Source organism: Lygodium microphyllum, chromosome 4, assembly GCF_053477565.2.
Source record: "Lygodium microphyllum isolate KBCC chromosome 4, Lygodium_microphyllum_v1.1.10, whole genome shotgun sequence".
Classification (NCBI taxonomy): domain Eukaryota; kingdom Viridiplantae; phylum Streptophyta; class Polypodiopsida; order Schizaeales; family Lygodiaceae; genus Lygodium; species Lygodium microphyllum.
Genome location: NC_141138.1, coordinates 34,512,070 through 34,584,158, shown reverse-complemented (window position 1 = coordinate 34,584,158; position 72,089 = coordinate 34,512,070). Strand labels below are relative to the sequence as shown.

General features: G+C 40.8%; 1 protein-coding gene across 1 annotated transcript; it reads left to right on the top strand.

The window, feature by feature from the left end:
* The first annotated feature begins 44,807 nt into the window (after positions 1–44,807).
* LOC148036936 (ABC transporter G family member 35-like) lies at positions 44,808–68,360 on the top strand. The gene is made up of 24 exons (XM_087675862.1): positions 44,808–46,299; positions 47,317–47,437; positions 48,320–48,408; positions 49,776–49,860; positions 50,184–50,343; positions 50,429–50,505; positions 50,661–50,714; positions 50,821–50,911; positions 62,239–62,540; positions 62,627–62,905; positions 63,000–63,316; positions 64,080–64,240; positions 64,333–64,436; positions 64,545–64,698; positions 64,787–64,930; positions 65,032–65,192; positions 65,309–65,641; positions 65,732–66,022; positions 66,126–66,209; positions 66,333–66,466; positions 66,582–66,809; positions 66,901–67,072; positions 67,213–67,467; positions 68,091–68,360. Exons 1-24 carry the CDS (start codon positions 45,938–45,940, stop codon positions 68,358–68,360), a joined length of 4,428 nt encoding a protein of 1,475 aa, XP_087531988.1. The 5' UTR covers positions 44,808–45,937.
* The last annotated feature ends 3,729 nt before the right edge of the window (positions 68,361–72,089 follow it).

The window sequence follows — 72,089 nt, the reverse complement described above, 5'->3', positions numbered from 1 at the left end:
ACTGCACCAATCTTACGAGCCCCAGACTGGAACATAACGTTTCATGTACACATAGACGCCTCTAAGTTCACTATTGGAGCCGTGCTACCTGGTGAACATAACTTAGATTACCCGGTGAGTTTTGCCAGCAGGCAGCTCACAGAGACCGAGATGAACTATTCCACGACAGAAAGGGAGGGGTTGGCCATGGTATTTGCAGTAAAGAAATTTAGGCATTACCTGTTGGCCACTCCCTTTGTCTGCTTTTTTGACCATCAAGCCTTGCTATATCTTGTGAACAAGCCTTGTGCTACGGGACGCATAGCTAGATGGTTACTCCTTCTACTGGAGTTTGACTTCTCTGTGGTTGTATGCAAAGGAAAGCAGCATTACATGGCTGACCACATGTCCCGCATACCCATAGGAGAAGCCGTTGGACAAGGCATACCTAACGATTTACCGGATGCTCATCTCTTTAACCTGTCTAGCAAGAGAGAATTGTTTAAAGCTTATATGATGCCTTACTAGACCGATGACATAGTGCAAGTGCTAGAGAGCGGGCTACCTAAGAGACCCATTGAGAAGGCCAGGCTGAGAAGACTTATCCTGAAAATTCAGCCATACCAACTGATAGCCGGCCAACTCTACAGGTTGGGACAAGACGGTTTATTGTGCAGATGCATATGTGAGCACAAGATGCACGATGCATTGAAAGAAGCACATGGTGGAATCATTGGAGGACACTTTAGCGGGGACACAACAACTCGAAAGGTGCTACAATCCCAACTATGGTGGCCCACCCTTTTTCACGATGCAACTAAATTCGTGAAGCACTGCAATGAGTGCCAAAGGACCAAAGTACCTGTGCGAAAAGACAAGATGGAGTTGACCCCTGTCATAGCCCGACAACCCTTTGAAAAATGGATCATCGATTTTATTGGACCTATCAGTCCTACGGCACAATATTCCCAAGCTGGCTACATCATAGTGGCAACCGATTATTTAATGAAGTGGGCAGAGGCACGAGCTACGAGGAAGAATGATGCTGGAACCATTGCAAAGTTCTTGTGGGAGAAGGTCATTTCACGGTTTGGCTGTCCAATCGAACTTGTAAGCGACCAAGGCATGCACTTCATTAATGAGGTGACTTCCCACTTGCTCTCTACCTTCCTAATAATTCATCGGAAGTCCTCTCCCTATTACCTCAGGCTAATGGCCAAGCCGAATCCACGAATAAAATCTTAGTCAATGTGCTTACAAAGGTAGTGTCTACTTCAAGAAGTGACTGGGACAACAAGCTAATGGCGGCCTTGTGGGCCTATCGCACAATTTATAAAACGGCTGTAGGACAGATGCCTTTTAGGCTGACGTACGGAACTGAAGACATTTTACCCTTAGAATTCTTCATCCCTAGCTTAAGGATAGCAGTCCAGGAGCGTTGGGAGGGAAGAGAGTCTTGGACCAATCGCTTAGTGGAGTTAGAGCGCCTAACGGAGACCCGACTCCTCGCCACTCACTCTCTGATTTGTGAGAAGGCTGACGAAAGATGTGGTTTGACAAGCATGTCAAACAGTGAGAATTTGAACAAGGGGACCTTGTTCTGCTATACTCTGTAAAAGGACATAAACAGAAGATGAAGTTTCGGGGGCTAGGGCCTTTCAGAGTATGCATGATTGATAGAATAGGGAATGTTGAGTTAGAGACACTTGAAGGCAAAGGAATAGGCTTTTTTAATGGCAGCCACATAAAGAAGTACTATCCTCATTCCCATCCATTACATGAGCCACCCATGCTAGAACCCCCAATGAACATCTGCATGGCTACTATAACCGACCTTACAGATTAGGACGAAGAAGCAGTGGCACCGGTGTATCTACGAATCACAGTCACGGCAGGAGTGACGTATTCTTTCGATGCCTTGATTGATGAAGGTGCCGACTACAACATCTTGACGCATGACCATTGGACACGCATTGGTCAACCGAAACTACAACCCACTAATGCCAAACTCACCCCGTTTGGGGGTAATGCTTATTCACTCCTAGGGAAGTGCAAGGTAGTCGTTTCTATCGAGTCTAAAAGTTTACCAGCTTTCTTCCATGTGTTTCCTGACACTAAAGGAGCCGGTAATATGTCACTATTAGGTCGTACTTTCAAGAAGCAAACGAACTGTAATGTGGATTACAACCTAAACCGCATTCACCTTACTATAGGCAATGTGCATATAGTAACGACTTTCAGCAAGGGCTGTCCAGACTCCTCCACCATTACGAAGCCACCGGTAGAAACCCCTACGACCATGCTTCAGCCCAAGTCTAAACAGAAGAAAACTAAGGCCTCATGCCAGGCTCTCGACCCTAGGCCCAAACCCACCAAGAGTGCTCACAAGGCCAAGGAGTCCAAGCTTATATGGGTGCCAAAACGACAAAGACCACATCTGGGTAGACCACCCAAACGTGATTCTAAATGCCAAAATAATTAGCCATCACGTCCTAAGAGGCAGTCTAGACGCTATCGACATAGACACACAACCACGCCATGATGGATCCCCAAAGATCTCTTGCGAGCACAAGGATACTACGAGGGCAACCCCTGGATTTGGGTGCCTAAAAATGGCAAGTTTAAAAGCTCATCTACAAGCAATATCACCCCAGTGAGGGAGGCTTACACACATGGTGCCTAGGGCATAGTCAGCAAACCATTGCCCGCTGTGGCTAGTAAGCCCCAGCTCATCTATCGACCAAAGCAAACGCCATAAGCCTTAGACTTACCTTATCCAAAGAGCTTAAATATCCCCATGACTGCTCACTCAGAACCCAGCACAACTCCCATGCCCCCAGAGCTTCCTAGAGCACCTCAAAGTGCTTCGGAGTGCAAAGCCACACCTGTGACACCAATGATGGAGTCACCACTATCCAGTCCACTTGCACCATTCCCATCAGCAAGTCTTAAACCTTACTACGCGGTACGACCTTTCCTTTCCTTGGCTAAAGACCTCGCCGCAACTTCTGGGGATGACTTAGTAACCTGCATCAAGATGTTGGACAAAACTTTCACTACATTCGCTAGAAGTTATGAGAGGCTAGACCTAGGTCTTCTTGACAAAACACTTGCTTCGGATGTTCGTGCATTACCATGCACTTGTGAAGAATACGAACTTATGACCGGTAAATTCCCCCAAATTGCTGCTGAACTAATAGCAAACGACGAAATCTCAAAGGAGCAAGCTACTCTCAGAAGACTAATCACTTCATATCGTAAGCCTCCTCGTTCTATTCCTGAGCACGAGTAGCAAGAGCTCACGTAGATGGCAAGCTCACCTCCCACGTTCTTGCAATAGTGGTTTGCTCTAAGAATCCAATGGGAGAAAAAAGGTTGCCAGATAATGACCAATGCTGAGCAACGCAGGGCAGTTAAAACTATCGAATATGACCCTACTTATGTGGCACCTATCTCGTTTAGGGTTTTGGCCATCACCCGCAACCAGCATTTAGACGACCATGTGCTCGCTCACCCTTACATTGACCAATTCCTTATGGAAGAGGAATTACATGTTGCAAGCCGCCTTAATACTGGAGATCTCTTTCAAGATGTCTTGACCTACATCTCCCAAGTCTCCATCCAACCATCTGCTCTTGATTGTCATGCCCAACTCGAATACAATCCAAGCTTCTATGATTGGTTATTGGCTAAGAAAGTCAATCTACGAAAAACAGCATTTGCCTCGTACTTCCTGTGCTAATCCTAGAAAGGATTCCTTGAAAGATCCAAGACGGGGGGGAAGAAATGTGAGCAAGAGCAGAGCAAAATGAGAGTCATGCTATCTAGCAGAATGTTATGATTAATTGAGTTTCAATGGAAGATACTGCAAAGGGAAAACAATAGCAATTGCTGTTGTGAGCCTATCTCTAAAATTCAAGCCTCTAAGCAAGTATACCAATTTTTGACACATACATTTTTCTCTCAAAATTGAGTTTTGTTAGAAATAAGCCGATTTTTAAGCATTAATGTTGGCATGGTGTGTTGACAGGTAACCACCATGCCAGGACAAGACAAAGGGGGCAAACTCCCATTCTCTGAAAAAGAGATGACCAAGTTCGGCATCAGCGTCGAGACAAGAGGATTCAGTCAATTCACCTTCAAGCACACACTGAACCTGGATGAGGCCATCTTGGAGGAACCTGCAATCAAAGAATTGGCGGACAGATGCCACCTCCACAAGTATGTGGAAAAGGTGGGGTAGGCCGTGGATTACGGCATGTGTGCTAAATTTCTGAGGAACTTTGACAAGGGCAGGAATTGTGGCACTGTCACAGTGAGGACATGGGAGGAGGAAAGAAGAGTTGAAGTGCCCCTCAATGCGGCAATCGTAGAGAAGGCCTTGGGGCTCGTACCCAAGAAAGAGAGGCGGCCGAGAAGGGATGTTTACACCATGCTGGGGGTAAAGAAAGAAGAGGTGCACACAGTGGATGGAATCAGCTTGGCTGACATCCCGGATCTAGCAGTGAAGGTGCAAGCGAAGATGATCCACACACTCTTCTCGGACCAAAGGTACAATGCATTGATGAGCAGGATCGGGGTCCCATTGTTAGAAAGCATCGTAGCAGGAGTCCCTGAGGAGGTAGACTGGAATGGGTTCGTGCAAAAAACCATTCAAAGCTAAGCTGCCCTTCTCACTCCAGTGGAAGCACCAGCAGGAGGAGAATCCCCTGCCTTGACAGCACGCTCCACAAGGAAGAAACCTGCCTCAAAGGCGACCACAATTAGATATTGTGGTGTTTTGATAGACATCATAAATGAAGCAATGAAGGATGCTGGAGTCATGGAAGAGTAAGCTGCACATCAAAGCCCACCTCACCACGAAGGAGAAGAATCAAGTGAAAGAATGATAAGTGACAAGGGAGAATAGGAGGTGCCGCCTACACAAGCAAGAAAACTAGAAGGACAAAAGAAAGGGGACAGGAGAAAAAGGAAAGGAAAGGAAAGAGGAATCAAGCAAAGAAGAATGAGTTGAAATCAAGAGGGTTTAAAGAGAGTCTAGGAGTGATGGGCTACTCTCCTTCCTTCCTTCTATCTAGAGCTCTTAGAAAATATGAGTGACACCTGCTTCACAAGGTGTAATCACCCTTTCTTGTCAACCACTCCTCTGAGAGCTAAGGCCGATATTAAAGAATACCTACAAAGTCGCGCATTCTTATCTCAATGCCTGCGACCGCCCCGTGATTAAATGGGTGTGATATGCCTTGACGATTGTACTCCCTCTCTCATTCTCAAAAAAAAAAAAAGCAAAGAGAGAAAAAGCCACAAGGAAACAAAGACAAGGTGACTGGAGAGAAAGACAAGAGCAAAAAATAGCAAAGCTGAAAGATGAATCTACTACTAAGCAAGTTAACAAGGAAAACACTTCACATGTGCTTGCAGTCTCCCTTCATTGTTATTGTGTACCACACTCACTGCATCTAGGGTTCTCCCTAGCCCCTTCCCCACTTCACACTTAGGGCACATCAAGGGCAGAACTTTCAGACCTATCACTCTAAGTGTTGCACCGCACCTCCAACGATGCACGAAATGGGTCCTCAAGTGTGGGACATTACCAAGGGCTTGCCCAAGGTTCGACCCATCTCCCAGTTCCACTGGCACGGGCACCATGCACTACACAGTGAGACAGACACACCCCCTAGGAAGTGCACAACTTTTCTTGCAGGTTATGTTCGTGTTTCAAGAACTGGCTGCCTAGCTGAAGAAGATCATCCACTACATCCTCCAATGACAAGGAATTTTTCCATGAGTCGGACATGACTCCATTACTGCAACTTCAGGAGCTTCGCTACAAAGGTTTAAATGTCTCAACAGATTTCATGTTGCCAATCATCCGCCTACTGATGGCTGCCATGACTGAACCAAATCAAGTAGAAGGAAAACCCAGTGATGGATCTGCCATTGGCTTAGATTTTGGAACCTCATCTTCCAAATATGCATGCCTACCGCCTCAAGATCTACGGATCACTTATTGATTCCACAAGCCTGAGCATTTTCAATGCAAGGTTCAAGATCTTCAGCTCAGCACTAAAGATCTTGAAATCAAACCTGAAGATCTTGAAATCAAACCTGAAGATCTTGAAATCAAACTTGAAGATCTTGAAATCAAAGCTGAAGATCTTCAAATTGAAGACACGGATCCTCAGGATAACAAGATCTTCAAAACAAAGACAAAGATCTTCCATGCGAAGACAAAGCAAACCTTTGTCAAGACAGAGTTCAGGGGCGTTTCTCCAAGATAAATCCCTCCAACACCATTCTCCTAAGGGATTGCTTATTGATCAAGCATTTCTGTTGACCAAAGGATAACCGGCTACCTATTTTCCACCAGCCAATTGGAACCTCTATCAGCCACCATCGCAGAACGGGAGCCACAACTGTGTGTGAAATCCCAAGCATTTTCATGAAGTCTAAAGCATCCCGGAATCTCTCTTGGTCATCGTCATCAAACTCCATCACCTCTCATTCACAAGCATCAGTGTCATCTACCCACCAGTTCCACCTAGCAACAGCATCATCTATCCCACTACTTCCCACCACAGTGCCATGGGACTGGCACTTGGTAGGAGGGGGGTAATGTTTACCTAATGTTACCGTAGCACAGAGGAGCAGGAAATGGAAAAAAGGAAATAGCAAAAGGCGCAAGACAAAAGGAAGAAAAAGACGCCTTAATCAGTAACCAGACCCTCAAAAAATTAAAAGCACGGGCACGACCCTCAGGAAGTCTTAGAGTCGCCCAAGGAAAGTAAAAGAGTAAAAAGCGCACCATTAAGTGTGAAAGCGCTCCCGAATCCTTGTAAAAGAGTGCCAGGCTCACTCCTGTGCAAATTGTATGCATTAGTTGGGAATAGGATAGATTAGAGCGGTGGGAAATGAGAAATGGGCCTAGGCTAATGGTCGGCCATGTAAAAAAGGGGATGACCGCCCATGAAAAGTAGGGCATGTATATAAAGTTCAAAAAGTGAATGAGAAGATCATTCTTGTGTGTGGCCAAAGCTTCTTATTCTTCTTCTCTTGTTTCTTTCCTTCTTGCTTGTGCTTGAGAGAGGGATTGAGAGAGTGTGAGGGAGTGAGGGAGTGATTGTGTGAGAGTGAGGGATCTTGGAGAAGAAGCTCTCCATCTTCTCTCTTCATCTTCCCCTCCTCTCTTCTCTTCTCTTATCTCGCGTGTGGCTATGGAGGATGAAGCTCATGGGAGAGAGATTGAGGTTGCTTGAGCTTGCCTCAAGGATTGTGGAGCTACCGGTGTGCAAGAAAGAGGAGGGTACTCGATCGAGCATCAAGGTAAGCTCACTACACCCGTAAGGTAGGCATTGAGCGTCGGCTATGTGAGAGGTAGCCATGGCCGCTCGGTTCGAAACACTTGAGCAATAAGTGGTCCGTAGGTCTCGGGATAGAGCTTATAGCTCCCCTTCACCTGGCACCCAAGCGTCCCCCCGCTCCAAGCAGCACCTAGGGAGAGACCTCTCGCAGCGGGTTTGATCCATGTACCCAGTGCGGCTAACAACCCCCTTGGATAGGGCCAAGCAGGCATTCTGAGGTAACTGAACCTGCCTCTTCCTCCAGGCTTTTAACCTGAAGCATTAAGTGTTTTGCCTTGAATTAGTTCCTTGAGCAAAGAAGTTCAAACAATGTACCTAAGTGTACAATCACGATCATTTCAGTGGTCGTTCATACGACCAACTACTAAGGTGTGATTCCTTTTTCCCAAATGCTCCCAGCATTCGATCTTGGATCGTTTGCAACTTGGCGAGATTCCAAGGGCTTGGCAAGCTAGGTGGCTTGTTTTCCCTTTTTCTTTGGGTTAGGGTTTGTACCCTACCAACCCTAATTATCCTTACCTTAGGTCTCCTTGTACTATAGTCAATTAGATCTTGGACAACCCCGTCGTCCTTGGCTAGTTAATTTGCTTTTTGACAATTCACAATTTTCCTAAGTTTGACAAATCGGTCCCCAAGAGAGAGAGTTGTAGTAGGGTGACTACTCGACTTCTTAACGAATCTAACTTGTAAAAAGATCTCGCCTCTCTTGGCCTAAGATGTAGTAGTAGCATCTTATGATTTAGTTGCAATAGCATCTGACCTTGCAGACTAGTTGCACGAGATAGGTAGCAGTGCCTATCTTGAGGAATTACATCCCTTTGTCGATATTACTAGTATTCGTGTCCTAAGGCCTGGCACCCTCTCTTACTCGCAACATAGAACTATCTAAGTACGAGAATGCTAGATTAACTCTGCAAGCGCAATACTAAGCAACATTTTAACCTTAACTTAACCTATCTTTCATATTGAATGTAACTGTCATTTCATGCGTATTATATGCTTTTCATCAAATGAAATATAACCCTTTTTTTTTTCATACATTTACTTATGTGTGCAAGTTTCTTATGCATGCAGGTTATGCCATGTACAGTTACAAAGATATTGAAATAAAAACATAATCTTTTGCCTTCCCATGCAAGTCATGCGAAATAGAATGTAGTTGCTTATGCAAAAATATAACCCTTTTATTCTTCTCCATAGCAATTACCTATTCATCCTTCCACGAATCAACCTATTTATGGTCGTCACGAGGGATTTTTTTTATTGCACAAATGCATTGTGTACAACATAACTCATTCTTGCCAATGTAAGTTACCCAGTGCAAACCTTCCAATGCACATGAGCATTGCAATATATATTTAACCTATGTATGCGATGCAACTAGGACATTATTGCATAAGTCCATCTTTTAACACCTGAACTGTATACTCAAAAACACAACAACCTTTCATCATGATGGTGCGAGGATTATACGTACCTTGTCATTCAATTTAAGACCTTTCTGAACCTCCCTATGATCCTTTTAAAAGAAAAGCATTCTAATAATGTAATTAACTTAATGCACCCATATCATGCGGAAATGAAAAAAGGGTGAATTGATGGAACCTGAACATCTACAGGAGGGGTATTATCGATTCTTGCACTTCGTGTGGGGACTCCTTCATGTGCTCCTCTTACTCTTACATGTGCTCCTCTTGTGTGGTGCTTGGGGGCCATCGCAATCGGGACTTGGGAATAAGTTAGGTAGGTGGGGGTGTGTTGAAATTCTTGGCAAACTGGTAGTCCTTCCTTCTCGCAAGAGAACTCCCTTTGCAAGCGAGTTGTGCCCTTCCGCGGTCTGTGGGTGAAACACCCCCTATGAAGCTTTTTGTGGAAGATTTTTTTTTTCCTTTTATTTCCTATCTTCTAACAGGGGGACTCTGACAGCGTCAAACTGAGAATGGGGAGGAAGACGAAGATGATGATGATGATGAGGGAGGCGGCGATTTCAAGTGGGGCAGGGGGGTTGCTGTCAGGCGGAGGGGGGTGGTGCTGCTATCAGGCGGAGGGGGTGGCATTGCTCTAGACCACGGGGAGGGGGGGCTCCCCTTTTAAAGTGGGGAGGGGGTGGTTTATGGGGGGAGGGGGGGGGGGGGGGGGAGATGGCCATTTAACGGCTACCACCCCTCCACCTGGGGGGGTACATGCCTCCCTTTCCCTCTCTTTACTCCCTCTCTCTCTCTCTCTCTCCCCGCCATGTTGTCGACAGGGGAAGAGAGAGAGAGGTAAAAAAAAAAATATTTTTTTTAAAAAAAAGGGGGGGTTCTCATGGGGGGAGGTACGGGAGGGATATTACATGCATACAGAACTGAGAAGATGAATGAGTTCTTTTAGTTGAAATAGTTGGGCCTATCTTTGGAGGCGTACTACTTGAAATTTGCCTCCTCTGAAATACGCCTTGATAATGAGTATCCCCCAACAAGTCTCAAAGTTTTGTGATGGGCTGAACCCACAAATGAACACTCAGTTGGAATCAATGCATCCTTCGGATTTGCAAGATGCATTGATGAGAGCAGTACTTATTTCCCAAGAAGTCCAACCAGCAGAAGTCCCCAGACCTTCGTCTTACAAAGACCAAAATCCAGGGATGTTGAAAGCCCAAATTAAAAGGGTGCAAGGACAGAGTCAAGGCCAATTGAAGAAGCCGAGAACAAATGCAATCAGTGACTTTGTCCCCACTTAAAGAAGTGATCAAAGCCTACGTTGTTTTCATTGCAATGAACCTGCCACTTCAAAAGGGAATGTCCCAAAATTAGTGGAGATTGCCATCAAGGAAAATTTAGTGGCCAAGCCAAGGCTACCCGTGGCCGCAGTTGTGTAGCATTGGAAAGGGCAAAAATTTCCAATATTACCACTAAAGGAATCAACGAATAAGAAGATTTGTCCATGGAAGTTGAGATTGAGAGAGCAACCATTCATGCTGCTCTCCATAAAAAGGGCCCGAACTGCCAATTCTCGGTGATTCAAATACCATCGGACTACCAGGATTCTCAGCCCTCTAGTTGTACTTTCATGAATCCTTGAAGATTAGGCCAATTTATTTTCAGTCCATGCAGAGTACTCTACCCCTTTCTACCATTTGGAAATTTGTAATAAGTCCCTTCTTTTTTTTTTAAGGACCAAAACATTCGAGTGGAATTAGGGGCATATAAAAGGGCAAAGGACACATGTACATGATATCAATTTTTTAACACAAGAATACAACTTTTTCCTTCTTCTCTCTCTAGCTCCTCCTATCCTTTCATGGCTTCCAGCCATCTCTCTTCTTCTTTCCTATCTTTATCTCTTTGTTTCTAGTATTTCTCTCTCCTCATCTAGAATTTCTCTCTCCCCTGCACTCTTCTTCTCTCTTTCCTATAGTCTTCTCTCTCCTCTTTCTTTCTTCTTTTAGGTCCCTTCATGATAGTGCTATATAACAAATAGACGCTTATTTTAATGTTCATTTTGTCGTGAAGATGATCAATTGTTACCTTATTGTAATTTACCATTGCGAATATCATCCTTCTTAACATTACCCTAGGTTGCAATATGACCTATTTTGCCACAATAATGATAAACGATACTAGAATTGCTAGAACCTCTATTCTGATATCCACCTCTTCCTCTAGAGCTCCCCCTACCTTTAAAGTTGCCATGGACTACTAAAACTTGCATATCACTGAACTGTTGATTTAACCTATTCTACAGGTTATCACCAATACATCCCATGCCACAACCTCTTTAAGAGAACCTACCACATCCCCTTTCCTGAATTGGAGTAGAATGCTTAGGCCTATTCACTACTTTTTTAAATGATTCATTGTACATGTTAATCTCTTCAATGATCATGAGAGAGACCAACTCATCAAAGTCTAGAAATTGTTTCTACATATACATAGAAGTAACAAAGAATTTTCAAGTATTTTCATTATTAAGACCACCAAAGTAGAGTATATGAAATGGCTTATTCTTGTTGGTAGGATGTTGGAAGCAAACACGAAGTAGTACAATAAGTAATGAAGTTAAATGAATTGTTTACACATTTTGGGAGACTGGGTCTTGTGTTTCTCCTAATAAAAGGAATGTATATAGAAAAAGATTAAGAAAAAAAACTTACCTCAGACATCCATTCCATCTACTCAATGAACCTCGAGTGTATTAATTATGATTGGCTCTCCTAGCTTCAAGCTATATTTTAGTATATACTTAGCATTGTTTGCATGTTACTCTGATACCTTGCATGCTACTTGCTCAACATCTGTAAGTATTCCTAATGATAATTCATGGTAATGTTGACTAGCATGTTCAAGTATTAACTAGATAGCATATAGGTTAATGTTGACTAGCTTTACAAGTTTGAACTAAAAGGCATACATTTGATTCTTAATTATCATATATGTGCTATTTAGCATACAAATTAGTGCATTGTGTCAGTGTTTACTACTAGCATATATATGACTCTACTAGCATATAGATGACTCGTAACTAGCATGTATTTTTATGATAGCTAGCATATCGATTGTTGTTAAGTGGCATGCATTGCTAACTAGCATATAGATTAGCATTAAGAAGCATACATGGATTAACTAGCATATAAATGATTGTGCTAAATGGTAATGTGCACATAATTGATTATGGTGACTACAAATTAGCATGCAAATGATTTTGGTCACTGCAAACTAGCATGTAGGACTGTTAACTAGTAGACTACTAACTAGCATATAGGTTTGAAATAGTCTCCTAGTTACAATCATGTATGCTAGTTAGCAAAATCATAACTAATCTACTAGATAATAGTCCTTTATGCTAGTTAGCAATCGCCATAATCAATTGTATGGATGTTACCAATCACCACAATCATCTATATGCTAATTAACATGGATTCATGTGATGACTACCATAAATGTGTTTGCAAGCACATTATCTACTAAATAAGAATCCCACATGCAAGTCAATTGTCACAAGTCTCCCATATGCTATCTAGCAATCACCATAATCAATTGTATACTAGTTTGTAGTCACCATAATCATTTGTATGCTAGTTAACATGCATCAATAGAAGTGCTCACTAGTGTACATGTGTTTCTAGCATAGTGTCTACTATGTTACAATATTGTATGCTATTTAGCAGTTGCCATAATCAATTGTATGCTATATTAGTAGTCACATAATCAATTGCAAGCTTGTTAGCATTTACCATAGTCATCTATATGCTAGTTAGTAGGATTTTATGTAAGTATTGACTATTGACACATCTATAAAATGTGTTGTATAGTAGCATATAGTGCCCTCTTAAGTAGCATACATGCAAGTTGTTTGGCATTGATTGGCTAGCACTAGTATGACTATTAGCTAGCATACATGTATGACTATTAGCTTTCATGTACAAGGGCATATTACCTTGCAATCACCATACTTATGTGGTGTTTCTTTTGCAAATTGAATTGTTTTGCAAATTCAAAAACACTCTATCCCCAAAATGCAAAATTCAATTGTGTTTTTTTGAGTTAGTGAAGCCTTTCTTTGTTCATCAATTGAAGGATAGATGTACATGTTGCTATGATTATCATGTTTAGATGGCTTTCGAAAGGATGCACTAAATCACATGCACTCTCAAAGATTTGGTCTCCATGTATCTAGATATCCATGCAATTGCAAGGTATGTGGGGAAGATGGTGCCCATCGAACATGCTCATCTCTAAGGCATACTTTTAATGGCATTACACAACCATGAGAGTCAGTAGTCTGTCCAAAGCATAGCATGTGACTCTAATGTAGCCTAAGTGGCCACTAATTCCTATCTTCCTCATATGGGGTGAGTTTAAGGCCTCTTATTTCTTTTCCTCTTCTCATACTAACCACTTCTTAACATATCATGACACTATTCATAGGTCTAGAATTTCCATTATTTCTACCACATTGACTAAAGGCATTGAAGCCTTATCCTTCTCATTTCAAGGTTGTTTCTTTTTTTGAGCATCATATAACTGTGCCTCTAAATATTCATTTCACTAATGTCTGTCATGCATGCAAAAGAAATAGGTCATGTTATGTATCCAATGAGGTCCTTAATTATCTCATCCTTGACCACAATCTTCATGCACCATGCTACGTGAAGCTAGGTCTAGTTGAGTATAGGAAACCTGTTGAGCACTTGTTGAGATATCAAGTTCAACAACCACGAGCTGACACTCATGTAGCTGGATGATCAATTTTTTCATTCATATCACTAACGTGGTTGGTACCTACATCGACATATCATTCCAATTATATTTTATAGCTAGACATTGGTTAGAGTCCACCTATTTGAGTTACAAGATATCTATCTAGTCATCTTTCTACTTAGTGCATTTACACCATTGATTCCATGTAGGCTATGTAATGCTCTCTCTTATTTGATGTAGACTCATATAGTGAAGAAGAAGGAGAAGAAAAAAGACTAGGGTTTTAGCTTCCTACCTTGGATGCGTTCTCTTTGTGTGTTTTTTATCTTGCTAGAGCTCAATCTCTCTTTTTCCCCCCATCTTTTCATGGTATGAGAGTGGTGTTCAAGCAAGGAGATGTGTTGCAAGCAAAAGAGTCTACAAGGAAACCCTATTATGGAGTATTTGTGTGCATATCGGATGTTGTACGCTTGCTAGTGAATGCTGGAAGGTCCCCAAGAACAAAAGAACTCTACTTTTTGCACAAAACTCAAGGTAAAAAGTATGCACAACATGAACAAGAGACCAATTGGGTACAATCTCCCCCCATGCCCTGTGTAAGCGCTCCACAAAGCATGTATTTTATGTATTAATCATCTTCAAGCTCAAATAATAGCCCAAATTACAAAATAGCAAGCTTTTAGCTTTTGAGTTTGCTTTCGCACAAAATAGAAATAAAGCTAATGGGCGGTGCCCAAAGAGTCTGGCGTACCCAATATAATGTCCAAGTACAAATAACATAATCGTGCATCCATGCGCATACAAAATAATAAATAAATATCCAATGCCTCAATAAATAGGCGCGACAAAATATAGGCGCCATGTCTAAGGTATGCACCCATCAAAATATAAATGATAAATCGAATACTCGCTATCCTCCAATGCTTTCCTCCACCACTGCTGCTATCTCTACACATCAACTGAAGCATTCACAATCGTTAGTAAAATAATACCGACAAAAGTGAATACCTAGCAGTCTTCAGCTACATAAATAAACCAACTGGTTAGAAATCAATCCTAACCTTAATTTATTACGAGTGTGCACTCTAAACTCATAAACGTTTATTAATTTAATATGCATTTTGCGGAATCACCCATGTACACACTAAATTAATGAAACACCCGAAAAGGATAGGCGTCCCCATCAACTTCTCGCACAAAGAATCCACTTTGTGTATGAGCCCCGGTCATCAAAGTTTACGGAATCCACCATGAAATATGCCTCCTCGCACAAAGAATCCACTTTATGTATGAGCCCTGGTCATCAAAGTTTACGGAATCTACCGTAAAACCTCATAGAATCCACCGTAAAATATGCCTCCTGGCATCATATCTGATACCACTGGTGCGTAGATCGGATGTTGTACGCTCGCGTAGTGAATGCCGGAAGGTCCCCAAGAACAAAAGAACCCTACTTTTTGCACAAAACTCAAGGTAAAAAGCATGCACGACATGAATAAGAGACCAATTGGGTACAATCTCCCCCCATGCCCTATGTGAGCACGCCACAAAGCATGTATTTTATGTATTAATCATCTTCAAGCTCAAATAATAGCCCAAATTACAAAATAGCAAGCTTTTAGCTTTTGAGTTTGCTTTAGCACAAAATAGAAATAAAGCTAATGGGCGGTGCCCAAAGAGTCTGGCGTACCCAATACAATGTCCAAGTACAAACAACATAATCATGCGCCCATGAGCATACAAAATAATAAATAAATATCCAACACCTCAATAAATAGGCGCGACAAAATATAGGCGCCATGCCTAAGGTATGCGCCCATCAAAATATAAATGATAAATCGAATACTCGCTATCCTCCAATGCTTTCCTCCACCACTACTGCTATCTCTACACATCAACTGAAGCATTCACAATCGTTAGTAAAATAATACAATTAAACTGACAAAAGTGAATATCTAGCAGTCTTCAGCTATATAAATAAATCAACTAGTTAGAAATCAATCCTAACCTTAATTTATTACGAGTGCGCACTCTAAACTCATAAACGTTTATTAATTTAATATGCATTTTGCGGAATCACCCATGTACACACTAAATTAATGAAACGCCCGAAAAGGATAGGCGTCCCCATCAACTTCTCGCATAAAGAATCCACTTTGTGTATGAGCCCCGATCATCAAAGTTTACGGAATCCATCGTAAAACCTCAAGGAATCCACCTGGCATGGAATCCACCGTGAAATATACCTCCTCGCACAAAGAATCCACTTTGTGTATGAGCCCCGATCATCAAAGTTTACGGAATCCATCGTAAAACCTCACGAAATCCACCGTAAAATATGCCTCCTAGCATCAAGTATACCTATGGAGATCTCTCCCATATGATATCTGATTGATGAGCCATTTTTGTGAGCTTGAAGTGGTTGAGTGATATGATATTTGGTCTACACGTATGTGCTTGAATTTATATTTTGGGTATGTTTTGGGTCTCGCTTGGGAGTTTAAGGCTATTCGTATGCAAATCTAGTAAGATTCCTAAATTCTGCAAACCTTGGCATTTTGCAAACAAGTTGCATGTATTAGGTCTGGGAGATAGTATTCGGATACTATCAAACATTATAAGTGTTGCTCATGGTACGCTTATGTACTGAGATTAGTACGAGTAAGAGTTTACCTAAATTAGCAAGTTGTTGCATATTTGTGGATTTTGATGCATAATGTTCAAGGGATTTAATTCGATTGTTAGTGACAAGCTTGGCAAGCACAACTTCCATGCTTGGAAGTCCAGATTGACCAATTTCCTTATGGGTAAAGATTATTGGGAGTACATTGAAGAAGATGATGCTAAGGCTCCAGAGTTACCAAAGAAAAATGCCTCACCTGAGTAGGCCAAGGCATTCAAGGAATGGAAGTAGGGTGCTCAAAAAGTTATGTACTAGCTTTCCATCAATATTTTAAAAAATATGATTGGGCATATACAAGATGCAGATAGTCTTGCAGAAGCACGTAATAATCTGGTTATACTCTTTAGTACAAATACCAAAGCTAGAAAGTTGTAGTTGATGTCTGAGTTAAACAATGTCAAGCATGGCAATTTGTCTATTAATGATTATGCATTGAAGATTAAGAGCATTGTTGAAGCTCTTAGATCTATTAAAGTATAGGTTGATGATAATGATATAGTGGCTGTATGTTTAGATGGCTTGGGCAAGGAGTACAAGCAAATTTGAACCTCTATTAACACAAGAGACACTATCGTTGATCTTGCATATCTAATATCTATGTTTATATCATAATAGAAAATTTTGGACCTTGCAACATCTTCATCATAAAGCAAGAACAGTTCAAAATAGGTGCTCTATTCTAACACAAGTAGAGGTAGAGGTCACAGTGGTAACCATTATGGGAAAAATCAAGGGCTCTCTCTTGACTCACAAGAGCAGTCACATACAAGTGGTAGAGGCAAGTCTCAAGGCAGGGGGAGCCATAGAGGATGTGGCAAATAGAATACAAGTTATGATTATAGAGAATGCTATAATTGTGGTCAGAAAGATCATATTTCATATGATTGTCCAAAAAAGAGAAGAGCTGGAAAAAATAGAAATGGGAGAAGACAATCAATAACTAACTTCATAATGAGAAGTTGTTTGTTATACAATACATGATAAAGGTAGTACATGAAGATTTATCAACAAGAATGATTGATGATGTATAGTATGTGGATTCAGGTGCCTCTAACCATATGATGTCTCATGGAGAATGGTTTAGAGAAATGAAAAATCTTGCAATTCTTGGTTTTGTAGAAATAGATGACAACACAACACATCCTATTGCTCATGTTGGGAGTGTTCCATTGTCTATGCAGGATGAAAAGGTCAAGTGTTTTGTTGATGTATTGTATGTGCCTAACATTACAAAGAGCTTGGCTACTTTTGGGCAAAGGTTTTTGAGCATGGATTGAAAGTAAAGTTCAACCAGAATGTTTGCTTTGTAAAAGATTTTAAAAATACATGGAAATTTCTTATAAAAGGCAAGTGTGTGGGAAGGATGGTTACCTTGGGTGTAAATATACTCGAGCTAGAGATTGCTATGTTTGCACAAGGTGAAGAAAGTTGTGGTTGATATTGACATTTGGCATAAATGTATTGGCCATGTAAATATGTAGCGCTTGAAAAATATATAGTCACATGAAATTGTAACGGGCTTGTCTAAGTTCAAAGTGAATAATATTCAAAAAGTATGTGAAGCATTCCAATTTGGAAAACAAGCAAGACATACATTTTCTCATGATAAACATGCAAGGATACATTTACCTAGTGTTGTACATTTAGATGTGTGGGGGTTCTATAAACACTGCATCAATGGTTGGATGTAAGTATTATTTAACCTTTATTGATGATCATACAAGGAAGATATGAAAAGAGAAAAGTGAGGTGTTCTTTCACTTTCAAGATTTTAAAATTTTCATTGAGAAACAAAAAATTGTGCAAACTAAGTGCTTGAGGTTAGGTGGAGAGAGAGAGTATCTCTCCAATGAATTCCATAATTTTCTCAAATATCATGGAATTTGGAGGCAATTTACATGCAAGTACACTCCACAATAGATGAAAGGAAGAACAAGCACGTTGTAGAAATTGCAGAGCCTTGATGCTCAAAAAGAACATGTTGCATTATTATTGGGCCAAAGCTATCTTAACAATTGTGTATATTGTGAACACAACTCCCATTGCTGCAGTACATGATGTGACAATAGAGGAGAAGTTTGTTGGCAAGAGACCAGATTTATCACATATTAAGGTATTTGGATGCATTACATATGTACATGTTCCTAATGAGCTAAGAAAGAAGTTGGATCCAAAAGCTAAAAAAGTGTGTGTTCGTGAGCTATTCCCTTAAGCAAAAGGGTTATAATGTTATAATTCAATAACACGCAAGTTATAGGTGAGCAAAGATGTTGTGTAGGTGAGCAATTGGTATATTGTTAAAAAACATGTTGCTATAGATTATGCAAAAGAAAATCTAATTATAAAAAATGTGAGTCCACAGCCACAGACATTGAGTGGGCCAAAAGAGTCCTCTTCTAATAGGTCCATTGGCATAATGAAGTGGCATATTACATGTGAATAGCACTCCCTCAAGTGTAGAACATGTATCACACAAAGGAAAATAAAAGATGGTTGAGTCACTTGATGTGTTTGATGTTTTTACAAGCTATTCACATATAGATGGTGAGTCTGATGGCTCAGATTAGAGTATGGATGAGGAGTTTGGTATTCTAGTTGTTCGTACACTTGATTTAAGGAAAATCAAGACTAATGCAAAAGGATCACAAAGTGCTTCACAAGTGCAAAAATCAACAAGAGTAAAGTATCTTGTAACAAGTTAACATATGATGGTTATGTTGCTTGCCATTATCTGTATATAACAAAGTTTATAAAAGTAGTTGAGCCCAGTTGTTTTGAGGAAGTTATTGATCATTGCATTGGGAGAATGCCATGGATGAAGAAATGGCTACATTGGATGTAAATCAGACTTGGGATTTGATACCACTACCTGAGGGGAAGAAAGCTACATGTTGCAAGTGGGTTTACAGAGTAAAACATTATGAAAATGGTAGTGTGAGTAGGTATAAGCCAAGAGTGGTTGCCAAGGTTATGCACATACTTATGGGATTGATTATGAGGAGTCATTTGCTCTAGTTGCAAATATGGAAATAGTAAGAGTTGTTATTGCAATGATTGTAGCAAACGGTTGGGTTTTCCATCGAATGGATGTAAAGAATGCCTTATTGCATGGTGAGTTGCAAGAGGAAGTGTACATCAAGTAGCCACAAGGTTATGAAAGCATGGTTCACCCTAGTTATGTATGTAGGCTACACAAAGCCTTGTGTGGGCTAAAACAAACACCAAGACCATAGCATGACAAGATAGCAAAATATCTTGTCTCTATTGGTTTCCATGTTGAACATGCAAATCACTCACTTTATGGATGTCATAGTAATAGGGCATACCTTGTATATGAATGATTTGATTGTTGGGGGTGATAATGTGTAAGAGATGGAGTATGTGAAAGAATCTTCTTAAGAAAAGATTTGACATGAAAGATTTGGGAGAGTTGAAGTACATCCTTAGCATTGAGTTGATATGAACATCTAATGGGATATGGCTCTCATAAAGACAATACATATTGGATACGTTGGCAAAGTATCACAATCTCAAAGCCATTGGATAAGAATGAGAAACTAAGTGCTGATGTGGGTGAGATATTGGAGGATCCCACAATGTAGAAGAAAATGGTGGGAAGTTTGATCTTCACTATATTACCAGGCCAGATTGTAACTACATAGTTGGCTTAGAGAGTTAGTTTATGCAAGTACCTTTTACACCTCATTTGAACAGTGTGAGACATACTTTGTGGTACCTTAAGGCCACATTGGACTATAGTATCTTTTATGAGCTTGACTTGGTGGTGTAGTTATTTGGTTATATTAATGCAAATAGGGCAAGCAACATGTTTGATATGACGTCCATCAATGGCTATGTATTTTTCTTTAGGAGTGGGACAATGACTTGGAGCATTAAGAAACAACCCATCGTTGTATTATTGAGTACAAAGGCAGAGTATAGGGTGTTGTTGAGTGTTGAAATGACTTGTTTTTTTGCTGTTTTTTGATGTTTTTGAGAGTTGAATGGTTGATTTTATGAGATGATTGATTAGTTTGGAAGTGATTTGAGAATGTTTTGGATGATATTTATTGTGTTTTGGAAGTTCATGATGTTTATTGGTGGTTCTGTGATGTTCTGATAGGTTCTGATTGGTTCTGTATACCTTCTGTTTTGTTCTGTTTTGTTCTGTTTTGTTCTGATTGTCTTCTGTAAGGAGGGATGGAGTATTGATTGATGAAGATTGAGATATTATGAAATCTTATTGAATGGTTTGTGAGAGTATGGAATGGTTTGAGAATGAGTTATGTGGTTTTGATGACCTTCTGTAGGTCTTCTGTAGAGCTTCGGTTCTGTTCTGTACTGTAGCTGTTCTGGTACTGTTCTGTGACTGTTCTGTATGCTTCTGTATGTGTTCTGATGGATGAGAGTGTAGCTTGGGAAAGTTTTCTAGCCTTGGAAAGAGGTGAATACAAGTGCAAAAGAGCTGAAAGAAGTGAAAGAAGTAGCTGTTGAAGACTCAAGTGAAGACTAGAGTGAAATGACAGTAGTGAGCTATGAAAGGACGCTGTAGTGGCTCTGGTGACTCTTCATATCAGACATACCTCTTGGGAGGGGTATCCACGACCTAAGAAGGATTATTAAGAGTGATTTTGAGAGATTTTAGTGAGGAGATGATGTATTATTGATGGAGAGAGAGAGAGAGAGTCGGAGATAGCTAATTCTACAAAAACAGAGTGATTGTATATGAGAGATTGGGAGAGAAGACTATGAAGATATTGAAGATGAATACTATGTGATTTATTTCCATTCAAAGATGGTGTATTCCTTTGTTTTCTTTGTTCTATTGATGAATTTTGTGAAGATGTTGAAGAATATGGTTGATTCTATCAAATCCGTGGGAGGTCTACATGATGCTACATGAAGATTTGTTGTGCCTGGTGTTCTTTTCTTCATTGTGGTCATATGAAACATGATAAAAAAGCTTGTTGATGTTACAAGATAGATTTTCTTGCAAGAGAATTCCCTTTTTCTTGGTGTTCCTCTCGGGGCTCCATGTTTTTGGTGCGCAGCTGGGGAAACTTGCCATCAACAAGCACCAGAAGAGGCTGAAAATGAAGGAAATGGCATTGCCAAGAAGAGAAGAATTCAATGGATGTTTGTAAAGTTCCTTCTTCCACTGAAGAGTTAGAATTTCTCATAATCAAAGCCACTTTTCACAAGAAGTTCATCCCACAATGGCGGAAACACATCACCATCATGATGCATGCTCTATGTAGTGGACAATTTCCTCTTCCTGTTGAAGCAGCAGAAACTTGCATCTTGGTGGCAAACTGTTTGGGAATAAACTGAAGAGCAGAAATAGAGAGAATGACCATCAATGGAAGATTTGGCATTCATTGAGAAGTTTCCATACAACATCAAGTGGGAGATTGTGAAGAAGCTTCAGGAGTCTTGGTCTGTAGAGGTTCACAAAGACAAGAAGGAAAAGAGTTGGAATTTATTCGTGAACGCTCAACAGCAAGATACATGGGATGCTTGGTGTACTGATAATCTTCTGTTTGTTCATTTAGCAACCCACTGGAAGTTGGTAGACAGAGTGTTTTTCACAACATACATTGTTGAAACCATCAAAGCTGGCATTACTATGATGATGGCACCACCACAATGCTCAGACGTATGCATTTTGACACCTTCAAAACCGAATACCTTCCTCTGTCCAGTGGAATGAAAGTAGAATTCAGGGACATTGAAAAGAAAGAAGTAGAAGAAATGTTGGCAAGAGAGTCCTCCAGAGACTGAAGCCTTATGTTAACCCTCCGTGGAGCATTAACAACATAGTGGAGCCAACCCCCTAATGAATGACGCAATAAAGAGGCAAGCATTAGAATGAGTCCAGAGGTACGTGAGAAGAGAGAAAGCAAAAATCAGAGCCGAGAACAAGCTCGCAGCAAAAGCCGCCTTTGCGGAAATCTTTACAGAAGTCCCAATGGCACATCAAGCCCTTCCTCCTCCTGCTGGAGGTCCAGTTCCAAGCCAGATCCGTCCTGGAAATATTGATGACAGGCCAGCGAATGTAGTCCCATTGCCAGTTTTTAAGGGAGAGTACAATGAAGACCCCGATCTTCATGTAGCAGAGTTTATGGTAGCATGTGTGACTAACAATGCTAGAACCCCTTGGTTGGCAATATTTCCCGCCACTTTCAAGGGCGCAGCGTTTCAGTGGTATGAGAGACAAGCAGCAGGAACTTTTGGCACATGGGACGACCTGAAGTTGGCATTCCTCACTAAATTCAGGCATGAAGGTTTTGAAGAGCGGATGCGAGAGGAATTTATGAACCTAAGTCAGTCCTCTGGAGAAAGAGTAGAAGCTTATGTCTCACGAATGGAATCCATCCTGAAGAGATGGACTAACCATAATCTAGATGATGGCATTTAGAAGGGAGTGTTTCTGAGAGGATTACAACCAGAAGTCCGTAAGTTTGTGGAGTTGCAAAGACCAGCCACCTTGCAAGCTACTAGAAGGTGCAAGACTGTACGATGAAGTGGAAGCTAGATTAGCGATGAATACAGGAAGAGGAGTCCTACCTCCTCTGATGCCAGGAATGATGTATCCCCCCAATGCAGTCCCAGGGACAATTCCCTACCCTTACCAACAGATGCCCCCAGTATCATAGTACAGTGCACCAAATCCACAGTGGCCACAATCCATGCCTCAAATGGTGGTTCAACCACAACAACAATGGTCCCAACCAATTTCCTTAATGCCAAATCAGCAGCAACAGTGGAACCCTACCAACTGGAGCCAACAGCTAACAATTCAAACAGGAGCTCTGAATCAGAACCAGAACAGAGATCCCTCTGTACCATCCCAACCCGTTTATGCAGTGATTACAGAGACTCCTCAAAACCCTCCTGCCAGTGCCTCAGGAGGAGAAAGTTTGAAGGATTACTTATCCAACTCAGTTGCAAACATAAAAAAGGAGTTGATGGATGTGATTACAAAGCAGCTACAGACGCTGAAAGTGAATACCGCTAGCATATCCAACGTTGCAGGAGCAGGAAGAGATGTGATGCGGTCAAATACTTGGTGTGGTAAGTGTCATCAAGCAAGCCATTTAGCCACTGAATGTACACGAAAACCAACCATTCCTGGAGCTTTGTATTCCTACTGTTTGCGGAAGAACCATACAGAGGACATTTGCTCTCTGAAAGAGATGCATGATAGGAGAAGGAAGGAAGAAGACGCAAGATTCAACTTGTTGGAATCCAAAATGACAATGTAGGATATTGGACCCAAGCCTAGAGAGTTTGGTCCTAATTTTGGACCTAGAAGATTTCCCTCCCAAAGTTACAGAGGAAGACAGTCTGGCGGTGGTTAGAGATCAGAAGTGGAGTGTTACAGATGCTGAGAAAAGGGACACATCTCACCAAATTGTCCAAATCCTAGAAGGTCAGTGGATTACAAGCCCTTATGCAGTCGATGCAAAGGAGAAGCCCACACTGCAAAAGACTGTCCAAGCCCAGCCCCAGTGAAAAATAGTGCTACTGATAGTCTGGCCAAGGCTCAAGAGCCTATCTCCAATTTAGTGGAATTGGAAGTTGCTGCCATCACTTGTGCAAAGCAGAAGGAACCACCTGTCTAGAAAGAAAATAACCCTCCTCCCAGAACAGTGAAGTTCAATCTTCCACCAGAAGAACAGAACAGAGCCTAACAGTGCCGTACAAAGCCCTACAGTGCCACAGAGAGTTACAGAGACAGTTACAGAGATAGGACCAGAGGTCCAGGATACAGAAGAGGAGGACGTGCCACAAGTGGCAGAAGAAGTTCCTGTAATTCCTCTGTTGGAAGAAAGAGGGAAAATGAAAATGGGTGTTGCCCCATTCCCTAACCGGTTAGAGAAGCCACTGGATCCTATTAAGGAATACGATCTGGTCAGAGATCTAGATACCTTTAAACCAAACCTCACATTTCGACAATTATTGATGTTGTCTCCTAGTTGTCAAAAAAGGTTCAAAAGTATAATGACAAGAAGACGTGGTTTAAGGATTGCTTCCTCAACAGCAACAAAGTCCAACAAGGCTCCAGAGCCTGTAAAAGAAGTGGATGTGGCTAATGCTTTTCTAGATCCGGGTACCCCAGAGACTGGCGTGTGGATAGAAGGCTGCTTTATTGCAAATGCACTGATTGATGGTGGTTCATCAGTGAACATTATGACGGATGTGACAATGAAGGATCTAGGCCTACAAGGTGTGCAACCCACCCAATGGCTCATCAGACTGGCGGATCAGAGCAGAATTAAGCCTTTGGGCATTCTTCCATATGTGAAGACTACAGTGGCTGGAAAGGATTATTGGCTAACCTATCTGGTGGTGAAGCCAAACTCTTATGGTACATCTTATCCTCTGTTACTGGGTAGACCATGGCTTTTTGAAGCCCGAGCAAGGACGGATTGGTTCAAAGGAACCTTGACCTTGGGTAGAGGACCCAACAAAGTGGTGCTGAAACTGTATGGTTCTCAAAAAGGACATGGATCCACCTCCTTGGAATTATCTTCTAACTCCCCTAATGCGGCTACAGATGGAACATCAACAGACGAAGATGCTTTCAAACAGATTCTTCCCAAGAAAACAGTGGCACGTTCCTTAACAGTGGATACTGTAAGCCGACTTCCAAAAGATGCAAAGCCATTATCAATGGGTGAATACTTCCTGCCTGAACTAGGAATGACTTCTGAAATCACTTCTGACAGTGAGATAGAAGCATGGATGTACTACTCTCCCTGTTACATGGCCATAGCAGAGACAGAGACAGAGGGAGGAGAGGAAACATAGAATCTGTTCTTCTATTAGAGCGCCTACAGAGACAGAAGCAGAAGCAGAAGCAGAGATAGAAACAGAAGCAGAAGCAGAGACAGAGACAGAAGAGGATGAATATGATATGGACGAAGAAGGTTATGAAAGTGAGCCAGAAGAATCTATCCCACTTGAAGAGGATATATATGAAGAAGAAGTTCTAGAAGCTTCAGAAGCAGACGAGCTCATGCTATGGGACACAATGGTGATTGTACCATTTGGTCTGGTAAATGGATCTTCTCATATGCAAAATCTTTATAAGACATGGGTTAAGAAGAACAAGCCGTCTTTCAGCAATGTCTCATGCCGTCCTCACCCATCCTTGCCAAAGAAAGATGATGATGACGCACAGTGCCAACAAGCACCAGTCCCACAAACCCAACAGGCATCAGAAGGTCCCTATTATGTGACGTTCCTAGATGTGTCATCTTTAGAAGGGGAGTCTTCAAGCCAAGAGGTAATTAATCTTGAAACCACACCCGAAACGGCTCTAATCCCATTTCAACATCTTAAGGAGCAACCTAAGTCTCCACCAAAAGAAGAAGTTGGTTCTAGTGGAACATCCGAAGAGAACACCACTCCCTTGAAGGAGTCGGATCTGTATCCAGAAGCAGTCCGTGGGACCTTCATCCGTGAAGTAGAAGGTGAAAGGCAGTTAACCTTTGTGGATGCAGATGGCACTGAGCGCCACTTGAAGGTGGGTAGTAGCCTCCCAGAGGAGGAGTTGTCAACCTTGTACAACTTGTTGAAAGAAAATTTGGACGTGTTTGCGTGGTCCTACAAAGACCTAAAAGGGATTGATCCCACAATATGTCAACATCATATTGACTTGGAGCCTGATGCCAAGCCAGTACGGCAACGACAGAGGCGAATGAACCCGAATTATTCCACATTGGTGAAAGCGGAGCTGCTGAAGCTTCTGGAAGCCGAGTTCATCTATCCAGTGGCAAATAGTGAATGGGTTTCATCCATTGTGGTTGTACCCAAGAAGAATGGCAAATTGCGAATATGTGTGGATTTCCGAAAGCTTAATTCCAAGATAAAGAAGGATCACTTTCCTATCCCTTTCACAAACCAACTGTTGGACACAGTGGCAAGATATGAGCTTTATTCCCTTTTGGATGGATTCAGAGGATACAACCAAGTGCAGATCGCAGAAGAAGACCAGTCCAAAACAACCTTCACCACAGAATGGGGGACCTATGCTTACCGAGTGATGCTATTTGGACTCTGCAATGCCCCTGCTACTTTCCAGCGAGTCATGATGGCCGCATTTCAAAATCATGTGCACGACTTTATTGAGGTATATTTGGATGACTTCTGTGTCTATAGTTTGATCCGTGAACACTGGGAACACTTGGAACAATGCTTTGACCAATGCCGGGAGTATGGGATTTCCCTCAACCCCGAAAAATGCATCTTTGGGGTCTCTTCTGGAGTTATGTTGGGCCACATTGTCTCTGCACAAGGGATATCAACAGACCCTGCAAAGATTGAAAAGATCACAGCTCTGACCGCACCCACCAACCTCAAACAGTTGAGGGGATTCTTAGGCCATGTGGGTTACTACAGAAGGTTCATAGCTCATTTTGCAACAAAGGCAACCTCCTTGCACAAGCTTCTGAGGAAAGATGCAAAGTTTACTTGGACAGAAGAATGTGACAAAGCCTTCTACACTCTGAAGCAGTGTCTGATTGAGGCACCCATTCTGCAACCTCCTGATTGGACGAAAGAGTTCCATGTACACACGGATGCATCTATTGAAGGCTTAGGTGCTGTCCTTTGCCAGAAGGGCTCCTCGAAGCTGGATCAACCGATCTATTATGCAAGCCGAAAAGTCACTGATAGAGAACGGAACTATACAGTGACAGAGCTTGAGTGCTTGGCAATGGTATTTGCCCTAGAGAAGTTCCGCCACTACCTCCTATCCACCCACTTTAAATTTTATGTGGATCATGAGGCCCTGTCCTTCCTGATGAACAAAGCATATGTGAAAGGACGAATGATGAGATGGCTCCTTTTATTCCAGGAGTTCGACTTTGAGGTGATTACTAAGCCTGGTTGTTCCCATGTTTTGGCTGATCATCTGTCGCGTATCCCACAAACTGCAGACGAGGAGCAGGATGACCCATACCTCCCTGATGCTTCCCTATTCTTGGTAGAAACTGTAACTCCCTGGTATGCAGACATTGCCAATCTGCTGGCAATCCAACAGTACCCTCCTGGCATTTCTAGTTGGGAGAGGAAGAAGCTTATGCTAGAATCATCCCCCTACACCCTGTTAGGCGGTGCACTGTACAAGAAAGGCAAAGATGAAGTGCTCAGAAGGTGTGTTGCAGGAGATGAGATTGGGATTGTCTGAAGGCTTGCCATGACGAGTCATGTGGAGGTCACTTTGTAGGAGAAGCTACAGCCAGGAAGGCTCTGCTAGCAGGATATTGGTGGCCTACAATTCACAAAGATGCCTATGATTACTGTAAAAGATGTGATGCTTGTCAGAGAATGGGAAAACCCACGAAGACAAGTGCTATGCCACTGCAACCTATCCTTCCCCTAAAGCCGTTTGAGAAGTGGGGCATTGACTTCTAGGTCCAATCGATCCTCCCACCAGAAGGAAACAAAACCGATACATCCTCGTATGTAGGAATTATGTTACAAAGTGGTGTGAAGCTAAAGCTCTAAAGCGGGACGATGGTAACAGCATGGCCCTGTTCATGTATGAGAATATCATCATCTGTTTTGGCAGTCCCTTAGAGCTGGTAAGTGACAGAGGCAATCATTTCCTTAATAAAGTCATGGGAGAATTGACAGAGTTGTATAAGATCCGCCATCGCAAGTCCACTCCTTATTACCCCAGAGCCAACGGCCAAGTCGAAGTCACCAATCGCATCCTCTGCTCGATTCTGACAAGAACGATCGCCGCACATCGTCGTGATTGGGATGATCGACTTACAAAGGCCCTCTGGGCATACAAAACCTCCCATAAAGCAGCAACAGGACAGACACCTTTCCAGTTGGTGTATGGTACCGAAGCTATTTTTCATGTTGAACTGGAATTACCCTCTTTGAGAGTGGCTATCAAAGAGTGGTTGGGGGACGATGATTCACTGCAACGCCGTCTCCTACACTTGGAATGTTTGGACAAAACTCGCAGGATGGCTCTACAGTGCATGGAAGCCATGCAAGCTCGACGCAAGGCTTACCATGACAGCTTTATCAAGCACAAGGAGTTCAAAGAAGGTGATTTGGTCCTAGCTTATGATTCACGATTTGGCAAGTTTCCTGGCAAGCTCCAACAGTGATGGATGGGCCCATATAAGGTACTTGCCGTCAATCCTAATGGCTCTGTCCAAGTGCAGACCGTTGATGCCTCTGATGATCCCTTCCTGATCAATGGATATCGCCTGAAGAAGTACTTCCCTCCTTGGGGATCTTGACAATTACGGTCACTTGATCTTTTCCCTCATTGGCGCGGCAATGTCACTCTTATAATGCTACTTCTGATAGCCGTTTTTCAATCACTCCTGATGAAGTGGACGCAACCCTCTGTCCCCTCAAACCCCCCTTCCAGCCTTGATCTCTTATCCTCTATTTTCCACCAGCGACAGTGGTGAGGTTGGTTCTGACAAATGGTCTTTCTACTATTCCCTTGCTCAATTTGAAAAAAAAAAAACAATATACATATCGGTCATGGGAGAAAAGGACTAAGGTCCCTGTCATGCCGACCTATTCTTCGAGAAAAAGTGGAAACACCCTCGGGAATAGGGGAAAAAAAAGAAAAAAAAAAGAAAAACAAAACTGTTATGAGAGAAAAGAAAGTAATTCCCTGTCATAGCAGGTCTCGTTCCAAGAAAAGGTGGTAAATACCCTTGGACGGGAAGCTGGCTGTGGAAAAGGTGGTAACACCCAGCAGTCCAAAAAGTGGATTCATCACTTGAAATTTTCAGGATCCAATTCCGACGCTGCCTCCCTTGGTACGCTGTGTCCTGGGTCTCTCTACAGAGCGTCTAACTGTCCTCTAGCAGACGACATGTTCCTATCCAACACAATGTTCGATTTGATGGCTACCTCCCTGGGTAAGCCTCTTCAACAACCGATGACGCGATCTTCATCGACAAACAATCAAGTGACGTGAGCTTTCATCCTAACCGGATGGGGAAGTGAGTATGGGTTGCCTCTGTAACTATCAACAACGAGTGAGACAGAGGGTGGGGCGAGAGACCAATCTTTTCCCTTCAAATCAAATGAGAGGTGAGAAGTGTGAATGAAGTGTTGCACGCACAGGATGGGCCTCTCAATGCACAAAGCACAATTTGTTCTTGTGCACTGCACTATAAGGCTCCCTGGCCTTCCTTCTCGCACCGTATGCCAGCACAGGGCGGGATGCACCGTTGCACCATCAAATGCGCACAAGGCATACAACCTTTACACAAGTGATTGTGAGGGTAATATCAAGGGGTTTCAGAAAAAGGCTGCCCTCCTGTAACTATCAACAGAGCGTGAGACAGAGGGTGGGATGAGTGTGACTGGAGTTTCTTCAATCAATTACCGAGAGGTGAGATTGAGGGACGTTACGACACTTGGAGTCAGGTATGTTCCCGTTTCCCTATGCACCCACAGGATGGGTCTTTGCCGTCATCACAAGACACGTCACCCTGTTCTGTATACTACACTGTAAGGCTCCCTTGCCTTCCTCCTTGCACTTATGCCAGACGGGTTGGATGCACTAATGCACCATCAATTGTGCACCCTGGCATACTCCTTCTGCACCATTCCCCCTTGTCGATTCCTCAACCGGGTATGCGATATAGGTTTCAATCCTTATTCCTCGAGTGATATTAGTCATGGGGCGAGTGACTGTTCTTCCATTCCATTTGAGTGATTGTGAGTTGAGTACCATATCCCTCATCATCGACAACGCATTTCCTGTGATTCCTTCCATCAGCTACCTCCCTGGGTGCTGCCGCGTGGTCCCTTCCATGACGGACGTGTGCCGAGAAGATGCCTTGGTACCTCCAGCACCGACAACAACAGTGGACGTGCCATCGACACTCAACCTTGCTTCTTGACGAAATGGGCCAAGTTTTTCTAACCCTCCCGCTTCTATTTCTTAGTGACGTTCAAGTTTTAAGTGTGGGGACATTAGTGGATGGTCTGTGGCTTGGCCCTAGGTCCCTGTTGCTCGGTTAACCCTATCTGTTAAGGTCTTAAGTGTGGGGACGCGTCCCTGCGCGTCTACATTGCATACCCCTCTGCATATGCCTTACCCTGCTCATGCATGTATTCCATGACTTGCTTTTACCCTCATGGGATCCCTTCCCACCCACCCGGTTATTTTCCACCCACCTTTGGGGCTGTTCCCTTGCAGTTTTTTGTTATTCCTTGATTTTGAGGTCCTGTCATGTGAATGCACCCTACGTTCACTGAAGTCCAAATCCAACCTTATAGCCCTGTTCCTCGCTTTAAACTGACCATTTTTCCTTTTTTCCTACCCCTGTTTTGGTGCACGGTTTTTGCATTATTAATTTTTGCAGCATTTTTCGTAAATTAGCCGATTTTCCATGTGCACGCACTTTTCTTGCTTCGGAACCATGATTTGATGTCATAGCCCTGCCAACCACTTTTCCCTTGAAATTTTCCCTTTTTACTGCGAGTCATTCTGATACACGGTTTGTCCATTATTAATTTTCCGGTTTTTTTACGACTTTTTCGTGCGTCTTTTTAACCTTTTTCCATGTGAACCTGCCCTGTTTGCATCGGACTTCCAATTTGCTTTGACCGTCATGTTCCTTGTGTCTTCCCCCACCTTTTTTCTTTTTCCTCCCCCTCTTTCAACTTCCGGATTTTTACTTATTAATTTTTCAATGCGTTTTCGGGCGTATTTTTAGAGTTTTTCACATGTGAACCCCTCCTACTTCCATCGGAACTGCAGTTTAACGTGATAACCCTGTGCCACTCCTTCTTGCGGACATTTTTCCTTCTTACTGCATGTCATTCCGGCGAACGGTTCGTCCAATATTAATTTCCGATCCCATTTTTGGGTTTGATTTTTGGGTTTTTCCCACGTGAACGCGTCTTATCTCAGTCGGAACTATGTTTTGATGTGATAGGATTGTCGGAAACGTCTTTCTTCATAGTTTTCCTTTTTTCTGCACCTCGTTCCGATGCACAGATCTCCCGATATTAATTTTTAATTGCGGTTTTTGGTTCGTTTTTTGTGTGTTTTGCACGTGCCCGCCCTTTCCCCCTCCCAGAACCTCTGTCATATATTTTCCCTGTTTTCCCCCTATCGTCTCGCCCACTTTTTGTTTTTACGCTATTTCGTTTTGACATCCGGATTGGGAGTTATTAATTTTTCTTTATTTTTTATGGGTTTTTACGCGCTCTGTCCCGCGCGTGCACGCGCCTTTTTCAATTTTACGCGTATTACCGCGCCCCGATCATGTCCGCGTGCTCCGTCCCTACATCCTGGAGTCCTTTCCCTCCCGTCACCGCAAATTTTTCTTACCCCTGCCCCGCGCATACGCGCGGGCCAGGGGCGTCTCACCTCTCCTTTTGTTTTCCTTTTTTTTTTCAACAAAAAAAAAAACCCAAAAACATTAATTAGTTAATTAATTAATTACTTACTTATTTATTTTTTATTTTTTTTCCCTCCCCTCTCCCCAACGGACACCCTCTCCCCCCTCTCAACTGCCCTCTTCTCTCTCCCTTTCTCTTTCTCTCTCCTCGACTCCCTCTCCCTGTGTAGCTTCTCCCCCCCTCCTCCTCTTCCCTTCATCTCCTCCTTCCCCTTGTTCCCCTTCCTTTCTGCCATTCCCTCCTCCTCCTCCCCTGCCCTTCTTTTTCTCCTCCCTCCCTCCTCCTCCTCCTCCTCTCTTCCTTCTCCCACTCTCCTCCCGTAGCCCTTCCATCCTAGCCGCCTGTCGCCGCTTGCCCCTGTCGCTGAGGCTACTACCACTCATCCCCCTGGCGCCTCCCACCACCGCGCCGACGCCGAGACGCTATCCACTCGCCGCCATTCCCCAACCGCTGGGCACCGCTGCGAGACGCCAACCAGCCGCCCTGTGTTGTTGAAGACACCGCCCCGCCGTCGCAGGCAGCCGACGCTGCTGCCGCCGAGCCGCCGCCTGGTTCTTCGACGCCGCCCGCAGCTGCCTCCAGCCCCTCGCCCGCCAGCCCGCTCGATGTCGCCGCCGAACGTCTGCCTGGTGCGCCAAACGCCGGGTCGCCGCCTGCTCCGCCATCAGCCCTGGACGCCGCCGCATCCGCCGGCCGTGCCGCCCCCTCCTCCTCTTCCCCCTCCTCTTCCTCCCTCCCTGCCACTTGAGGTTAGTTCACTAACTTAACGTTAGTTAACTAACCTAACATTAGTACCCTAACTTAACATTAGTTAACTCACTTCACATTAGTTCATTAACCTTAGTTAGGTTACCTAACTTAACCTAACCCCCCCTCACTAACCCTAGTTAGGTTCACCCTCATTAACCCTAGTTAGGTTAGTAAACTTAACCTAACCCCCCCCCCCCCCCTCACTAACCCTAGTTAGGTTAACTAACTTCACCTAACCCCCCCTCACTAACCCTAGTTAGGTTCACCCTCATTAACCCTAACCCTAACCCTAACCCTACTTAGGTTAACTAACCCCCTTTAGGTTAGTCTCCACTAACTTGCCTTATCTGACTTCTCTGACTTCACCTAGACTAACCTAGTTCCATCTGACTAATCTGACTAGACCAGATTTGACTTACCTGACTTATCTAGCCTACCTTGACTTAGCTGACTTACTTTCACCTTACTTACCGGACTCAGCTGATTTTCCTGATTTAACTGATTTTATTCATTTCTAACTTAATTTCCACATCATAAAAATTCAGAAAAATTTCTAAAAATTCCCTTCACTTTTTGCCAATTTTTGGAAATTTTTCCGTTGGAAATTTCCCACCCCAAAATTTTTGAAAATTAAATATTTTCCAATTTATCCCCCAAATTACCAACAAATGTCAAAAATTCATTTAAAAATAGTGAAAAATTCTTTTAAAAATTCTGAAAATTTCTAAAAATTTCCCTCATCCCCCTTGATCATTTTCCATTTATTTTTCACTTTACAATATTTTCATACATGGAACCCCTATTAATTTTCTTTTAAAAAAACAAACCCAACAAATAACCATTAACCATAAAAATCCTTATCTTATTTTCATACTCTAAATTGTGGATCTTTCCTCCATGGCTGCATTTTCATTTTTTCCCTTCATCACATATTCATGTGTTATATATCTTGATTTCATTATTCTTCTTATTTCCATTCCAAAAAAAAAAAAAAAAACAAACAAACAAACAACAACCAAAACAAACAATCAAAAACACAAAACAAAACCAAACCATAAATAATAACAACTTAAAAAACAAAAATAAAACAAATAAATGAAACCACACTATAAAACCAAAACAAACACACCTAAAATCTTACCCCACTCCCCTCCACAATAACACCTTAACAATTCATTTCAAATCAACATCCCCACTAAGGTGTTGTCTTTGTTGTTTCGTCAGTGGTCTTTACTTTTCCTTTACTGGATTCACTTCTTTTGGGGAACTCTTCCGTGCGCATTTAGGCATTACATACACACCCCTTCCAGGTATTTATTTTATGTGCTTTATTTATTTTTATTTCCCCCATAATCACAAATTAATTGTTAAAATGAACTCTTTCATTCACCCACAGTTTCCACGCGCATTCGCGCTATACACACATATACTTTTTAATTAAAATAAACCCGTCGTTCACTTAGCACGCGCTACATGCGCTACAGAGGCACTCTAAAATTTTTCATTAAAATGAACCAGTCGTCACATGAGCACGCGCTAGCAAAAAAGCGCTCCACATCACCTTAATTTGTAATCAATGAACTTGCATTTAGAGACCCAGTCTGGGTATCGAAGTCCGGGATTCGAATTAAAGCACCGTTTTCACCTAATAATTGGTAATTAAATTAATAATAAGGAACCACCGTTTTCTTGCTAAGGTTTATCACCTAATCAAAATTCACCCATTCTTAATAATTTCTTAAAATCAACCCTTCATTCAATTAATTCCCCCTCACTGCACTTAATTTCCCTTTTTAATGAACCGGTTTCGTGGGATGGGTATGCGCAGTCATTAGAGTTATTTCCATGGTCCCGTCCTGGTTTATCAACGATATGGTCTTGATATCTGTCAAATGTGGTATTGTTTTGGTTTACTGTCTTTGTTACGGTTAAGGGTACGGTATGCAGTTTTTTCTTTTCTTGCCTGATACGGGGTTCTGGGTGTTTGTCTGATGCATAGCATGAAGCTTTCAATCGCATTTGTCTAAAGGTCATGTCAAATTTTTTCTAGGCTGTGGTTTGCTTGGGGTTAGTTGGTTGAGTCACGTTTTATTGTTTTGGTTGTTCTCTTATCCTTCAATTTTTGTTTGTTGCTTTGCAGGCATTCTCCTTGATTGTCTGTGTTTGTGGTGTGTGTGTAACCATCTGAATGGCGCCTTCTCACGCTCCTCCCCCTATCCAGTACGTCCCACTAGTTAGTAGGGATTACTCTTCCCTACTTACTTTTGAGCCTCTCACGAAGGTGGGACTTGCTGCTTTTGTGGCTACTTCTTTTCCACTGCTTCTAGAGGATCCATTGTTATGTGATGAGTTTCTGGCCTCTTACAGCAAGAAGACAGGACTAGTCCAGGGAATTTCTATGGCTTTGACACCTCGAGGCCTCGGGAAGGCTCTGTCTCTTCCCTTCAAAGGTGAACCTTTTGTTACCACTCGTCATCTTTTCTCTAATGAAGAGATTCTGAAGCTGTTGCAAAAGCAGATAAGGGAAATGCTGGATGTTAAGAAGGTGATAAACTCTTCAGGAGTTTCCTTTTCTATGATCGCTGATCCCGTATGGAAGACGATCTGTTAGTTTCTCCAAGATAGGTTTATGCCTGCCAAAACGCCATCCCAGTACTTGTCCAAAGAGCTTTTCACAGCCTCCAAGATGGTGTTGAAAGGAGTTGCTATTGATTGGAGCACTTACCTCCTTACTAAAATGGATCAACATTTCGTCAAAGTCACCAGGGGTAATGTTACCAATGTCACATATGGATCATATTTATCTGCCTTCTTGACCTATTCAGGTTTACAGAAGATTGTGCCTCCACCTCCTTCATCAGATCCAGTACCTCCTCCTCCACCTTCGGATGAGTCAGAACCTATTGACATAGAGGATGATGATTCTCCGCCTCCCCTGGTCATCCAATGCAAACGCTTGAAGAGGGTAGCGGATAAAGCTCCTTCAGTACTTGCTGTAGTACCCATCCCTGCTACCTCTGGCAGTGAACTCCCTGGGTATCTCACTTGTAATAACCTGTTCAGAGCACATCGAGAAGGATCATTGGACATATCAGTTCCCTCACTGAATAGTCTAGTGTCAGGAGATACCATTCCTTTCCTTTGTAAAGATATTCAAAGTTCCATTGAGTTGTCAGTGACAGCCTGTGTTCAACAGCTGTATGTGTCTTTTTATGAAGAACTCATGCAGTCTAAGGACCAGTTGCATAAGGCAACATCTGAGTTAGCTTCTGCTAAGGATACCCTAGCAGATTTGTTTAAACAAATGGAGCAACAAACCCAACTGGTTGCCACCTAAAGCGATGAGATCTCTTCTTTGAAGATCCAGTTACTAGAGGCTCACTCACAGGTTACTAGCCTTTCAGAGGAGAAGGAGAGGATGTCCAGAGACACACAGGAGTTCCAAGCTATCTTAGATGACAAACTTTCAGCTTTACAGATTGCTAATGACACAGTGGCATCCCAAGCCTCTCAAATCAAGCAGTTGCAAGATCAACTGGCAAAGTCGCGCTCTGTTCCTCCAAGCCCTAATGTTCCCTTGATTCCTTCTCTTTCACAGCAGGACTTGGCTGCTCTTCAGAGACAGGCTACTTTGTGTCCTCTATTCCAAGATAAAGTGGAAAGATTGCAGTCCAGAATGGACTTGTTATGGTCTACATTTGAGCAGTTTCAAGAATATGTTCCATCAGACCATTCTTTCTTTGTCCACTACCACTTACAGAAGTTGGTCTTCTACATGAAGCTTTCCACGATGGATTTACCTCTTCCAGAGGATGGATGGAGTGGGGCTTGGTCTGCTGAGTTATTGACCGAGATAGTAAGGATGGTGTTTGAAGATTCTGTCACACCAAATACCATGTTGATGTTATACATGTATCTACGAGGAGACTTGTTAATTCCAAATGAGGTAGATATGGCATGGTATGTGGGGGATGTGGTCTTATAGGTTGTTTTGTATGTCACTCATTTGGAGTTGCGCATAGCTGATATGTTTCAAAGTTACTCCTCCAAAGTGGCTGATTGTCATGATAATTCCTGGCATCCCATGATTGATTATGTGGTTCTGAATCAAAGACAAAACACAGCTTCTACTTGTGTCCAGAGTACTAATCAACTGAGGATGGATCTCTTAGCCTATCTTTCAAAACATAATCCGTTTGATTCTACCTTCTTTGATGCCTATCATAGACGATCTCTCTTAGGACCTTCTGTTCCTACCCTCCTCTATTACCAACAAATGGCTCAAGGTTATGCTATATATCTTTCCCTTTGTCAATCTAATTCCACAATTATTTTACCCCTTCTTTTCCAACCTTCATCTTTCCCTCAAATTTCCATTTTTACTTACTGTTCCTTTATTGAGGATAGGGTATTTTCCCCTTCTCCACCCTGTCTTTCTCCATCCATTAATGTACCCTCTACATTTCCTATTTATCAGTTAACACCCTTCCTTAGTGATTCCCTCCAAATTTTTGCCACTCCTTCTTTAAACTTTTCTTCCTTTTATGATTTTTCCTATCCCTCACTTCATCCTCTTTTCCTTATTCCATTACCCTCTCCTAACACTTCTATATCTCAACCACCTCGGTTGGTTAGTAACTGTGATGGGTTTGATAATCAGATTTCTAGAAGAAGGGGATGGAGTTCGGATGATTGCCTTACAGGACCTCATATCAATTGGCCAGTAATTCCAGGAGAATGGACAACTGCCAGTCAAGCTTATCAGAACTATGTTCATTTTGCTCAGCAGTATTCACAGTCTGCAGATCCTTCAGTGAGATTAACTGCTCACTTTGCTTGGTACCTGGCGTATATGCATAGGCACTCTCATAATGATTCCAAGCCTATTCCAAAGTTGTGCATGAATGTCAATGTCAGTATTGATTCCCAACAGCTGGATATCTTGTATTTTCATGCCCTTTGTTTGCCTAGCAGATACCTGGTCCTGTTGGAAAGGATGTGCTGTCTTCAGTTTTTTCAAAATCCTCCTAAAAACTTTGTAGATGAATCCTTGTCTATGGATCGTTTCCGACAACATCAATCTTTCAAGAGGGATCATCTTCATTGATACCTTTCCAATGTATGGTGGATGCTTTTTAATGAAAATCTCTCTTTTTGGAGGAGTCATTCAGATGGTTGTGTTGTGTATTAGTGTTTGTGTTGTGAGTTCATTTATGTAAAACGAACGTGGTGGTTTTCTATTGGATTGGATTTCGTGTGCGAGCTACATTTTGAAGAATTGTGGTGATGGGTTCGTGGTTGCAGAGTTGAAGCTGATGCTGATGAAGAAGAAGAAAACTATTATATCCTTTACAAATTTGTTGTGTTTTTTTTAGTTTGATAAGAGGTGTTAATGTAAAACGGGTTTTCCTTTCTTTGTATTTTTATATCAGATACAGGTTATAAGTTGGGGTCGTGGTGGATGGATTCTTTTTGAAAATATATTGAAGATAACAGTTGCGATTTTAAGTGCACTTGTATTCTCTTTTTTTCCTGGGTCGCGAGGATGCTTCCTTATTAAGTGTGGGGATATGTTGAGTGTTGAAATGACTTGTTTTTTGGCTGTTTTTTGCTGTTTTTGAGAGTTGAATGATTGATTTTATGAGATGATTGATTAGTTTGGAAGTGGTTTGAGAGTGTTTTGTATGATATTGATTGTGTTTTGGAAGTTCATGATGTTTATTGGTGGTTCTGTGATGTTCTGATTGGTTCTGATTGGTTCTGTATACCTTCTGTTTTGGTTTGTTTTGTTCTGATTGTCTTCTGTAAGGAGGGATGGAGTATTGATTGATGGAGATTGAGATATTGTGAAAGCTTATTGAATGGTTTGTGAGAGTATGGAATGGTTTGAGAATGAGTTATGTGGTTTTAATGACCTTCTGTAACCTTTTGTAGGTCTTCTGTAGAGCTTCTGTTCTGTTCTGTACTGTAGCTGTTCTGGTACTGTTCTGTGACTGTTCTGTATGCTTCTGTATGTGTTCTGATGGATGAGAGTGTAGCTTGGGAAAGTTTTCTAGCTTTGAAAAGAGGTGAATACAAGTGCAAAAGAGCTGAAAGAAGTGAAAGAAGTAGCTATTGAAGACTCAAGTGAAGACTAGAGTGAAATGACAGTAGTGAGCTATGAAAGGACACTGTAGTGGCTCTGGTGACTCTTCATATCAAACATACCTCTTGGGAGGGGTATCCATGACCTAAGAAGGATTATTAAGAGTGATTTTGAGAGATTGTAGTGAGGAGATGATGTATTATTGATGGAGAGAGAGAGAGAGAGAGAGAGTCAGAGATAGCTAATTCTACAAAAATAGAGTGATTGTATATGAGATATTGGGAGAGAAGACTATGAAGATATTGAAGATGAATACTATGTGATGTATTTCCATTCAAAGATGGTGTATTCCTTTGTTTTCTTTGTTCTATTGATGGATTTTGTGAAGATGTTGAAGAATATGGTTGATTCTATCAAATCCGTGGGAGGTCTACATGATGCTGCATGAAGATTTGTTGTGCCTGGTGTTCTTTTATTCATTGTGATCATATGAAACATGATAAACAAGCTTGTTGATGTTACAAGATATATTTTCTTGCAAGAGAATTCCCTTTTCCTTGGTGTTCCTCTCGGGGCTCCAGGTGTTGCTATGGTAGTCTATGAGGTATCTTGGATACAAAAGCTACTTGATGATTTGGGGATATAGATAAACATGAGAGTTGTCATTTATTGCGACAACATGAATAGTATACATTTGGCTAGGAACCTAGTGTTTCATGCACATACATAACATATTAATGTTCATTAGCATTTCATTAGAGAGCAAGTCTTAGCAGGTGACATTGGCCTCATATATATGAGCACAGAGGAGTAAGTTGCAAATATTTTCACTAAGGCCTTAAGAGTAGAAAAGCTACAGTGCTTTTGAAGCCTATTTGGAGTATAGGTTATGGAGTTGAGCTTGAGGGGGAGTGTTAAGATGTCAAGCTCAACATGAAATGACACACTCATGTACCTGGATGTTTGTTTCCACATTCATATCACTGACATGGTTAGTACATATATTAGCATATCATTCCATTGATACTTTATAGTCATCCACCTATCTAAGTTATGAGATATCTATCTAGTCATCTTTCTACTTAACATGTTCACACCATGGAATATTTGTATATTATGTATGTTGTACTCTCTCTTATTTGATGTAGACTCGTATAGTGAAGAAGAATAAGTAGAAGAAGAAATACTAGGGTTTTAGCTTCCTACCTTGTGCACATTCTCTTTGTGTGGTTTGTGTCTCATAAGAACTCTCTCTCTCTCTCTCTCTCTCTCTCTCTCTCTCTAGCACTTACTATTGTAGCCCCTAGATTAGGCTATAAGTGCAAAAACAACCTTATTTCTTCCCAAACCCTCATCCTAGGTTGATGGCTTCATGCGTTATACTAGCACATGTTTGTGTTAATAGAGTAAAGAATACAATTTGATATGAAGTTCATAAAGGTAGGCATGAGCCATCTTCAATTAGAGGAGTATACCTTGGAATATTGTGGAGACATGAATTGCTTTTTACAAAATTCATAAGGAAATATGAGTCGCATATTTCAAACTCAAAGTACTTAATACATGGCAAAGAGGTGACATTATTATCTATAATCCAATTGAAAACACTAGCTAATAGGGACCGAAGAGTATTAACAACACGTTACAATTATTAATGGACCACCTTGATTGTCATTCCCTTTACATCATGTGGATAGTACTTGATTTGAAGCTAGAGAAGCCACAGTTCTTATGAGTAGTAGTTGTTGCCTTTTGTCTCTCAAGGTGAGGTGTCTGATCTAATCAAATTTCAATTGAAACAATTATTAGATATGCTCAATGCCCTACCCTCATAAGGTGCCACCAATGATACACAGTGCTTTAAGTTGTAAGGCCCCCACTATGAGGAGAAGCCATGTGTAAGCATGGTTGGGTCCTAACTTATATGTTAGATGAGGTCTATGTGACTAGATGGCAAAAAGGTGACCTTGTATGGATGCTAGTAGTAACTCGAGGCAGAATGCATCTAGTTGTGGGCTGTGGGAGTTATCAGAGCCCCTATTTTGGGGTCTGGAGGTCACAAAAGTGGCCCCTAGCTTGGGGGTCTCATGGGGCTAGCTACCCCCTTGACAGAGGTTCGGGGGGCAACACCCCTAGCTCGGCAATAAAGGGAATATTCCCTAGCTAACTAGGAAAGGTTCATAATAAGGTCAGACATGCTGAACAGACTACCTTCTTGGGATATAAAAGGAAGACCCCTCTAAAGCCATTGTTAGTTTCACTCAATCGGAGTTCTTCTAAGTACCCATCTAAGCTTCACACTAGAAGTTCATGAGTGGACACAACCATATTTGTATCAATTCATTTGAAATTAAAGCAATCTCTATTCTTCTCATATTTGATGTGTGCTCTCTACTCTTTGGTTGAGATTTTGTCCTCTACTGTGTTGTGTAATATCTACAAAAATAAGCTTGGGATAAGGAGATCCCAATTAATGCAATTGAAGTAATGACTTTGTAATAAGGAGAACGTTTGATTATTTGTTTTATAAGGGGCGAGACAAAATTGTTACATTATGATAATTGAAGATGCATATCAAATTTCAAGTATTCTAGGGGCTGTGTGAATGCTAAGCCCATAGTTAGAGCCAAGGGAGTAAGGAAAGAGAGCCACTAAGTTTAGAGGCTATTAAGGTTATTAAGCAGGGAGGATATTGTTGGCCAAAAAAGGTCCAAAAAAAGGCAAAGAATAAGATTCAAGTTACCTTGTAGAGGTAGGTAGAGTGAAATTCCAAACTTGATTTTGAGAGAAGGAAACAATCGAGACTTGGGTAGGTGTTGAAATGTTGTAGTTGTGTGCTTTTTGAAGGAAGGGAAGGTAAGTTGATGGGGTAGATGATATGCCCAATTCTAGTTGCAAATTGAGGGACACTAGAAGGAGAATGCTCAAAGTAGAAGCAAAAGTTTGCTTGCTTAAGGAGCTACAGTTGTAAAGGAGAGGGATTCTATCAAACCATGCTTTATCACAACATGGTGTGTAAATACATGGTGTTGCTTATGCAAGGGAGGTTATCACAAGTTTGGGTACAATATAACATGTGCCATGATGTTAGGCAAGTCTAGTATTCTTATTCCATGTGCATGCCTCGCTCCATCTTTGTGATGTTAGGCAAGGCTAGAATGCTCAAAGTAGAAGCAAAATTTTGCTTGCTTAAGGAGCTACAGTTATAAAGTAGAGGGATTCTCTCAAACCATGCTTTATCACAACATGGCGTGTAAATACATGGTATTGCTTCTGTAAGGGAGGTTGTCACAAGTTTGGGTACAATATAACATGTGCCATGATGTTAGGTAAGGCTAGTATGCTTATTCCATGTGCCTACCTCGCTCCATCTTTGCATGTACATAAGTATTACATGAAAATAAGAGGTTCATCCTACTTATGTAAGTGGACATCACGATAGCCATGAACGAGGAAAAAACTTGGCCCATAAAGAACTATTGACATCTCTCAAAGGACTCGAATAATATAAGAGGAGGCTCATGGAGGTGTTGCCCTCCTAAGTTGGTTATTGGAATTGTTTCCTGGCATGTATATGTATGTATGTATGTATGTATGTATGTATGTATGTATGTATGTATGTATGTATGTATGTATGTATGTATGTATGTATGTATGTATGTATATGTCCATGTGTTTACACATATATATGTATGTATCATGCATACAATTAAATGATTGATAATCAAGGTATTGCAAACTTTTTACAAACTTCCCAACTTGTAACTCCTTTTTTAGCATGGAATGTTTGGCACATACCTCTCTTTGGACAAGCTTCCTTAACCTTGTTATGTTTGTGAGAGGTTTGAAAGATTCTCAACATATCATTTTGATATTGTATCTAGAATGGGTCCATTCAAAATCATTTGTCCAATACAAAGCTCATGCTAGATGGTACAAGGTATAAAAGAACTCTCTCCACTAACCAATCTTTCTATGTCTTTTATCAACTTCATCATGAATGCATGTTTGATAGGTACATCTACAAAGTTATAATTGTTACTACCTATGAAATATGAATTATTTAAAAGTATGGTGTGTAAAGGGTCATTGGTTCTATGAACTTATCCAATACAGACTTAAATTGAAATTAAGAAGTCAAAAGGGTTTCAACCTTAAGTTATGTATATAGCTATTTTCTATTAGGTAGAAATGTGAGAAGTTGCCTAATTTTCAATTGATGTTTAGGTCATTGCTTGCTACATGCAAATAACTTCCATCAAAAGTTATACACCTATAGACTATACCTATATAACCTTGTATAGTCAAAATTATTTTATTTGACATGCCCATATTTTCCAAAACAAAATTGCAAGTAAAATACATTTGCAAGAAGTACAATGATCAAATTCAGGGACATCGAACTTAAGGCATGTTATCAAGTTCTCAAGCATAAACTTGATTGGGGTCAACAGATTTGGGAAACCTCATATAAATAGTGGTTTGAACTCATTCTAGGAAACATAAGAAGCTAATACACAAAGCTCCTTACTTGATATAGTATCTCAATATATTGCACAATATGAATCTTAACTCTTAGTTTGAGAAACATTTGATTTTCTTGACAAGTTAATGTTCCATAAGAGTATTTTTCTTATATTTAGTAATTGAAGAGATGAGTTTCTAGCACAGTTTTGATTTTTTAATACAATCAAGCTAAACATATGAGATCAAACTTGTGAATTTTGTAGTTATGCCCATACTTATTTTATTTTATGTGATTAATGAGAGACATAGATTTGTTTTGTTGCATTCAAAACTCATCTTTTTTAATCAGATGTTTTCCTAATCTAGAAATAGCATCCTAATATAAGGGTAGCTCTTTTTGAGAAACTTATGTGCATGTATGCATGAATGTGTATATGTATGCATGCATTTTTGTAAAGTTTCTATACTATAAGTGACAAAGTAAGTGTATTTTACAACTATATGTATGCATGCATGTTGGCAATTATTTGTATTTATGGCACTCATTATTTTGCAAACATGAAATAATGAGAGGAAGGAAACTTGAAAGTTTATTTTTCTAAAGAAGTCATTTAGAATCCTTAGGAATGTCTTATCAAAATTTGGTCATGCATGTACTTACAGTTAAACACACAAAAGCAAGTTTGCCTCTTGACCTTCCAATGGATGGAGACTTGAAACTAAGGTGAAGGTTCTATCACAACTCCCCCCGCCCCCCCTCGCCCCCACCTTCCAAAAAAAAAAAAGATTTGTCTATTTCATGCGATTGATTGAACTAAACACATTTACACCTTCAATTCTATTGGAGGCATAGAGTTTTCAAAAATTTTAGTTGAAAAGAAATTGAGCTAAATTACTTGTAGCATGTTTATTGACATTTGAACTACTACAAAGTGTGTGTTTGTATCACATCAAGTATGTGTGCACATTAAGAAAGAGTACAAGAAGAGATGAAAAATAGAGGTAATGATGATAGGCCCAAGACCAAGGCCCAAACTATTAGCATAGTACAACATATTATGCTATTGCAATAAGTAGGTAAAATGCATGTGTTGATGTAAAAGAAGATACGTGGTGTTTGTTACAACCTACTGTTGGAATTTAACAAAGTTAAAAACTTTATTGTCGGTCGCTCTTTGCAACTTGAAATGCATAATGGCTAGAATGCTATAATGACTAAGATAGGTTCCAATAATGAAGAAATGGATGCATTCGAGCATGAAAAAATGCTTGTATTATTTAGCTCACATTTAAATAGAATATGACATGAAATGAATTGAAGGGGTTCTAGTTCTATGTGAAACACCTTTAATCGACAAAAACTCTCTTTGCATAAGGTACCTGGGGAAACTATGAACAAGTTGGAGTGAGAATTAAGAAAGATCCCATAAATGGCAGCATCATACAAGAAGGATATAAAGTGACGGGAAACAAGAACCATTTTGTGATGGAAGTCATGCACATTAAAGCAAGCTATAAGCTTTTCCAAGAAAGCGAAATAAAAAGAAAGTTGAAGCTCATGACATTTTCTTTTCCTTCATGTAGGTTGAAACTCATGATGAAGCTCATATTGGCATTTGCCTTTATGTTTTCAGAGTTAGCATTGGTTTGTAGGTGTTTTGATTGTATCCATGTCGTGGTAACTAGGTTGGTATACTACCCCTGCATCTATATGATGTTGTAAATATTGTATGTTTTATTTGCAATAGAATTACCTTTTGAAAAATTTTAATTAAAAAAGGCCTAATGAGAAGGTGTATGAAAGCCTTGCACCTACCTACCTACATACATACATACATATCCCTGTGTGGCTGTTTGTGTGTAAGGACGTGACTTTGCATATGTATAATGTATGGCTTTAGTGTTGGGTTTTGATAGAGGTTTAGGCGGCAGTACTTGGAAGCGATCTCTATCCGGTGATCTTTAGTTGGGTTTGCCTCACGAGACCCAATTCCGGGTTCACAATCCTTAACCAGCAGAATAATCGAGAGATTTGGCATTACCCGGTCCCAATGGATGCTCGAGCCTTAATAAACCAGTAACCAGAGATTCGGCCTTACCCGGGCGATACCAACAAACCGCTAACCAGGAGATTTTGGCCTTACCCGGGTGGCCCTAACAGTTGGGAGATACTCCCAGTCAGTTTCCATCATCCCATTCTCAAGCTTAACCAGCTCTCATCCGCATAGACATATATATCTGTGTGTGTACAGATATCTATACATCTCTCTCTCTTCCTCTCTCTCTCTCTCTCTCTGCCTCTGTCTGTCTGCGCTACATGTGCTAGGACCAGCCTTGTCTTGCTTGCCATGAACTAAAAGGAGTGGAAGCCTTTCCTTTGCTTCCAGTGGACTGCACTGATGATTGAATTCAGAAGCACATCCCATGCACGAGCAATGCCATTGCGCTGCCTGAACAACCAAATAAGGGCAGCCTGCACAGTGCATGATAATGCCATTGCTGCATGGCACATCCCAATATGCATGCTAACGCCATTTGTTGCATGAACAACAACAGGGCTCATGATAATGCCATCCTTGCATGAACAACAAAGGGGCTCATGATAATGCCGTTGCTGCACGAATGATGAGACTGTAACAACAAAGGGTTTTTGCCAGCAAAGCTTGGGTCCAATACAATTCCGAGTGAATTCGTCCATGCTCCTCATGCAAGGGCTGCAGATTGATTGACCATTAATGTGTGCATGCAATCAGCATCTGCAGCAGAGCTCCACTGCCCAAGCCTTTTTATAAAGCCTAATTTCCAAAATCGTACACGGGCACATCGTTAAACATGGACACAGACACATCTGCATGGTCAGACACACATAGGTAGCCTGTTAGTGATAGAAGATGTTCACCCACCTACTGCAAAAGTGTATACACTAACCTCTGGGAGAAGCCCAGATAGAACACAAAGGTTAATTAGGTGATCAGTTTTCGGCTTCTGTAGTGGTACCAGAGCCAGAGATCCAGAGATGGTCAAGAGTCCTCCATCCAGCCCATCTATGGAGCTCACAGCCTCAGGAACCCTGCCGCGATCCAAGAGCCAGAGGCGAAGCTGGTTCTCCGGAAGCCCGGTGGTCTCTGCTGAGGCGCCGTATGCTGAAGATGATGATGAAGCCCTACAATTGGCCGCCCTCCAGAGACTACCCACCTATGACAAGCTTCGTGCAGGTGTGCTTAGGAGCCAGGCAGAGACGGGGGGGGTGCTGCACTCCCAGGTGGATGTAAGGTCATTAACCCTCTCCCAAAGGCAGTCCATTATCAGCAACCTCGTCCAAGCTCCTGAAGAAGACAATGATCACCTGTTGAAGCACATCCGGAAACGGATCGACAGGTAACTGAACTATCCATGCCTCTAATCTTTTTGTTATGTTCAGACATGCAGGAATGAATTGATAGATTCTGATCAGGCCACGCATGGCCTTTTCTGTGTGTGCACGCACGTACTCAATACATGCACAACATGCACAGTACATTCATGACTAATCCACTGGACCATAAGACAGAGTTCTGACGAACACAAACTGCATATTGTGCATTAGGCACGCCACAAGAGAGATGGCAAAATGGGAAAGTTTCAGATTATTTCCTCAGCAATGGACGAATGCATCTTACACAAACATACTTTCTCTCACCTTCTTTAGATGAAGGTAAACATGGTTCGCAAAATTTTGCATACAACTAGCTGCACTCCATTTCCTCAATACAACCAGACTGGTAGATAATTTGACAGATGGTGTTGAAATCTGAGTTCTTTGCTGCTTTCATGGTTGAAACCTAAGCCCGCTTGGTCTCAGTTGGTCTGTGGAACACTGTTGTTGGGTACGGCTGGTCAAATGGTTCCACACTTTTGGATATAGCTTGTCACAAGAAGCTAAATAGGCACTTTAGACTTCCTCTGGCTTTTTACCAAGTTCCAATGGGTTTTCTAGAAGAATTGCTCTGTGCATGCAAGCATATGTGTGTGTGTGCGTGTGCGCGCATGCATGCATGCATGTGTGTATAAAGCAACATTGGCCATCCTTACAGGTTACCAAGTTTGCTGGCGTCTCCATAACGCTACACATGATAAAATCTTGGTTCATGATAGGCTTTCACAAAACCCTTCTCAACACACTTGATTTCACCATAGTCATTTAAGCTGACAAAGGCACAGACCATTCATGAATCAATTTGGTGCCAGTGATGTCATTACTGTCCACTAAGATTGAGTCTTCTTTTGAAAACATGTACATAGCCATATGTAGTAGAATGGTTAAGTTTGAACTTCAGCAAAGCTATAGTGAAATTTTAATGCATAGCCTGTCATTTGATAGCTGATTCCAGTTTGATTTCATTTTGCCATTGCCAGGGTTGGTGTCAAATTACCAACAGTAGAGGTACGTTTCCAGAATTTGACCGTAAATGCGAAGGCCTATGTTGGTGATAGGGCACTACCTACTCTTTGGAATGCCACTAGAAATGTGATTGAGGTCTCTCTCTCTCTCTCTCTCTCTCTCTCTCTCTCTCTCTCTCTCTCTCTCTATGTACATGTACTCTACTACTGCTTATATTGTTGATCTAGCATAGTTTTATCAGTATCAGCATTTTTGCTCTAGCAAAGGCAACCTTTCCTTTATATTGCCCAGGTGATGCATGTGTGGAAACATGACATAGTTTTTGTCGAGTCTATTGTTAATCTAATTCATTGTCTATCTATCTCTCATATTCTAGTTGCTAAGTTGCATGCTGCATGGGACATCTACATGCAATAAGTGTCACTGGGAGTTGCTCCTGGCCCTTCCATTGGACTCGGGAGTCACTGGGAGGCAATGATAGTCCTCAGCGAGTGCCCTATTCACAGATGGTGAGCACAGCAGCAGGGAGGAGCACAAACCTCTGGTGTCTTGCTAATTACAATTTCACTACATTTGCGAGCTTATCCTCAATAGCATGCCACCTGTGGGAGAATTCTGGGCCAGTTCACTTAGAAATGGGGGCTTCCACATACACCTCCTGGTCCCTTCATGAAGGGAGAATCTCTATCCATTTGGGCTACACAGCATTGGATTGACATAACACACATGCACACACGTGCATGCATGCACGCAATGCAATGGGACTGTCTTTATGTTACGAACATATTTTTCTGCAGATGCACATGCATGATTTGTATTATTAGTGGTGTATGCATACCTAAGTGTATGTACATACGTCAGTGATTTCTGTGCATTCTGTTCTAGCTAATGCAGCAGGAATGTTTCCATCTATTCCCCACATGTTTTTGACCAAAAACACTCAAATACTCTTTGGTCCACTATATTCTCCATGGTCCCACACAATGTAGCCAACAAACACATTGCTTCTATCTGCAGGCTTTCCTAGGCCTAATTGGACTGCAGCCAACAAGGAAAGTTGCCTTCAGCATACTAAAAGACCTCGATGGGCTCATTCAACCTTCAAGGTAGATAGTTTTTTTTCTGCCCTCAATGAATTTTGTTTTTTCTTTTTCAAGGCAGGTCATCGTCTTTCCTCCTTACTCAAGCATGATAGGCACATTATAAAAGCAACACAAATGTAAATAGTATGGTAAAGCAATCAATGTGCCAATACATTTTGTATATAACTTGAGTAGGCTTCTCGACCTCTGAATGCTTTGCAATCTTTTAACTTCAAGATAGCACTGTCTTGCGATGAAAAAATATGGTGCTCAAGTTGTTGCAGCAGTGTTTGCTTTGAATATTTAGATGGTGAGAAAACTGATAGTATGTAAGACTGCCTTCCATATATTAAGGTAGCTACAGATGCTGCCTAGAGGTGGTGCCATATTGCATAATTTCGTGGATCATTTTGGCTAAAAATTTAAACATTCAAGACAGTTTTGGATGAAAAGTGTTTGCGCAAATCTGGGTGCCCTTACTAATGGTAGAGGGCATATGTCCTGTATAAACATTTGCAAAATTGTGGCTTGCTTTTTGGAACATTGCCCAGAGACAATGTTATCAACATTGATGCCTTTTCGGCCATGTGGTCTATCCCATTTTTGTTGTCAGCAACGAGCTTGTCGACCTGTATTGATTCTTCTTTCACCATTTCATATAGTCCTTGCAATACAAACAGTAATCCCCATGACTATCTTCAGTACTATGCTGCTCCATCTTCCACTCCAGATAGCTCTACATTTGCAGACCATGGGTTCCATTGGATACAAATGCATACACATTCTAGCCCCACAAACACAGTCTAGCACATTGCACATTAGCATGGACATCTCCATACACCAATAGGCTATCCCAATGACATAATAATTATCTTAGTTATCAAATTACAGTCATAGACACAGTCTGAACTTCTTGCTTTGCCTGCAACTGCTTGTTACATAATAATGTGTCCATATTACATCTCTAATTGTAAACAATACCTATGAGGACATGCAAAATAATCCAGTTGTGCATCAAACAACTAATGTACTTTCATAGATTCCTCAAAATCAGAAAACTGATATATATCAACAAAGAATAGCATTTCAGAGGGGTCCCTTAAAATATGCAAATTGCTCAGCATATTTGAATTCTGGATGGTAGTTTCTATTCAGAGGTATCTTGTTACATAGTGTGCACTTGGAAAAGATTGATGGAAGGTAAGCCTTCATCAGATTCTCTAATTCACCTTCCTAATTGATTCACATGATTAGAATCTCAAATGGATTTAAGGGTGGGAAACAATGACTTGTAGTCTCTTCAGAAATAATCTTTTTCAATGAACATGAGAAATTTTCAAGCTTATTTAGAAGGTTTTTTTACAATCTAAACAAAATTTTGTGCATCGTAGATTAACGCTTCTATTGGGACCACCAAGCTCAGGAAAGACAACCCTTTTGTTAGCCCTTGCAGGGCAGCTAGATTCAAATTTACAGGTGAATGCTTTCAGTCTGCCAAGTTTTGGTTACTAAGAGCTATTTTTCTTAAGTCGAGAATCAGCAATCCGAGTCACATAATACATATACTAATTTTAAAGTAGCACTAACCATGTCGTCATAATAAATAGTACATAGTAATAACACCCACATCCAACAACCCCAAACCACACACAGCCACTGCGCACACCCCCCCAACCACCCGGGGGCCCCAACCCACCTTTTCTTCTTCCTTGTATCATGTCAGGTAAGCATTAATCCGGGTGTTGATCTTGCTGTTTGACAATTTAATGCTCAATGGCCTCATTTGACATGTACTACAGGTGAATGGAATGGTCACATACAATGGGTGCAGACTTGATGAATTTGTGCCTCAGAAGACATCTTCCTACATTAATCAAACTGATATGCATATTGGTGAGCTGACAGTTAGAGAAACACTGGATTTTTCTGCAAGATGTCAAGGGGTTGGATCCCGATATGGTGAGACCTTATTTGGTTCCTTTTAGTGGCTCCTCATAACCTGATCAATACTCCGAAACCACACTGACCATGACTACGAAAACAGATATACTTTCAGAAGTTTCCAGAAGAGAGAAAGAAAGTGGCCTCTATGCTGATGCTGATTTTGACATTTTCATGAAAGTAAGAAGTAGAAGCAATGCAAATTGCATGTACTAGGCCTAGTTTGAAGTACAACTGCTAATTTTATGAAAATGACATGTTAGCTTTGCAAACAATAATGAAACAAACATAACCCCCGAATACTTTCTCATTTCTTAAAGTTGTGCACAATTTAGGGAACTGCTATGGAAGGCATCAAGAACAGTCTTCAGACAGATTACATAATGAAGGTGAGAAGGTGATACAGTTATTTGTAGACTGTAATTGCATAATGAAGGTGATATACTTATTTGTAGACTGTATAGCGATGCTCAAATTTGGGAGGAAAACCTGCAGATACTTGGACTTGATTTATGTGCCGATACTATACTCGGTGATCATTTAATACGAGGAGTATCTGGAGGGCAAAAGAAGCGAGTCACTACAGGTATGCTACTCAGGGCTACGTCGGCAAGGCAAAGTTACAGAATTTTTACTGTATTTTGTTGGGACTTGCTTGCAGCATGCTTCGCAAAAATAATCTTATAAAGATGCTGATTCTTCTTCTCGTCAACATTTGACTGCAAGGCTATCTGTAAAATGTCTTCATTATCTTTTAGAAACAATAAAAGCAGAGAGAGAGAGAGAGAGAGAGAGAGAGAGAGAGAGAACATAATCAATGGGATCTGTAAATTAATCTCACTTCCCAGCTACCTTCAAGGGATGTAAGGTTTCAACAGCGTAGAATTGCTTTGTAAGAAATAGATCAAGGAGCCATCTACCACATAGGCACCCATGGTGGAGTGTATGGAGCATATGTACGCTAGTCAGTAAAAGCCAGTTCAGATCGTGGGTTGTAATAACCAGCAAGTTTGCAGTTTTGACAAGATCAACAACATGGGTAATAGTTCCCATAGGGTGCTTTTCACAGCATTGTATCTCTGGGAGGATAATTCTTCACAACTTCTTGGAGGTTCTGCTCTTATGATTAAAAATTAACTGCAAATGGGATCTTCATAACAAATAAGCCATTAACATCTCCAATTATCTTTCCTTTGACCACTGAAAAAGATGCAACAAGCTCTGCCATTTTCCTCAATCACATAGGAGTGACAATAGATGGAGTGTTAAAATTTTTGGCATTCCTTTCTCTTGATACTGCCTTCTAATTCTAGGTGTATATGACACTGTCAGTGTCATCTTCATTCAAAGATGTCATACAAGGCACTAGGCACTAGGCACTGCTGCCTGAACTCTCAATGTTCAAACAAGAGCAAATATTTTTCCAAGGACAGTTTTTGCTACAAAGCTCTTACACAGCAGCTTTCAAAAGGAGCTTCCTGCACTGACAAGCTTCCTCCACAATAGCATTGTTTCTTTCTCCATCATGCAGCATCTGGTACTAATCTTCTGCACGTCAGATTTTTGTTGAGGTGACAACACAGTTGTATTGAGTAATTGTAATAGTTGGAACGTATGTATGTTGGTATGCAGCCGTGTACACTAATGATCGATGTATATGCAGGGTATCTATGCTGTCAGTGGCTCTTCCTCTGCCAACCTGCTGCCACCATCTGCTCTCCCTCCACCCATGTTGCCCCTCATCTGCCAGTCATGACTGCTGGCTATGCTTCCTGGCAACCTGCCACTGCCTGCCTGTCTGAACCGCTGCCTGTGCAGCCTGCAGGTGTCACCTCTGCTGCCACATGTTGCCTTGTCTCTGGATGCCACTCTTGCATACTGCCCTGCCCCTGCATACCACTGGCTGCCTGTATTTCTGCACACCCTGCACTGCCTGCCGCCTCTTCTTAGCCCGCCTGTTCCCTGCCTGCCGCCATCTCTATTTCTCAGCTACCCGTGATCAGCCATCTAGCTCACCTGATGTCCTCTCTCTTTGTGGCAGCATTCCCCAATTTCTGGTTAGCACACAGTTTGAGCAAGAGCTCTGAGGAGACATGCACACAGTGGCAACCTCTGGTCCATTGCTGGCAGATGCTAAGGTGCAACCCAGTCATACTCTGAAACCAGCCTTCCTTCTTGGAATGGGTGGTGATAACCTGATTTAAGAGTTAATTACAGCAATAAATAAATGCACATAAAACGAAATACACACTTTACTATAATGTTCTTGGACAGTAGACACTTTGTTGGCCAAATTGGCGCCCCTTGCGGTATTTCTTTAGCTTTCATTCAATTGGAAGGAGTACAACTCGAGATTCTTCAATCTCCTCCTGCTAACCAATTGCTCTTGCTGTCATAAATTACCAGCAAGCCTTTTGGGTCATTTGCCCCTTGATTCACCCATGATTTCTTCTCCAATTTGACCCTTGGCTGGCCAAATGTTGCCCCAAATCAATTTGGGATGGGCTGGCTCTTGAAATCCCTTGATAATCTTCAAATATCTACTGCTGATTTCAGTCCCTTGAGCCTTCAATCTTTGGCATAGATCCCAAGGTGGCTACTAAACCCTAATTTACCTATTGTAAATTAGGGTTTACTGTAGAAATTACAGATCAGCCCACCAAAAATGACTGAAATCTCCTCCAAATGGCTGAGAATTGCTGAGAATGGCTGAGTATAGACTCAAGGAGATGAGAGAATACATAAAGAGAGAAAATTTTGAGATTTGTCACGAAGAATTGATCAAAATCAGCTGCTACCCTACTGTAACAGCCCCAAACGGATGCACCAACAACAATAGGAGTATCAGAGACTATGATCTACAGGAGAAAATGCATCAATAGCAATTGCCAGCTTCCTAAGGTCAAGAATATGCAATCTCCATCACCAAAATGGTCTCCAATGGCTGGATAAAGGCCCCAAAAGTTGGCAACGACAGTCCAATACCTCTTTCCAACAGCTCCAAAATGAAAATACGAGATTTTCCTCTCCCTTCATCCCTTTTTAGCCTTTTCTCCACTTGCATGGGAAAGTTTTGCCAAGTGGCAGCTTTCTTAATTCATTTTCAACAATTTCCAACCATTTAATTAATTTTCAGAATTAATTAATTCTGAAAATCAATTCAGCCCTTAATCCATGCCCAGAAAATTGACATTACCTATCCAAAAATTAATTGGCTAGGCCATTTGCAACCCAAAGTGGTCCCATGCATTAATTGACTCTTCAACAAGCATTAATCCATTAATTAATGCCTAGTCCCTAGTGTCACCATTGACACTTAATGGCCAATTAATGGTCATAGGGGCAAATTGACACCAAAATTTCACCTAGAATCTAACAAGTGTAACTTGTTACAACTTTTGCCTTTGACATCCATCTTTTTCATAGAGTCCTTCGACCTTCAACTGTGAAAAAGTAGCTTGCACCTCACATGTGCATCTTTTAATTGCACATTTGATTAATCCTTTAATCAAATGTCAATTAAATATAAGCAAAGCATCAAATTTTCACGTCCTCGTGACATACTCCTTGTGTGTGGTCCTCTCCAAGAAAGAGCTCCAAATCGTCCACACGATGGAGAAGGAATTGGAGGAGACTGCATCCAAGGCCACATGAAAGCTTTTCGATAGCTCCCTGGTTGTGTCCATAGAGAGGGTTATTAAATAATTACATTGTTCCTTGGAATATCAGTTTTATCTCCTCCTTTGGGTCTTATCACAAGTTCCCTTTCGAACCCATCATTCTCATTTTCCTAGGTCTAGCAGCTGAGTATCACCAGCTGGTGGAGGACTTTGGTTGACTTTTTGGCACAATGCTTCCTACTTCATTTGTAAATATGGTGATAGCAGCAGGGGTATCAAAGGTAGGAGTGGTAGTGGCGGATATGAAGAAAATACCTAAAGTATGGGAGATAGAAGCTAATAAAACCTCATTAGTCAGCAAATCATTGTCACAAGGCAACCTTGATGGTGTATCTAATGCCACAATTTGGAACATGGCTTCACCACGTTAGATGGTGCATCCTATGAGGAGAGGAGCAGCTATGGTGAATGTAGCTCCATGCTCTGTCTCTAGCTCTAGCTGACATATTTGATATATGCACTTTTGTAGAGGTATAGATCTATATCTGCCAGTCTTAATCTCTAACTAATGTGAAGAGGTGTGCAAGTGGCCAATAGCACATCTAAACCCATGGAAAGGTGGGTGTCCATGTGTCTTGGATGCGCAATAAGACCATCATTTGTGGTATGGAGAATATGCTCTCAATAGAAAGCCATCTTCGTCCCCAACACCTGTACCGGTGCCAACCCTTTCCTTTTGTTATCCAACTAAGTGAGGTCCACTCTGATGACTAAGAGATGGTGTATCAAGGGAATATTGAAACGGGGATAGTTTGTTCATGATAAAGCCATCTAGCTCAAACCAAGCCGACATTTGTACATACCAACATGAGGTATCTTCCTCTCTGGAAAGCAATCAAGAGGACTCAAGAGCTAGTCGTGCATATCTATGTTTGGGTAGATCCCACAGACTGCGTATAAATGAGATTGATTGGGCGAGGGCCTCTAGTACAATCAATGTAGTCCCCTAACTCAGCTCTAATGACCTCACCATTGACTGAGGCCTTACATTTGATAATCCTGGAGGTCATCGATGTAAGAGGCCTCTCCATCAATCTCCATCCATCATAAGTATGACCTGATTTGCTATAGTGATCAAGACTTGGCCCCCATACCTACATTCCATAGAGTAATGTGGATATGACCAATGTACCAAATAGCCACAGCTTAGTGTGAGGTTCCTAGATCTGTACTTGTAAGTACATCCTCTCTAAATCTTCTAGCACTATGTATCCTTGTGTCAATCTAGTATTTGTTGCCTCTCTCATAGAGAAAGTGGAGACTATGAATAGAACTCCTAGATATGTATAAGAGTCCATATACTCCGTAAGTAAACATAAGTGTTGATCTCCTAGCCCACTATGATGTGGTATAAAGCACTATTACCTTGGTTTTACCAAGGTTCACTGAAAGCCCAATGTCCAATCCATAGAAGTGTAATGCATTGAAATATCTCTGTAGCCCTTGTGGAGAGTTTGCTATTAGCACGCCATTTGCATATAGTAAGAGAGGTATCCAAATGCTTGCTAGCAAGGCTTGTTTATCTCCTCCATAAATCCCATCAATGTATAGGTCACATAGTGGTAGAGAAAGAGGACATCTGTGCTTCACCCCAATGGTGAAACAAACATGTGTTGAAAGGTCTTTAAGTATTTGTACTCCACCAATAATCCTACATTTAGTGCTAGAATCTCCGAAATGAGCTCCTTAGGCACTCCCATACCATGAAGTTTGTGTAGCAACCTGTCTCTCGGTACTATAGCAAAAGCTTGTAGAAGTCCACAAAGCAGTAGTAGTAGATTTGTCTACCATGAGGTCTGCCCTCCTCAAAATCACTCTTAAATGTAAGGATGTGATCCAATGTAAAGAAGCCTCTCCTAGAACTGGATCCCTGTTCTCTAAGACCCATCTCTTTGCCCAACCGCTCGGTTCATGCTTAAGAATGGAGGCATGTAACTTGGCCTATGTGTGATCGACCATAATAGTCTGATAGTTATTGGGCAATGTAGGATTATCTAACTTGAGGATGGTCACAATAGTATTACTGTTGTAGCTCTTCGGAAACCCTTTACATGTGGCTCTTTTAAACATGTATGCTAGTAATCTGTCATTGATGAGTCTCTGAAGAGCAAACTACCTCATATGAGAACCAATGGGAGTTAGATTGGGGTTTTGGCCACCATTGAACAAGTTTCCACAAGCTTTGGAAATCCAAGACATTCTGTGTCAAATTAGACCAAGTGGTAAAGTTAGACTTGTTACAACGAGTCTTATCAGTAAACTCATCCTTCATTGATGTAGATGGATGGATGGTTGGAGGAGGTGGGGGATAGATGAGTGGCATGGGATAGAAGGGTGGAGGATTAGGTGCTACATGTGACAATGAAGTGCGTAGGTGACTCTAGATGTGGGCCCCAAAGGAGGCAACTATTTAGTATGGGATCCTAATGCCAAAAAGGTGTAGGTTGGCCCTCTTGGTATTTGACATATTGGCGAGCTGTGCGGTCACTTGGGAGACGAGAGTGTAGAGTGGGAATTGAGATATGCAGGTAGGATACCCTTGTATATATTGGTTTGGGGGATAAAATCCCGCCACTTATGCACCTCCACCGCCTGGTCGTGCAAAAGTATAGAACCTGACAGGAAAGAATGTGCCTATGACACCCTATGTTTAAAAATTCCCCAGTGTGGTGTGTGGTTGGACAGGTGGAATGGTAAATGGTGATGTGGTAAATGGTGTAGATGTAGATGTGGGTGTAGCAAAAGAGAAGGGTGGGATGGGAAATTGTGGTGTAGAGAGGATAGATGTGAATGGAGATGAATGGTTTTGTTGAAATTGAAAAGTAGATAATGATGATGTATCAACTTCAGGCTAACTATGAGAAACAAAAGATGAAGGAAAACTTTCTTATATGCACCTCTCTTTTTTTATACATAAAAGTATCAGTCCTCTTTAGAACTTAGACTATTATGAATGGAGTGAAGAGTATTATCTTCTTGAATATCACCAACATCTTGCATAGAAGTAGAAACATTAGGAACGGAAACAAAAGTAAAAACTTGTGTAGTTGACATTGGAGTGGAAGGAGGGGAAGTGAATGAAGGTTTGTATTTTGTGTTTGTCTTTTCAATAGGATGGCTAGTCCCGTAATGGAGGTTCTGTCCTCCTTGCAAAATCATTAGACCTGTGTATAGAATCTAAGGGGAAATAATCAATAGTACCTTCTAGTTGTTGGGGTTGATGCATGAGAATCAAAGCAAACTCGGCTAGTGATATCTTGTAAGGTTTGTAGTAGCTCCTCCTCCATTAGAATCTCACAGAGTAAGTTGAGATGCTCACTCTTGCTTAGTTCTCGACAAAGATTGTTTAGGATATTGAAGCAACATTTGAAGTCATCTTTTCTTTGAGAGTTCATGTTTTCTTTTATGAGCTTTTTTATGAAGGGCCTAAGTTTCTTCAAAGAGTACCTAGGTTTGATACCGTGTAACGACTATACTCGTATCCAAAATACAAACATGATTATATGACAAAGCACAAACTAATTATCACGAGGATGTGTATTTTTAATGCATAGCTTTGGCATTCTTAAGTTGTGCATATGTGAGGTACACATGTGAAATGCAATTCAGTTAAGTGGTAATGAGACCTTAACATTGGCAAAAGTTGTAATAAGTTATGCTTGACAGCTTCTAGGTGGTACCCATTGTCAAAAACTTGGCCTAGAACATTTAATTAGACATTAGTTTTGATGGTGACACTAGAGAATTGGCATTAATTAATTAATTAATGCCAATTCGGATTACTTGGGTGATAAATTGACCTCACCAATTTAATTGATGGCTAGTCAAATTATTTTTCTGAGCCATAATAATTGTTAAATTAATTTTCAGAATTAATATTCTGAGAATTAACCTATAAAGTTGGATAATGCTGAAAATTGTTTTGAAAGGTTGCCACTTAGCAAAACTTGCCATGCAAGTGGGAGATGTTTTTAAGAGAGAGAGAGAGAGAGAGAGAGAGAGAGAGAGAGAGAGAGAGTGTGTGTGTGTGTGTGTGTGTGTGTGTGCCATTGCTGTTACAATAGTTGACAAGCCATTTCGAGCTAGCAAGAGACCCTCTAGGGATTGGTGGCATGCCCAAAAAAGACTACAATAGTAGGTGATAGAGTTTGAGGTTTGTTTTAGCCAACCAACATCATATTCAAGGTATTCCATCATTGGAGACAACTATCATGGCTATCTAGAGAGGGCAACAATTAATTTCTTCCATTTTCTTGTGATAAAAGTCTGAATTTTCTTTGTCCTCAGCATTTTCTCTCATCCTCTAGCCTATTCTCATCCTCTCTCAGCAACTTTTAGCAAAATCAGCCATTAGAGGTGGAGATTTTGACTAATCTCTATTGTAAACCCTGATTTACAATAGAAATTAGGGTTTGATAGCCACCTCGGGAACCGTGCTCAAAGATTGAAGACCTAGAGACTTGAATTTCAGTCATTGAAATTGGGGAAATTTTAGGAGATTCAAGTGCCATTTAGCCAGCAAACATTTGGGGCTGAATTTGTCACTCAAGGAGCACAATTGAAGGCCAATCCTCGAGTAAGACTTGAATTTCAGTCATTGAAATTGGGGCAATTTTAGGAGATTCAAGTGCTATTCAACCAACAAACATTTGGGGTTGAATTTGACATCCAAGGAGCACAATTGAAGGTCAATCCTTGAGCAAACCAAGGGCAAATTAGTTTAAAGGCTTGCTGGTCATTTATGACAACAAAAAGAATTGGAGAGCAAAGGAGATTTAAGGAATCTCATTGTTTTCTGTCCAAATTGCAATTCAAGATAAAGAAAAATTTGCAAGGGGCACCAATTTCAGGACCAACATGTTGTCCATTGTCCAAAATTAAGTGGTAACAGCTGCATTTTCAAGTTTATGTGAATTTTATACTTGCTGTAATTGTTGATTAATCAGGTCATTACCACCCTCTCCAAGAAGGAAGGTTGGTTTCATGGTTCCATTACTGGGATACCATCACTCCCTTGAGCAAGTGGGCCTTAGGCACTAGTGTGTAAGTCAATGAAGTTGCATATTGTTGAGTGTGAACAGCTGAGTGCATTTACAGTAAGCATGTCATCATACTGTGATTTGGGTTCAAGTCATGATGATGCTTCACCATTGAAAGGTACAGAAAGCAATAGAGGAAATATAATGCCTAATCTTGGAATGGGCATGCAGTCTGAGTAGCAAGGAGAATTGTGGGTTTAGAGCAAGAAGTGTCTCTCTAGGCCACTGTATGCTGCTGATTAGCAAGATGATGAAGAATTTGATGACCAGTTCAAAGATCATTCGAGGAGAGAAGTGGGTCCCTCTAGGCCACTATATAGCTTATTGTTGGTGCTTCTCACCACCATGTGTAGCTTAGTTACATTGCTTAGCCTGGAATTTCCCATGGTCTAGCTCAAGTGGATCCATGGACTCACGTACTAAGGTGGCCTCGCAAACCATCATCCAACATTGCTCAAAGGGGGGACTTAGGGGTTATTGATCAAGAGTACTAGAGTCAGGTCTGCTGACTAGGCAAGTTGGTGATCAAGGACTCACACCAAGTAGACAGACTTGAAAGCTTCTCCTCTAGGACAGCTTCCAAGAAATCCTTGAGGTGGATCTTCACACCAATGCCAATCACATTACCCAAATCATCCTTCATAGCTTGCCATGAATGTGGTAGAGTTTATGCAATATCCTAGAGCAGAGACCCTCAAGCTATTAGGAGGAGATTGATAGATAGCTGATCATTTGTAACCCAGAGAGACATCTACAAGGACACAGATCTGGAGGGTTCTTCAAAAAGTAGTGGGGCGGCTAGGAGATGAGACATTAATGCGGTGATCCCCTAGGACTGGCTAGCCACTCCCACTGAGAGCCTATGCACCCAGCCCATGGGTGGGAAGCACAGTTTTCACCTATGGGCATTGGGCATCCCAATGCTGGTTGCAAGTAGAAGTCAGAGGCACCCTCAGGTACCTGGCCAGCTAGCTGTAGACAGAAGGCTGCAAGATCTTCCCTTCCCCAAGGGCCAACATCCCTTGGACAAGGATCCGAGTCATAAGTCTCCAAGGGAAGTTGTGGCAGCTTGATCATACATCGCATGGTTAGATATTCAAGAGTGGCGACTTTTGGATTTGGGAGGGCAGGGCCCTAGATGAGGTGGATTAGGAATTGGGAGTGGTGTTGGTTTGTTTCAGCAGTCTCTCAACAGCCAATGAGCTTCATTACCAACACAGCCCACATTGTCATATATATTCTAATATAGGATGGCATGGAATAGCCCCCATCATGCAATAGACATTGGGAAGAGCATAGTATCACATATGCTTTCCACCAGATCTTCTAGGGAGGCCTTTGGGATAGTTGATGGCTGAGGAAGATCTTATGGCTTGATACATGGGGTCTAGCAATCGGCAGTTGGTTGGCCCAGATGCAACAGATGGAGTTTGCCAGCGCTGCCCACTGCAGCACCTGGATATTCCGAAGCACTAGCTATCTATGATCTTGTGAGGTGGCATAGCTCATGTGGAGAGGTACCGGCCAACTACTCCGCCAAGTACAGCCTAGCCTACAGTGTATCTCATGGAGGGCTTTCTATAGGCAGTCGGTTAGTTGGGTCTTCGTGTATGCCACCTTGGCAGAGGTTTCATCAATCATAATTCAACTCCCTTCATGGCAACTAGGAGCAGTTACAGTGAGACCCTCGACACTAATGGGAGCTTTGGCAGCAATTTCTTCACACTTGGGGTGGCCATGGCCTAATCTTCACCTTACAAGAATTCAACCCTCGCTGATGCATTTGTACTTCATTGTATTCTTCTTTTGGGTAATATAATTAGCAACACCTTTTTATCACCAAAAAAAAACTATGGTGTCAGTCATCTGCTGTCCCAGTTTATCATGTATTCTAAAACTTTTATCATTCTTCTTTTTTCATGCTTTACATTTGAAATTTCAGCTTGTCTTCTGCCCAGCTGTGGGTTATTATAAATGACCGAATTGAATGAGTCAAAGGGTATGTGGGTCCAGATTTGTTGAGCCGCTTGTTAGGTCTGACATGACAGACAGAGAATTTCAAAGCTAAACCTGATTTTTACATTTGACATAAGTTGAGGTAATTGTCCAACATTATGCAAGCATACTTATCTCAGGTTCACTCCATGCATTTCCAGAAACCCTTTCTCAGGAAACAAAATCAAGAAATGTCCACCCCTGAAAAACAGCATGATAACATAATCATGTATGTTATGACTGCACGTCTCAAGCTCCACCCATCCTTGACCAACCAGCCCTCAAATAATCTCAAACCATCCTCTAGTCTAAGCACTGGTTTGTACCATTCTAGCTTCATCACACCTGAATCCTGGTCATACTCTGGCTATATGAATGTAGTTCAATAAAAACTTGTGCCATGTTATAAACCTGCATCCCACAATGTTTTCTTTTTCCTAGGTTCCATTTTCATTTTTTAGGACCAGTAGTGAATCACAAACTGGAATTTGTTATAATCAGATGTTATGGCCTTGGAATTGGGGTCGATTCCATCACTTCACAGGATGTTAAGACTTTAAAGTCATCCATTCCAACCAACTTTTCTGAACCTAGACTAGTTTTTAAATTAGTTCTTCCTTTCTCTTGTTTTGTTTGAAGGGAGCTGATATTGATCTTTACTGGCATGAGAATTTTTAAAGGTGTTGAGTCACTTAACTTGTGACATTAATTATCTGGCTCAAACTATGGAATGTGGCACAAAAAACAACCCTAAGCTTGAGCTAGCAGGTGTGGTCAAAATACACTAATTCTACATGTGAGATGTGTGCATTAAGTCACTCAGGGCCACACCTTTTTTCAAATGTGACTGAAGAGATAAGAGTTCCACCATTGTGCAGCAAATCACCAGTGAAAACAAGTACTACAGGATCTTTTAGAATAAAACTCATCAACAAATACAAAAACTACTAATATCCTAAAAACTATGGTTAGAGACATTGAGAACACAAGGAAAAAAAGCATGATCATCATTGTGCTTAGTGAGATTGTGAATGTGTTCAAATTTTGCAAGTTGAAAGCAAAACAAAGAAAGCCAGCAAATAATGATGAAGAAGATTTGACACTTCAAACTTCACATAAACCTCCCTAGAGGTGTATAGCTGAGACTGTGAATGTGATTTCCACCAGAAAAATATTCGCTTATCTGCATTTCTTATCAGGAGAGATCATCGTAGGAGGTACAAGAACATACTTCATGGATGAAATATCAACAGGGTTGGATAGCTCTACAACTTATCAGATTGTCAAATGCATTGGTCAACTTGCTCATCATATGGACTTCACCATCGTAATGTCACTCCTACAACCTGCCCCAGAAACTTACGAGCTTTTTGACAACATTATACTCCTCTCTGAGGGGCACATTGTTTACCAAGGTCCTCGAGAGAGTGCAGAAGAATTCTTTGAAAGTTGTGGTTTCAAGTGTCCTGAAAGGAAAGGGGTGGCAGATTTCTTACAAGAGGTAATGAAAATCTTGTTAGTTAGTACTGCATAAGCATTACATACATTGAATTAAAGCCTTTTTAGTAAGTTGCACATCAATTGCAGGTAACGTCCCTTAAGGACCAAAAACAGTACTGGTGTAGCACAGAACCATATCGATATGTATCTGCAACAGAGTTTGCAGAGAAATTTAAACTGTTCCATGTTGGAAAGAGTATCGATAGCTTCATGTTGACACCCTTTGACAAGTCAAAAGCTCCCAAAGGTTCATTGGCGTTCACCAAGTACTCACTCAACAAAGTAGAAATCTTTTCAACATGTTTTGCCAGGGAGATCCTATTGATCAAGCGGAATGCTTTTGTATTCGTATTCAAGGCCAGCCAGGTACAAGACTTCATTTACTTTCTTTTGACCACAAAGAAACAAGAATTCTCCCTTTGTAACTGCTGCAAATAACCAACTTTGTAACTCCTTGCAGATCATTATCATGGGCGCCATTACTATGTCAGTCTTTTGGCACACGCGAATGCATAGAAACAATGAAGAAGATGGCACCCATTATCTAGGGGCACTGTATTATGCCATGCTTGTAAATATGTTCAATGGCTACCCGGAAGTTCCCTTTACACTGCGGCTACTTCCTACTTTCTTCAAACAAAGAAAACTTCTCTACTACCCTGCCTGGGCCTATTCTCTGCCAATAATCCTCACTAGACTTCCAATATCAATCTTGGAGTCTGCTATGTGGGTGATTATGACATACTACACCATAGGATTTGCCCCTGCGGCTAGCAGGTATGAAGAAATGCTCTCTACAGCCTGCAGATGTTGTATTGGCATGTAAGATTACCCCTTGCATCAGTAGCTATGTAACATTAAGACAACTACATGCACAGGGACTTCTGACATTACAGAGGCATGCCTCTTCTCTAGGTATATAAGAGGCAACCATGTGTGCAGGGACTTATGACATAAATGTGCCTCAAGGTACATTACTCAGACCAAAAACAGAGAAACCACAAACGCAGATATCTATTAATGATGTGCTGTAAGGCATGCCTTACTCAAATCAGCTGCTGTGAATAACCATACTATTTCCAACAGTCCTCCATTGCTATTCATACATAGAGGAACCTGAAACCCCATGAATCTTTGATGAAATTATACAAGCTTGAGCATTTTTTACTTGCATGAAGTGCTTAAAGTGAATGGGAAATGCCTGAACTGAATGTCAAACTGTCAATGTACACACTTATACATGATTCTAGAGGTAAATGCTTGTTAAGCGAACATACATAATTTATTCCCCAGTGCTATCAAATTTGTAGAAAGCACATTTTGAATCCAGATGATATCCTTATCATAAGCCAAAACATTCACACACTTTCTCCTACATCTATCTTTGTACTCATTAATGGCATGCATGACTGGAAAAGAATGGCAGGCATACCCTATAATTTCTTACATTTAAACTTCTGGATGGTGTAATTCTGAAATTACAGATTATCAACATGGCAAAATGATTACGGTCATTCCTGAAAATTCTCTTGTTCTACAGATTCTTCAAACAGTTTCTCTTGATCTTTTCTTTGCATCAAATGGCTGGATCTCTATTTCGACTAATTGCAGGAGTTTGCAGAACAATAGTTCTTTCTGGCATAGTTGGGCCCCTTGTCACATTCACATTTTTCTTACTTGGTGGATTTATCACACCCAAAAGTATGTTATTCATGTTGTCGCTGAAAATTTTGAGTTGTCTGACATACTTCAGATTGTAACACTACTCAACCCCAGGTAAATTTTATACACAGGTAGAATCCCCAAATGGTGGTCCTGGGGGTATTGGGTTTCACCTGTGACATATGTACAAAATGCACTCAGCGTGAATGAATTACTTGCCCCACAATGGGACCATGTAAGTGCTGCTTTACACCTCTTACATATATTAGTTCATGATCAAACTTCAAAATATCTTTGAGAGAGAGATTTTCATGGCAGTAAATGTAATGTTCGGCATTTGCAGCCCACTGCTGATGCTCTGAGACTTGGCACTAAGGTATTGGAGACTCATGGTGTGCCACCGCACAACTACTGGTACTGGTTGGGCACTGGTGTTGTATTTAGCATGTCGGTACTCTTCAATGTACTTTTTACAGTAGCTCTGACTTACATGAAAGGCAAGTCCAAATTATTGCTTTTGACCTGAAATTTGCGCACCATCGCAAGGATGAAATATTCATATGCATTTTCGCTATGTGAATACAGCTCCAGGTAAATCCCAGGTCATAATTGGAAAGAAAACCCTTGAAGATATTGGAAAATGTAAGGAGCACAAAGATAAAAATCAGATGTCATCATCTGAGATGCATTACAGTTCTTCGGATCTGGATTCAAACAAAATCAGCAAGGGTAGATCCTAGTGTATTACTCAAAAGTTCTGCAAAATGCTACCCAAATTAAATCTTTTAAGCTTGAATGGCCTCATCCACTTCAATCGATTCTTGTCACAGGTATGGCACAATCTCAGAAGAAGATAGGCATCCATACACAAAAATATTCTAATTCTCCCTCTGAAGCATACATTGATGCTCCTCAGCGAGGGATGATCCTGCCTTTCCAACCATTGACAATGTCATTCAAGGACATTAGATACTCCGTTGATATGCCCCAGGTAAATGCAATCTCAAGCCGCTCCATCAAGTCATGACTGGCTGCTAAACACCCTTAATAAATAGCTCCAACTACAGTTTCTTGATGATTCTGAGGATCACCTGACTACTGCTACAGGAGATGCGCGAGCAGGGTGTGACAGAAACCAGACTTGAGCTTTTGCAAGGCATCACGGGAGCTTTTAGACCAGGTGTCCTAACTGCTTTGATGGGTGTAAGTGGAGCAGGAAAGACAACACTTATGGATGTGCTTGCTGGCCGTAAGACAGGTGGCTATATTGAGGGAGACATTAGGATCTCAGGGTTTCCAAAGCATCAAGAAACTTTTGCCAGGATATCAGGATATTGTGAGCAGAATGATGTTCATTCTCCACAATTAACAGTTCATGAGTCACTGCTGTTCTCTGCATGGCTGCGGCTTTCCCCAGAGATAAATGCCAGTGATAAGCGGGTGGGTATGTCTTAGTAGGATAACCACCATTTCTAACCTGGATGTAAGTCACCAAACTCAAACACTAACCAAAGGAATATGTTTGAAAAGGTATTTGTTAATGAAGTCATGGAGCTAGTGGAGCTTGACATTTTACGGGATGTACTTGTGGGCATACCTGGTGTAAGTGGCCTATCAACTGAGCAACGTAAGCGCCTTACTATAGCTGTGGAGCTTGTGGCCAACCCATCAATCATTTTTATGGATGAGCCCACATCAGGACTCGATGCAAGAGCAGCAGCTATAGTTATGAGAACTGTCAGAAACACTGTAAATACAGGACGTACAGTAGTTTGCACCATACATCAGCCAAGTATTGATATCTTCGATGCCTTTGATGAGGTATAACACAATGCCAACATGGCAGGGAAATTTGAGCTCAGACCTGCAGTTTGACATAAAAATGCTGGAAATCATGGGGATTTTTTTTTGTTTTGCTCTGCAGCTTCTACTGCTGAAATCAGGGGGACAAGTGATTTATGCTGGCCCTTTGGGCAACAGGTCTTCTGATATGATTAAGTATTTCCAGGTAAAGACACTCTACTGTCACATTGAGAACTTCAAAGACTTTTCATCAAGCTTTTGGGCATCAAAGAAACACAGACAAACAAAGGGATGAAAATAGCTTGTAATAAGCACTTCTACATGACAGTCAATTCCAGGTATACCCCAGCTCAAAGATGGGAGTAACCCTGCAACTTGGATGCTTGAAGTTACTTCAACATCTGTTGAAGCTCGCCTGAATGTGGACTTTGCAGCAGTGTACTCCAATTCTGATCTATTCAAGTGCGTTCATATCGATCCTGTCCCTCACTCTAATTTCTCTCTTGATCATTTGCTGCAAAGCTATTTGAAATTGACAAGAATATAACTCTTTTCAGTTTTTTGTGAACACTAACAGACACAATACAGCACTTGTGGAACATTTGAGCCAACCTGCACCAGATACTAAAGACCTCACTTTCAGAACACAATATTCTCAGTCAATCTTTGGGCAGATTGAATGCTGCTTGTGGAAACAACACCTGACTTACTGGCGCAGTCCAGAGTATAACTGTAATCGTCTTTGGTTCACTGCAGTGTGTGCATTGATATTAGGTTCCATTTATTGGAAAGCAGGCCAGAGACGGTAAAGCAAGCTAAATGAATGTGTTTCACAATAGCTGAGTCTGGAAAGTTTTGGAACTTAGAAGTACCTCCATTGTGATATGTTTTCACAGGAACGATGAGCAGGGACTTCTCACATTGCTCGGTGCAATTTATGTTGCTGTAATCTTCCTAGGTATCAACAATTGCATAGCTGTGCAGGCAGTAGTGGCAGTTGAAAGGGCTGTTTTTTACAGGGAAAGGGGTGCAGGAATGTACTCTGCCTTCCCTTATGCAATCACACACGTAAGTAAACTTGAGAATCTTGGTTATAGCAGTTCTTTAAACATTTCAAGGTATGTGCAAGAGCTAATAGTCCCCTGATGTGTTTCACTAAGTCTGTTGATGCTTATGTATATTAAATCTGTTAATGGTTATTCATTCAGGTGCTCATAGAGATTCCATACATTTTCATGCAAACGTGTATATATACGATCCTGGTTTACTCCATGTTGGGCCTAGAATGGTCAGCAACGAAAGTTGTGTGGTTTTTCTTCGCAATGTTGTTTACGTTCCTGTACTTCACCTACTATGGCATGATGGCAGTAGCTGTAACACCCAACATGGAAGTGGCATCTATCATGGCATCCACCTTCTACTCTATCTTTAATCTCTTCTCTGGGTTCTTTGTTGTTAAAAGAGTAAGTCCGAATTCTCCTGGTTTAGGCAACTTAATCATCAAATTTCCATCAACAGGTTTTTTTTCCCCCTTAATACTGTTTTTGTTAGCTAATACAACATGTAGATGAAGTTGGACTAAGGCCTCCAGTTCTTTAGAGTGAAGTGAAGCGTTCTTATTAAGGTTTTGATTTGTAATTGAGTAAACTCAAATCAAAATATCTCTTCATTGGATAAAGTTGTGCAGAGCCAGTCTGCATGTTGAAGAGCTCCCTCAAAATGCTTGTTTGTAATTCAACAACTCCAATCAAAAGGTCTCTTCATTGAAAAAATGCAGGGCTACTTTGTATGTGGACAAGCTCCACTCATAAAAGCCAGTCATGCTGAAAACTTGAAGAGCTACATTGAAACATTGCAGGGCTACTTTGCATGCAGACAAACTCCACTCATAGTAACACATGCCACATTGAAAAATTGCAGGGCTACTTTCTATGTAGGCAAAACTCTACCAGGAATAACACTCACGCTGACTGAGGATTTGAGAAGCTTGTTTGTATCAAAATGTCTGTAAATTTGCTGCGAGAAAGAAAAGGCTGAACTGAGGCGGGGTTTGTATGTGTGTGTGTGTGTGGTGGGGTGGGTGCAGAGGATACCTGGGTGGTGGATATGGTACTACTGGATATGTCCGGTGGCGTGGTCTGTGTATGGGGTAATCACGTCGCAGTTCGGAGATGTGCGGGAGGAGGTGCGGCTGCTGGACGGCAGCACGACGACGATCAAGCTGTATCTGGAGGACAACCTGGGCTACAGCTATGACTTCCTGGGGGTGGTGGCAGGAGTCCTGGTGGGCTTCGCTGTCTTCTTCGCCTTCATGTACGCCTTCGCCATCCGGCACCTCCGCTTCCAGACCAGATGATCGATCGCCCGCCCTCCCTCTCGCAAGGCAAGCTCTCACTCACTCACATTGCCTCTCTGTTTATTTATTTATTTATCCATTATTTATTTACTTATTTATTTATCGATTATCTATTAGTTACTTGTTATAATAACTAGGCCTGTTTTAACTATTATACATTTAAAATAATCGATAAAACAAGCCTAGTTATCTATTATCTGTTATACCCATTATTTCCTAACTTATTTATCGATTATTCATTAGTTATTAGCTATAATAGCTAGGACTTATCTCTTATGTGTTTAAAATAATATTTTTTAAATGTCTTATATATTCAAAATAATAGATAAGGTAGGCCTTGTTATCTATTATCCATTATTTATTTGCTTATTTATCGCTAATCTATTAGTTAATGCCCATAATAACTAGGCATGCTTTATCTATTATGTATTTAAAATACTGCATAAAATAGGCCTTTTTACTTATTATCCATCATTTATTTGCTTATTTATGTATTATCTATTATCTATCTTTTGGTTATTACCTATAATAACTAGGCCTATTCTATCTATTATATATTTAAAATAATAAGGAAAATAGGCCCAATTATTCATTACCCATTATTTATTACTTATATTGATTGTTTATTAGTTAATACCTATAATATCTAGACTTGTATATATTATATATTTTCCCTAATTAGTGTTCTATCACTCCCTTGTTACTATAATTATATAGTACTTGTTATCTATAATAGCTAGGCCTATGCCCGTTTATATTTATCTATCTATTATATATTATGTATGGATCTCTTTCCTGTTCCCTAATTATGATTTCTCTCCTCACAATGTCTATATAATTACCTACATACATGTACATGTATGTCTGGCCTAAATTTGACAACTGTTTTTGGCATTTTTTCGTGTCAAAACAAGTTTGTTTAAAAATCGTACTTATCAAATGACGTCTTATTTAAGATTATGCATGTCATTTTTTTGTGATATGATATATAATATACCTTGTATTTCTAAAGAGTTATAGACTTTATTCAAATAAATGAAAGGTATTTTAATAAATTCACGTCCTCATGAAATATTGGGCATCCTCTCAAATTTAGGCCTTTACTTCCACGTTTTTAAAAAAACGCCTTGACTTTATATACCTTCTCTTTACATTTAGTAATTGCCTACATATAAGTACATGTATGTATATCTTGATTTTTTAAATATACCTATGATTACTTTGTATGGCTCTTTTTTACATTTACCTATGTTAACTTATTTAATATATTAGCAATGCATGTGGCTTGCTCATTCAAGCTTTAAATAAAAAATTACCCCAACTTAACTCATACATATGACAATCGATATTTTTGGATAATTAAGAATGCATGACTACTCACACACACACACACACACACTCTCTCTCTCTCTCTCTCTCTCTCTCTCTCTCTCTCTCTCTCTCTCTCTCTAACCCCCTCAAAAAAACCAATGATGCAATGAGTAGACCTTATGTGTGCACACATTGTGTGTGTATGTGTGTGGTGTTTCCAAATTTTCAAGTTTGGGTCCATAAGGGTCTAGTACTTACAATATGAGATTTGTCATTGCTCGTACCAAGTTAAAGCTCCTCTTCTTCTTTTTGGTACATGTCTTCTCCTTTGCTTCTCTTTATGTACAATGACTTACTTGTATATATGATATATCTAGACTCTAATGCAACTTTTTATTTTAACAGCAACTTAGCAAGTGCAACCCTATTTTAGGCTATCTCCACCTAGTTGGATGATGTCCACACATTCATAAACAACTAGGAGCAACATGGTGCCACATCTCATGAATTCAATATGAACTTTACATTAACAAAGTTTCCTCAATAGCACTACTATAATGAGACTCTCAATGAGCCATACAACATTGTTTAACATGGTCTACCTAGTTCACATCATATTTTAACATTTTGCCCATCATCCACCTTTTATCATTATCTTTACTTTTACTTTTAGAGCTCACTATCTTGTGCTATTAAAGTTTTGCACATACATAACATTAAAACTTACACTCGTAAACTACATCAATGTATTCACATTTCAAAGCTTATTTGCTACAGGAAGAATCCCTTTGTTGAAATCCTCTTGATGAGTACTATAAAAGTGAGACCATAAATGTTGATATGCTTCCCAAATTGTATACTTCGATCAAAACTCATGTTCATGAGAACTATATCACCCATTCTTCCGAATGGGCAATGATCCTAACCATATTCAACTTTAACATTAATTCAATTATTCTTTTCTTTGGTTAAAATGGACAATGATCCTAACTATATTCAATTTTAACATTAATTCAATTGTTCTTTTCTTGAAGTTATTAGGTTTATTCGGTGGCAAAACCTATTATGCACGCTATTGCACCACTTGTCTTATTGAATTGTTGAAATACAAAATAGTGAAGCTAGCTTTTTGCTAGTTCAATTGACATGTAAAACCTCTCTCTCTCTCTCTCTCTCATACACACATGTCCATTGTTTGACTAAATTTGGAAAATGAAAGCAATAAAGCAAAGAAAACATTATTAAAAATTAAGGTTGAGATTTTCCCAAAGGTGCACATGTGTGCCATCATGAGTGTGATACAAGCAAAAGGTGCATCTTCGGGAGAGGCCTCATGATGTTGAAGAATAGAATGTAATATAAGTGGATAAAGTATGTCACCAATAAGTAGCTTATTTGGAGAGTGCAAAGAGCATGAAGGGGTAATAATATAAGTTAAAAAAGGGGTGATTAGTGAAGGGGATTAGATGAAAAAAGGAATAAATAAAAAGTCAATATAAGACCATTGAAGGCATGGTGTAAGACCAATGACTACTAGCATTCTCTTAAATGATAACCATGGGAGGTAAATTATTCCAATCATCTTTTTAAAATGATCAACAAAATAACAAGCTAATTAAAATATGCTAAAAACCAACTTGGTCCCAAACCAGAGCTTAAATATTCTTAAACTAAATTTTCATTCAATCACACAATGCCATATAACTATGTTTACATATGGTTATTGTTAATTACTTTAGCTTATTTAGAGGCAAGTAATGCTTAAGTTATTTCCTTTTTGTTTTTTCAAGACCAATAAAAGCTCTATCTATTTTATTCTCTCTCTCTCTCTCTCTCTCTCTCTCTCATATACACATATGAAATGATATGATATTTTAATGGTTGGAATGTGTATGCATTCTGTATATACTCCAAAAACATTCACAAATGCATATGCACTATAACAAAAGAGTTGAATTTTAAAATTTGAACATAGGTGATGAGATAACTTTAATGGTTGAACGTGTTCATGCAATGTATATATGCTCCAAAATCACAAAAATGCACAAAACTGTAAAAACATATAAACAATATATACACACATACAAATGTATGTGTAAATACATGTATAAATATGTATACGCATGCATATATTCATGCATGTGTACAAACTCACACACGTATATATATATGAGAGAAAAATGATGAGAGCAAGAGAATGGATGCACACTTATAAATACACTTACGCACATATGTACATGCACATATGTAGGTATATTCATATATAAATGTGTGTGTGTGTAATCTATATATACATGCGCACATATGTACATACTTGAGGTGAAGAAAGATGAGAGACAAGAGGAAGAAAAAGAAAGGAGAAAATAAAAATGATGAGAGAGAGAGAGAGAGAGAGAGAGAGAGGATATACATTTATGT

Excerpts from the sequence above, each read along its gene's own strand:
- LOC148036936 (XM_087675862.1), top strand. The coding sequence starts at position 45,938 with ATGGTCAAGAGTCCTCCATCCAGCCCATCTATGGAGCTCACAGCCTCA. Across the intron at positions 48,409-49,775 it reads GGGCTCATTCAACCTTCAAG|ATTAACGCTTCTATTGGGAC; the intron begins GTAGATAGTTTT and ends TGTGCATCGTAG. Across the intron at positions 65,642-65,731 it reads TAAATGCCAGTGATAAGCGG|GTATTTGTTAATGAAGTCAT; the intron begins GTGGGTATGTCT and ends ATGTTTGAAAAG.